The sequence below is a fragment of the Dromaius novaehollandiae genome, chromosome 3 (assembly GCF_036370855.1).
Source record: "Dromaius novaehollandiae isolate bDroNov1 chromosome 3, bDroNov1.hap1, whole genome shotgun sequence".
In the NCBI taxonomy this organism is placed as follows: domain Eukaryota; kingdom Metazoa; phylum Chordata; class Aves; order Casuariiformes; family Dromaiidae; genus Dromaius; species Dromaius novaehollandiae.
The window spans coordinates 107,642,518-107,714,606 of NC_088100.1; the positions used below are offsets into that span (position 1 = coordinate 107,642,518).

General features: G+C 39.2%; 1 protein-coding gene across 3 annotated transcripts; it reads left to right on the forward strand.

Annotated features, from left to right (window-relative positions):
* Positions 1–4,967: 4,967 nt before the first annotated feature.
* Positions 4,968–59,606, forward strand: EFEMP1 (EGF containing fibulin extracellular matrix protein 1). Of its 3 annotated transcripts, none has more exons than XM_064509731.1 (12): positions 4,969–5,193; positions 5,741–5,828; positions 5,949–6,036; positions 8,979–9,027; positions 9,204–9,464; positions 45,756–45,878; positions 49,501–49,620; positions 52,600–52,719; positions 54,163–54,282; positions 55,831–55,954; positions 56,082–56,277; positions 58,366–59,606. In XM_064509731.1, the coding sequence occupies exons 3-12, from the start codon at positions 5,953–5,955 to the stop codon at positions 58,522–58,524; spliced, it is 1,356 nt and encodes a 451-aa protein (XP_064365801.1). In that variant the 5' UTR covers positions 4,969–5,193; positions 5,741–5,828; positions 5,949–5,952; the 3' UTR covers positions 58,525–59,606. The 3 variants fall into 3 exon arrangements, with proteins under 3 accessions (XP_064365803.1, XP_064365801.1, XP_064365802.1); XM_064509732.1 differs by lacking the exon at positions 4,969–5,193 and adding an exon at positions 5,475–5,592; XM_064509733.1 differs by lacking the exon at positions 52,600–52,719 and having other exon boundaries at positions 4,968–5,193.
* The last annotated feature ends 12,483 nt before the right edge of the window (positions 59,607–72,089 follow it).

Sequence of the window (72,089 nt, forward strand, 5' to 3'; positions counted from 1 at the left end):
TCTCACATACACATTTTCCTTTGCTGTCAAAGGACTCTGGTGAGAGGACAATACCACATCCTCTGGGCATTCAAATTTCTGCTGCAGTTAACAAAAGCATACACAATATGTGATCTTATCTCTGCAAATTACAGAAGAAAAGCAAATTGCATGCTTCATCTTTAGCAAATATTAAAATTAAAAATGATAACAATATTGCATTTTAATATCCTCACAGCATTGCTAGACATTTAGAAATGAAATTACAAGTCAGTCTAGGTTATCCGAAGGCCTCAGCCACAACAAAACTCATGCAAGATCTCCTAGACAGTAGAAAATATTAGCAAAATAAAGGCTGAAATTCTAGGCCTATTACTTCAACTACTGATTGCTATCCCAGCTCTCACACTTTTTTCTTTTCCAAATTGCAAGAATTGTGAGGGAGGAACTTTCTCTGATTATGCATCTGTATCATGTCTCTCACCTACATACTCTAATGTAATAGAAATGAACAAACAAATAACACTAAAAATATGTTTAATTTTAATGAGAGGCCAAAGGAGGAGGAAAGAAAAGGTTCTCTGCCCTCTACTACTCTAATGTAATAGAAATGAACAAACAAATAACACTAAAAATATGTTTAATTTTAATGAGAGGCCAAAGGAGGAGGAAAGAAGAGGTTCTCTGCCCTCTGCTACTAACCTTTTGGTCCTTACTAACTTTTTGTAATTTTAGCATCTACTATCAGAAACTGTTACAACAAACTTTTACTTCTTACTATTACTTTCTATGAATATTGAGAGTGATTTCCTAATATAGTTCTTTCAGATTAAGTTTACAGCAAAGTAACACCTCATACTATGCAATCTGTTCACAATACCTCCCTTGAAGATAAATAAACTTGCAAAATCTTACCTCAACTGAAAGATCAACATTTCTCATATTTAATCAGCAATAAAGTCCGACATATAATTCTTCACAATTTATCCCTCACCAACACCATGTCATTTCCAAGCTGAAACGTGGAAAAAAACTTGACATTTGCAGGCAGTGTGGCAGAAAGGCAGCCTGCCATGTTATCAAAATAATTTATGTTCTAAAATTCCTGCGAGTCCGACATGAAAATAACATCTCCACCATTCCAGCTTAGTTTAGACAACTCCAGTGTTACTTGATACGACATGCTCAGGAAAAGAAATCATCTTAAATTGACACTGATAGTTCCCTGAGCTGACAAATACAAGTTGCTTAAATTCAGTGTGTTCCTGATTTTCTTTTCTAGTGAGCTATGCTTGAAACACGAAAAGGGGGTCAGATCAGAGAGTTGAAGAGATTAAACTGCAGTTTTGTTTTCCTTATTTTCAAGCTAGCCACTAGGATCAATCTCAGCCTGCTCTAAATTATGTCCAGCTGTCTTGCCCCTAGGGACAATTCTAACAGCCAGAATTAGCTGGAGTGCAGTGACATTTTGACCACACACAGTCTTCCTTCAGCCTACCTAACCTTGGGTTTTCGGGGACAATAAGGGCGGCAGCAGGTTCTGCCAGGAAGAAAAAAACGTGAGCATTTAAGTCACAAATACAAGCAAGTTGAAGAATGTATGAAAACTGTGTTTTTTACAAGAAGCAAAAACTGAGATGTAACAAAGGGGTTCACTAAGACTAGGAAATACAGTGCATCATTTTCTGAAGGAGCCAAAAGTAAGCAAGAGTAATTAGGAGCCAGTCTCCCAGGGCTGCTCCTGATAGGAAAAACGATATGAGCAACTGTTAGTAGGGGTTGGCTGCAGCTATGCAATACTGTATGGTCAGCAACAAAGAAGGGATGGCTTGACCAATTCTTACATGACATCTTCAGACATATTTTAAATATGTAAAATAAGTGAGATATCTCAAGTATTTCTCACCATTTCCCAGGGTCTAAATCCTCCTATTCCTACATCAGGCATATTTCCAATTGGTTCAGTAGGAAATATCTGAACTACAAAATTATAGACTGATTCCATTACTTCCATTTAAAGGATCAAGAATAATCCTTGGCAGAGTACAATATTTCAGTAAATGTATAAAAAAGGACTAAAGAACCATCTAAAGAACTAAAGAACCATCTAAAAAAGAACTCATGTTTTACGTACTTACTGGATTATATAGTTATTGTCTAGGCCAGCTGTGCCAGAGATCTGCAACTTAGTATGACAATTTTTCAGGATTTCTCAAAGAGATCAGCTTGTCTGGGAGGGAGAAAACAGTTCCAGGTCCTTCACAGGCAGTACTAAAAAGGTAAATGCTCTTAAAAAATTAAGGGCCTCATGGGTTCAACCAGGGTAGAAGAACAGGGGAGAGTGCACTACCACAGCACAGCACTTTGACCCAAGGAACAAAGTTGGACGCCTAAAAAACTATACAGATTATCTTTATGTAGAAAGAATTCTTGGCACAGTTACCTGCGCCTCACCCTAAGCCTTCCACCTACAAAAATTTCTAAATCTCCATAACACCTATTGATCCCTCCTTCGATCCATCAACTTTTCTAGTGGGTGGAGAAATAATGGCATATTATTATACACAGAAGAAGCTCTTAAAGTAATGATTACTGAACTTGCATGGAGAGTCTGAAGGAACATTTTAAATTCTCACCTAGTCTCCTTCTCGATACTGGAAGGAGGTATCTTCCCTAGCTTAACTACTGTAGCCTATTCTTTTCTCTGCTTGGCTCCCCAAGCCTTCCAGACTGTTTAAATAGCTGCTGCTAATGTCTCTCTCCCTTTGCCATCATTCTTGTTGTATCATTTCCACAGATTCTCCCTCAGTTCTTCACCAAACGCAAGTATCCTGAATAGGTTTTCAAATGACCAGAGCAAAGTAGAAGCAAAAATCCAAGTAACTTGAAAGTAGGCACTGTCAAATATCCCACCTCTTACTATCCTCTCAAGGCAATTGACAACTAAGGTCCATCTTATCCCACTGAACACTAAATATCTGAGAATTATTCATTTGTACAATGTGACTGTCCCATATATGTTATTCATTTGTCCCATGCGTGCCATCTCATCCTCTCCCTGGAGGAGAAGCAGGGTCACTAAATACTTTGTTCAGTGTTTTTATAATCTAGCTGTATTATATGCACACAAGTTATTATATATCTATCCTAAATAACAGAAGGACTAAAAGAAGCAGTGGGTATTTATAGCTGACGGCTCTGATAATCAAATGAATTCCTGTATTTTGCTCCTAGACTGATCTTCCCAGACTCTGACAGATTTTTTCATTTACCTTGTATTTGTCTCCTTTAGATTATGAACCCTCACTGTTCTTTAACCATTTCTTCTTTGTAAACTGCTTTCTACCATGGCATTCCCATCTTAATTAGAATCTTTAACTGCTTTCATACAGTTACTATCAATCACAGTAACCGCCATTGCAGCACGCATTCCAATATGAATTGGAACATGAAGGAATATGAAGGACACTTCCTATTTTATATTTACTGGATTTAGAATGGACAGAAAAGCACATTAGTTGTACTATTTTTAAATTCACATAGATTGCCCAGTCAGATAAATATTCATTACTATTGTTTGAAAAGTCATAGTTCAGCTTAAATTTAAAAAAATGTACATTTATACATGCTCTTGCAAAAGTTAATTCCAAGGAGTATGCACAATGCCCAATACAAAAAAGTTTATCAAAAACTCTAATAAGAAGACTGTAAGTGCATTTATCTTTTAAGTATTTATCTGGAAATTGAAAAAGTGACCACTGATGCCACCCCACCCACCTCGTGCTTAAATTTATGTATGTGTTTTCATTGCACAAAAGGACTTATACCACAACTATCCTGAAAGAATTACAGCAGTACAACTTCCTCACGCTGGTTACCATTAAACCAACCCAAAGGTGCTTCTTACTGCCGTTGCTATTCCTATATGGGTAGTGGACTCTACCATGCCAAGATATAATCCACTTATGCTAAGGGAGTTTATGAAAACTACCATTGTGATTTTTAAAAATCACCAAAGAAGACAACCATCAAACCTCAGTGCTTCTAGGATCATAGCCCTACTTTCAAAGCCATATAAGCTAAATCAGAAACGCCACCCCATTGCCAGAGTTAAAAGAAAAGAAAGAAAGCAACGAATAAAGCACATTTGTATCTTTTCCATTATGTGCTGAGGAAGAGCGAGGAGAAGATATCGACATCTTCACTTGCACCCCAGCTCTGCTCAGAGCAAGGCCCAGAGGGCGGCTGCCACCTGGGCAGGCTCCCCCAGAGATGGAAAGCAGAAACCCACCCACGCCGAGCACACGCAGGATCTGGCCAGCAAGGTTCACACACATTAGTCCTGCTGACTTCCAGTATTTCCACAGGAAACACCATGGAGGAGACTCCAACCGTCGACTTGGGCACGGGCCTCCCTCAGTGACCAGCACAGCGCCTCAGCCGCGGTGCGCCAGGCAGCGCACCGGCCTCCTTGCCGCCCGCAGGCTCCTCCGTCACCCCTCGCTTTCAAAGCCGGGGACGTGCAACTCGCCACCCTTCCCAACACCAGCACTGCTCCGGTCGCTCAGCACTCAGCGAGGCGCTACAGCGTGGGCTGCTCATGCAACGCACCTGGCCTCCGGCCACCGCCATGGCGGCGGTCACCCGCCGCCCCCGGACGCCCCTTCCTCCGCCAGCTCCCGGATGCCCCAGGCATGTGTTGCCCGCTCCCCCCTCTCGGGTGACCGCTGGGCGCCTCCTACTACCGGCCCGCCGCGACCACGGGGCATCCCAGGCTGCCCGGGCGGCGGCCGCCGGCCCGGCCCTCGCACGCCCGAGATGGCGGCGGGGCGCCCCGCACCTGCCCCGCTTGGGCCCCGCGCGGCGGCGGCGGGCAGCGCCGCTCGGGGGCCGCGACTGCCCGGGCCGGGAGCGGCGACGGCCGTGGCCGGGCGCCCCGCCCGCCGCGCGGAAGGGGCCAGGCGGCCGCGGGGCCGGTAGGGGGCGCCCGGGGCCCCGGCGGAGCCGGGACCGTTTCTATTGCGCCGCGGGCCCGCGGGGGGAGGCAGAGCGAGGCGGCGGCGGGCGGGCGGGCGCCGGCACCACAGCGTAGCCAGCGGGCGGGCGCAGGGACGGAGGGGGCCGAGCCGCCGCGGTGACCTGCCGCCGGAGCAGCCCCAGTCGGCGCTGCGCGGCGCGGCCCCGCCAGGAGAGCCCCGGGCGCCGCGGCCGCAGGTAGGAGCCGGCGGCGCGGGGAGGCTCGGCGCTGCGCCGCGGCCCGGCCGGCCCCGGCGGGGCGCCCCGCGGGCGCGGCCGGGCGGCGCGGGGCCGAGGGCAGCGCGCGCCGAGGGCGGCGCGGGCCGGGCCGGCGGCGCCCGGGGCCGGGCCGGCGGGGCGCGGCAGCCGCGGGCCGAGCAGGTGCCCGGCGGACGACGCGGCGGTTGCTGGGGGGCGAGGCGCGCCGCGCCGCGGGGCTCGGGGCGGGACGGCGGGCGGCGCGAGGGGCTGCGGGGGGCCGGGCCGCCGCCGCCGGGTGTCGCCTATGGCATCGCCGCGCCGAGGTGTCCCGGGCTGCGCCTCCGCCACGGCCGGGGAGCGGCGGCGCCGGCGGCGGCGCTGTCGGCGGCCGCCGAGGTGAGCGGCGCCGCCGAGCTGCCCCGTCGGTGCGGCCGGGCACTGCCCCGCCCGGTGGTGGCGGGGGCTGCGGCGCCTCGGGCTCGGTGCGCTGCTAACCGTTACCTCCTTCCAAAGCCTCTTTTTTTTTTTTCCTCTTCTCTTTCAGCTGAATAAAATACAACGGGGCGGAAACGCTGCCAAGCCTCAGCTGCTCCTTGGATTCAGAAGGGCTGAGTCCTGGCCTCCGCACGCAGGTAGGAGTTCAGCGGGCGCCAGCGACAGACGCGAGACCCGCTCCCAGACGTGGTGGCTGTGTTTTCTAGCAAAGAAGGGCTAAAAATATTTCTGGTTTATTTGTTTTTCTTTCTTTCAAGGTTCATGATGTTGACAACTATGTTCTTGGCTGCTTTCATTCTTATTACAGTACATTCACAGGAAACTGAGGAAACCATAACATACACGGTAAGGTTTAATAGAGTTTGAGGTAATTATTACTTAGCAGGGATTCTTTTCTAAATGACCCTTGAGAAAAAAACAATGTAGCATGCAATATCAAGTTCTTTGACTTTGAATGTTAACCAGAAAATAACCCGTTTCTTCACTGAAACCATATTTTAAAAGTTGAGGTTTACAGGGCTGAAGAAGACCTGCTCTAACTCCCTGTTCTGAAAAGCTTACCTATATGAGCTTGATGAACTGAACAAGATTGTGAAGTTAACTTTTTTCTTTTTTCTTTTAATAAAATCTTCCTAGAATCCTCCTTCTGAGTATATGAAACTTGACACATAATTAGGTCAAACATTCTTTTGTGTTTTCTTTTGGATATTTCAAGGTGTTTTTTAGCAAAATGTAAGTACTTCAAAACTTGGTATTCTTAATGAAGCAAGTAAGTCATGGGGTGATCGTATGAATGTCAGTGTCTGAGCTACTTTTGAGCAATTGTTCTGCATGGCTTGAAAAAATCAACTAGAATACTAGAAATAGATTCTGCTTATAACCAAGAGATGGGGTAAGAGATTTAGAAGGCCTTTTTGTAAGGCCTTTTTTTTTTCTCTCTCTCTTTTCCCCCTTTTCTCCCCCTCCCAGTGTTCACTCTTTGGCTTGTGTAATGAATGTCATAGAAGGAGTGGTGGAGTGGCAATTACATCGACTTGGGCTGGGGAAAAAAAAATGCGTTTTCACATCTGATTACAGTTGTAATCCCTGCAACTTGCTTCATGTGGGTGTACCCCTGAATATGCATACAGATGTATTCTGCTTGTGTGGCATTGCACTAATTCTGCACACATGCAAGAAGTTAGAGAACCACAGCCAAAGACTGATATTGTGTCTTATACAAGTAATCCCACTGAAGTCAGTGGGATGGCTCAGGCAAGTAAATATTGCAGAACTGGACCTTAGCATAGAAGGGACTCAAAGAAACTTCAATGAAGCATCAGGAAGTCGATTATAAAATATTTTAACATTGTGCTTTAGAAGCAGTGGACTTCTAAAGACTGGGTGTACTTATATTTACAGGCTGTGAGATTTAAATCTGTGTATATAAACACTGGGTACTGAAGAGCTAAATACTTCTTGACAATATAGATGAATATAGGGACCCTATCCTTTTCCACTTTTACTATATATTCTCTTTAAGTAGTATTTTTTTTCCTGATAAGCTTATTTAGTTTATACCAATGTTACATTTTTAACATGCCTGGGTGACTTGAGTTCCTATAGTCCCCTTTCAAATAGGTCTTAGCATTTAGACTCTTAAATGATCATTATACTTATAATCATGTGAAATTACTTTTAAACATAAAATTTAACTTCTGGAAACTTTACCATTAGAATACTACTGTTCCTCATATAGACATTGTGTTTGTTTAGGGCCAAATCCTTTTCTGTCATAAAACTCCTTTCAGCTTCAGTAAGAGTTGGACTTGGCTCTTTACTATTAAATAGATACAACTTCTGTTGTGCATTAACAGGAATTGGGTGATTCAATAAATGCATGAATTTGCTGTTTTCCTTTGGGTTTGCGTTTTCATAGCTACAGTAACTTTGTTGTCAACTCAGCATGTAGTCATTCCTTTAGAGACTGAGAATTACAATACAATTAGCTGTCTACTTACCCCTTCCTAACATTGGAGGCTTTCACTTCCAACTCACTGCTATATTTGGCAGATCACTGGTGTCACCTGCAAATGAAAAAATATTTTCTATTCTACTGCTGAGTCAGTGTCTGTTAGTAACAAATTTCTCAAAATAACTTGAGAATAGCGGAACATGGAACAAGTGGATTTCAGCATCAGAAGGGCAAATTTGTTGCTCGTATAATTCCTCTGAAGCAGAGGAGTTGCAAAACATTTAGTTTGCTTGACTGACTAATTAGGTTAGTTTAATTCATTTCTGTTTTTTTCCTGTAGGGCCATTAAAATAATATCCTAAACAGCATAGCATGCATATGCACCTACGTATTACAGCTCTGTCGGTTCATAGCTATTTTAAATGTCTACTGTATTTGGTAGCATTGTGACACTTAGGTCATCAGTTTCTGTAATTGTCACATGTGATGAAAATTACGATGTTCTAAATGTTTAATGCTTTTGGGCAGAAGCAATATGAAGATACCTATCTAAATTGCAAGGCAGAATACTTAAAATTCTTCTAAAGTTGCTAGTTTGCATTGATATGAATAGTTGCTGAGTAGAGTCTTGTTTGAATTTTGTGAAGTCTTATTTATATGAATAGTACTGCTGTTATAAACTTTAACAGTTTATTGTATGCCTCGCAATGTAAATTGTTCTTCCTAGACCGTAGTTCCTAGAGTCACGTGATTAAAAAGCATGTGAATGAATTTCCAGCAGTCACAGAATCTCTCCCCATTGCTGATCAGAGAGAGGAAGGTGTAGAGGGGGATAGACGCTCATTGGTCCCTCTGCCAAATCTGTTCCAAGAATGAAAGGTGTTTGCTTCTTGGATGGCTATGAACCAGATCAAAATTCACAAAAAATTACTTTTTTTTTTTCCTCATAAGGAGACTGATACCGGTCAGTTGGGTCAGTCCAAAAGTCCATTTATTCCAGTATATGGCAGATGCTTTAAAAAGATGTGTATAGGAACAAGGCAAGGAAAAAGTGATGCTTTTCTTGCCTTGTCCCCTACCCCCAGTAGAGCCTACCTACTTGCAACAACTGTAGCTTAGGAATTTCCTGAGATAGAGGTGTATACTCTCTTTATTCTTCCTGCACAACAGTGTTGCACCTGTAGTTTACCAAGATATAGAAACGTAGCATTTCCTCTAATGTCAAAGCTTGAGTTCATTGAAACATCCTTTATTTTTCTCTCCAAAATAAAATCCTGATTAAAATAACATTAAGTAGTCATTTATTGTTTTTCTCTGTATCTCTTCTGTATAGCAATGCACAGATGGCTATGAATGGGATCCTATTAGGCAACGCTGCAAAGGTATAGTAAATCATTTTCAAAAAAAGACTTATCATTGGAATTCTTCTAATATTACCATTACACATGCCTGTTTTGGACAAAAAGGTGTGTTTGCATGTCACTGTATTATTTGTATTAATGGCTGTTGCAGAAGGTTCTACTGTTAAAAGCATGATTTGTGTTGTTGCTAATCACAGATATTGATGAATGTGAAATAGTCCCAGATGCATGTAAAGGTGGGATGAAATGTGTTAACCACTATGGAGGATACCTCTGTCTACCTAGAACAGCCCAAATTATTGTAAATGAACGAGAAGAAGCAGCAGCTGAATCCACTAGTGGTCGAAATAATGTCATTCGACGGACTCCTGCCGATCCTCACCGTGCCCCTCCAAACCCAACTCATCAAATACAGTGTGCAGCTGGTTATGAACAAAGTGATCACAATGTGTGCCAAGGTAAGCAAGCTGCTGTATGTTTTACTTTAGTATAAGTGGAGAGTATGTGATAACAAATCTATACCTGGAAAATGACAATGTGTAACTTCTGCATTTATTAGAAATGTATTTTTGCACTATTATATTGGACACATACGCACTTCCCTAAGATGTATAAAATACATGCATGCTGTTGTTGTTCAGGGTAACAGAATTTGCAGTTTCTTGTACCTTACTGCCTGTTCCTTCTATTTCAGATTAACAAGTAGAATTAATTGAGTTGTCTGTAGATCTTCAAAAAAAATTAATACAAATAGTCCTACACAGGCCCTGTCAGCTTGCTTCCAGTCTTAGTTTAGCCAGTCTTTGAAACTATGGCAATGAAGAGCTTTCATTTGAGCATACAATCACCACACAGTGCCAAAATTCTCAGGGTATTAGCAGTGTTAATTGTATGCATTCAGGAAGCAGATTTGCAAGCACTGCTGTAAACTAAGACTGTTTCATTTATTATATTATATAAATAGTTTACTCTTGTACACACTGAAGTAACAAATGTTTTGTCTGCTGTATTTCTCTTTCATAAAAATATATTCTACTCCTTGTTCATGAACTTGGCTTTCAAGCAAGTTAGTAGGATACCCGCGCAAACATCAGAGGGCAAAATTTTACCCCATTGTTCATCTTTTCCATTTTGTGGCCCTTAACAGTATAATCATATAAAATAGTACTCGAGTGGCTCTAATCAGGACAAGCTGTATTACACAGTGGTAGTTCCATTCTCCCTGGTATTCATACATACAGAACATTATTTATCACTAATAAGTAAATTCCCTGTCATTCTGAAGCATAGTAATTATCATGGAGGCTGGATAAGTTATTTTTGTAAGCCAGAAATGCAACTCTGAGACTTTGCCTATCTAATAATGTTCAGCATTTCTGTCACTCATTCAAGAATGTCAAGTAATGAGTCACCAAAAGAGGTCAGTACCCTGATCCCCTTAACCTCAAGCTTTCACCTGAGAAAATCAATGCAGAGTGAGGCAAATTATTTTCCCCAACTTTAACTTTGCAAACTAGTGGCTGAAACGGGGACAGAATACCAGATTCCTGGGTTCAGTCTAGCATTCCACCCACTACATCATATTGCGTTACTGTGACACTCATCTTTACTGGTGAATTGTGATTAAACTGCTTCAACTTTAGCATGTAACAATAGTTTCATTTTATAATATTTGGAAGTAATGCTAGAAGATTTCCAAAAATGGAACATCTCTTGTTTTCATATGTACAAATAAATGAAAGCATAGGAAAACTTAACAGTTTGTAGTGCTAATGCCTTACTATATTCTGAATAATGGTTGTGAGTTTGGGTTAACTCTTTAAGACTGATTACTGGTTAAGACTGATTACTGGTTGGGGGATTTCAGTTTTCTTGAGGAGAAGACTGGTGGCAATACTTCCTTATCCCCTTCTCCCCCAGCTTCCTAAAACTTGCAGCTAAGTATTTGTATACAATTTACAAATCTTTGGTTAATGACAACAACAACCAACTGTTGTTATAGCACCAGAATTTCAATTAGGAGACACACAAACTATGGCGAAATCTTGGGCTTTACTGAGTCAATCAGAGTTTTGCTACTAATTTCCTTGTGCCAAAATTTCATTCTAAATGCAGAAAGTATGGAAATATTAGTGTTTAAAAGCTGAAATGTATTGCACTGAATCAATTCCAGCTGGAAAAAGGGTAGCGGACAGTGTGATTGAAAGAAGGGATAAAAGACTTCTGGAGCACTTAAAGTACGCGTTCAACTTCATGATCTTCATGCATTTCACTGCCGAAAATATCTTATAAAAGATAATCTTGATCAGCAATGGTCCCACTGTGGTTTTATTTAATTATGGTTAAAAGACTTTGCTATGATAACTGCTTGAGGCTCCTAGGGAGTTTAACTTACACATATAGTCACACTTAAGCTTGTTTTATTGTTTAGTAAATCAAATATGAAGTCCAGCTCCTTCTAATTGTTTGCAGATGTATGACATTTTCCTTCCAGTCCAGAAGCACTAAGTATTTTATAACCAATGTGAAAGTGTGGAGACCTCTGTTTAAAACAATAAGATGCTCTGAGGAACTATATTACTGACATCATACTGGAGTATGAGGGGCCTTATGTTTTAATACAAATGTCTGCTCCCTTCTTAAACATTGAATAATGAGGATATGATAAGGCAAAAACACTCATGTTGGTTTCTGCGCGTGGCATAAATGGGCACAAATGACACTAGTCATGTTTGGCTCTAAGTGGCTTCACTGTTCTGCTGAGCTTAATCTTTGGGTAAGATGATAGTGTGTCCAGATCCTATTTTTACTGATGTGAATGAGAAACATGCAAGGAGGTGTGTGATTCTCTGCACTTGGTAAGCTACCAAAGGATTGCTATATGCCTTACTTCAGACATATCTAACACCTTTTTAACATCTGACCTGAAGAAAATAAGTGAAAATTAAGATATTTATAGAGCTTTGTCTGCAATGCGTGGTGTTATTTTAACGGAGACCATGTAACACATTAATAACACAGACAGCAGGGTTGATAGCTAAGCCCACTGTCTTGCAGAAGGCAGCTCTAGCAAAATGATTGTGGTTTCCTATCATATATGTAAAAGTCATTTTTATAACTACCATCAATCAGAAACATGTTCTTGTGTAACTGTGTTTGTCAGAAGCTTGTGGGAAGCAAAAACTTTCTGGGAAATTCTTAAGGTATTATATCTGAATGGTAGGTGCTAGGAACCCCGACGACAAGATGGAGGGGGAGTGTGCTGGACAAAGATCTCTTATGTAGAAAACGCACAAAGTAAAATTCACTGCTTTGATTTATAACACTTAAACTCAGAACTGAAGATAAATTAAGATTGTGACTATCATTTTCCTTTTTTTTTTTCTCATTTTGAATAGTTGGTTCTTGCTTCAGTTACTTTTACATTTGCCTTTAACAGAAAGTGCTGCTGAATTGGTGACCAAGTAGATTCCTGTGCGTAGCACCTGCCAGCCTTTTCAGGAAGCCACTCAGATGTTCTCACCTGTTGATGTGAGAGTATCCCTCAAATTGGGAAAAGCTAAAAATAGTGTAAGAAATATTTTTAAATAAGTTGAGTTAGCTAATTTTGATGGACACTTTTTTGCCTCACAGTAAAATGAATGCCTGCACTCCATTGCGTGCATACAAGAAGACTGAATTGTATTAATACCATGTAGTTCAGGCACTCTGTGACTTGCAATTGCTCCTACCAAAGTCAAAGGAAAACTGCCCAATTATTTCAATTTTGTCAGCTCTAGTCTGTAAGCAACTACTAGCATTTCCCAGAAGGTCATGACATTTAAACAAATTAAAAAAAGACCAGGCAAAGGCACCAAATAACCTGTAACCTTGCGAAGGGGAAGAACTGTTTTGCCTTCCTATCATGCTGGTTGTACAAGCAATAAAATAAATAAACCAAGCAAACTTTTTTGCTGTTCAGCTAAACCCCTAATTTAGCTTCCTATATTTCTCCAGTCCTGTACACTGTCTCCTTGTAATCCTTTGTACCACTGTAACTGTAGAAGACATGGAAGAGGGGTTGTAATAGAGATAATCCTTTCTTGTATGATGAAAGAATGACATACATGTCCCACACAGTTCTGCATAGCATTGGTGGATGGTTGTTGTTTGTTTGTCTCTCTCTTTTTCTTCCCTTTTGTGGGGAGAGGAAGGGGGAACAGCTGATTTTTGGTGCTTTGGATATTTTTCCCTGCAAAATCTCTTTAGGCATCTCTTACTTGTTAGAGGTTTCTCTTGGTTTAATTATCTGGTACTGTTCAAAGTAACTTACCACACTCAGTCTAGGCTTTTACCTCAAAAAGTTAAATAAGTTAATTACTCTTGCATATTTAGACTCCGTGTTTTGGGGGGCAGAGGGGTAAGGGGGAGCAGTTGGTGATGTTTTGTTTTCCACCCAGAAATCGCTTTGTATAATATACATCATGCATATGCAACTAGCATACAGACGTAGCAAAAATCATATAAACGCAGGTGCACTCCGTCTGCTCTTTGCAGAACCAGTTCAGGTTTAAGGGTCTGGGTGTGTCTGCAGCAGGGTGCTCTGCTTTGACATTTCCGCTTGGATGCGGAGTGCACTTCTGAAATGCATCTCCTAATGAGCTCTGCTTACTGTGCTTAGATTCACGTCACACATGAAACAGATTCTATTCAGATGAAACTAAACCTGAAATGCGCTGCAGGAGTGCCACTAATATGCTGCAACCACTAATGAGCATTCAGGCTTCAGGAGCAGACTAGAGAGTACAAAGACACCCAAATGCAGAAACTGGGACAGTGGAGCTTCTGCATCAACTAATCTGCTCATGTTGGTCCACACTATTTGGTGATACAGACAGCTTGTGTTTAATACATCACCTGAACAGCACAACATGAACACAGCTATATAAGAGCTTCTTAGGCTAGCCCCAGAACCACTTTGTGGAGCCTTTTTTAAAATTATGCCTGTAATTAGAAGAGTGCAGCATCTCACATTTTCTCACTCCTTGTACTTTTATGAGTACTTTTAGGAGTACATTAAAAAGAGTCTGAGTTGACAAGTTTAATTTCAGAGGCATTAATCAAAGCAAGACTTTTCAGTTGGTGGTGGGGTTGGGGGAGAGACTCTGGAAGTAAAAGTAAGGTCTAATTATCTGTTTTGGGAAGACAACCCAAAGTAAATTACTCTTTTAATTGCCATTAGTTCATCAAATAGCTTATTGAGGCATAGTTCATATATACGTTTGCTACAGTACTTCGGCAAGTGGAAAATACTTTTTTTTTTTTAACCTACAGTAGCCTTCTGGAGACTGACCTTGTTACACGTGCTGTTTGAATACTAATTACTTGGAAAACCCATAGAATTTTGCAGATCTAAGGGAACCCACAAAAGGATACAAGCTGACACTTCTGCAGCTGTTTGTACCAAGTGTTCATAGAAGCCAATTAATTTGTGTACATGTGGGTACATCATGCAGAGATCATCTTTCATCAACCCATCCTGAACCAATTGTTCAGGCTGTTAATCTGTGTAGTTGCTGCATTTGTACTGCAAAGAGTCCTTGCTGGAGCATCTCTTTAATTTGTCTTGGGGAACTGGGGGGCGGGGGGAGGGAGGTCACCAGAAAACATCTTGTTTTGAGGGCCTGTTTTTGGGCATTTTCAAAATTTGGCCCCTCCAAATTATCTTCCCATCTGTGCTATTTGCACAGCTGTGACTGTCATGTCAAGACCTTGGATAGATATTCTCTGTTCTGTCTGACCATTTTACTGTGAACATCCATCACAAGCATAAATACTAGCAGCTGCTTAACTTCCTTTAGTTACTTACCGCTTTTCCATGATTCTGACTCCTGCAGAAATATGCTCAGGACATTGCCACTAAGGATTCATAGCATATGCTACTCATGCTAAACATGGTAGATTCGAGCAGGCTGCAGAAAGTCGTATTACCTTAGCTGCTTGGATTGTGATTATGCAGGCAATCATTAGACTTAAAGTTTACCTTAACAAAATAAACTTGTTTGTTAGCAGTCCTCATGGCTTCTTATTAGAGAAAAATGGGATCCTACAGGGGTCATGCTGACTGTTATACCTTCGGATTTTATTTGTTGATTGTAGAGCCTGTTTGGTTAGTAGCTCTGATTAGGCTAATGTTTTAGCAGACAAAGTATAGCAAATGTAGTCAGAAGGCATGTGGCATCAAATCCAGGCATCCATCCTCCTTCAGAATTTCAGTTTCTGAGCTGGAGGTCTTTTTCATAATGCAACCAGGAATAACACCAGATAGCAAAAAGGGAGGAACATGGTTATGTCTATTCCTGATTGGGTATCACAGTATATTTGGCACTCTGTTAAAATGCGTGGAGTATTTGTACACATCTACAAGGAATTCCCTGTGCTTGTCACAGACACTCAGTCAAAAGTTTCCTAAAAGTCAATAAAACTTGCAAGTAACACTAGCTGCCATCTGCTGCATTCAACAATGTTGGGTAGCATAAAACATGATCAGTAAGAGAAGGGGCTGGCTTTTGTTCCATCATTTAAAACTCTGCTGTTAGTGAATTGTCATCTATAAAGTTACAGTGGTACAGTTTCCCTAGCAGCGTGAGGGCCTTCCGGCAGCTGCTCGTCAGCTTTCTTGGATAATTTTATAGTAATACCATTGCCACTTTGAGGTAGACTCTCCTATTCTTCCATGAAGTATAGTGATTTTCTTAATTTCTGTTTGCTTTAAGCAGATCTGCAGTTATTTCATCCTGGACTACTGCACTGTAGTTCTTTAGCCTGCTGAGAAGGGCTTTGTGGTCGTCCTTTCCCCAATTGTTTGCTCAAGGTAATTTTCTCTCAACTAACGCCTTTTTTCCTCTACATTTTCAAACCTGAGACTTGTTTCAGATTACATAATACATAATGAAAATGCTGTTATCTGTGCTTTATTTTCATCTTTTTCAGCATCAATGAGAATGCTTTCATATTGCATTCTTGCAGAGCCATTACAGTTGCAACCAGTTACTGAAAAACCTTCCAATGGCTTGATGGGTCTCTTATTCTGCTTTTTGGCTACCATCTCCCCTTGACCAAGTTGTCTATCAGCTATACATCTTTTCTTCTTGAGCATTTTGTCAGTGAGCGATTTCCCTACATCTTGTTGCCAGCATGTTAATTTTCTGTTTACCACTGGCACTGAAGATGATTGCCAGCTTTTCAAGCTTTAATATTAGTACCCCAAATAGTTTTGATTACTCAGTCACCTTTTCTCACCATAAAAGATCTCTACATGTTCTCAGCATTTCTAATAATGCATTCCCAAAGTCTAAGAAGCTTCTTACAGATCTCCAATATTGGAATGCTAATGTAGCAAGCTGGGTAAGTAGTTCAAGAGCTGCAGTTCAAAACCTGTTATTTATTTTCCTTATGTTATTCTTTTTCCAAGTGATTTTCTTCATCTCTTTTTCATGCTGGCATAGCAAGATGATACTACAGTTTGTATTTGCCTTTCTGCTTGTGCCAAAATATCCTTAAAGGAAGAACAAATCTTCTGACAAATAAGGAAGTGAGCTGTTTGATTCTTCACTGTGCCATCTAAAGAGGCATATGCTCCTTTGCACCGGCTTTTCTATGGAAAAATATCCCCTGCGCTACAGCCAAGTGAACCAGTCTCTGTTATTATTTGAACTAATTCAGTATGTTGTTATCATGCTGTTTTGCTACCGTCCAGGACAATGAGAATGTGGTATTGTAGGACTATACTAGCAAGATCTTTTTGGTGGTGTTGTGACTGTGATGAAACAGTTATTTCTGAGTTTACCTTACTACATGGCATCTTAAACGTTCTATATATCAAGCATTGTATAGTTGGCTGTTCTTGTATGGCACTTTACACAGTGCCTGTCATGGCGTGGCAACACCTTTGTCCTGTGCATATTACTGAGTAGGAATGTTCACTTTCATACAAGTTGAACCATTTCATACAAGCTCAGCTTGGCCATCTCCTTTCATTATGATCCAGGAATATTTATCCTCATTTTCCCTCTGTGAGGTTGTTTGAGATTTTTTTTTCTGGACTGTTATCATTTATGTTTCTTCTAGAATCCTACGTAGAAACTAAACATCCTTTCAGCTAGAAAGTTTTTATCAAAGGAAAGTTTGCCAAGTGCCTTTTGTACCATTCAGTTGCTTCTAAGCACAAGTTCCAAAGATCTGAATTTCTCTACTAAGATCTCTTTTCTTGGTATGTGACGAGAATACACGGAACAGGTAGTCAGCCATGTGAGGTTCATGGATAAAAGCATGAAAGTTCACAAAGATTACATCTGTTTTCATCTGTAACTTGCTAAGTTTCATTTCCATAGTACCCAGAAAGCAATTATTTTGGAGAGAAAGCTATTTGCCATAATTCAACACTACAGCAAAATTTAACTTGAAAAAACATGTTGAATGCTTAAGAATCCTGTTTATACCTTCTTTCATTTACATTTTAACTTTACTAAAATACAGGAGGGATTTGCAAATTACAGAGCTATGAAATGGTTTAGTACACATATAGTTATTATAAAATACCTTTTATGCTCATTCACATTTCTGTGTTTTATTTGTTGATCTAAAGTCATGTTAAAAGTTGGTTCTGTTGCAAGTATAGTGGAGAAATGTCTAATTTTTGTTATGTATAATTATATGGTAAAACCTGTAGCTTTGAAGCTGAAAAAAGATGCTAAGAAAACAGCATGTGTTACGCACACTTTTGTAAATTACAGTGCTTGGAAAACGTTCTTGAGGCATAGAAATTAATTAACCTTTTCTGGCATCATGTATCCCAATCTTGTAATTAAGCATTTTTACAACTAGATACTCGGTAGACTCTTATCTGTCAGTATTACTGAATATCTCAGTAAGTAACTTCACCTAATTGAAAAATGCCAACTAACTCTTCTGACTAATAATTCATTCTGCAGTTAAAAGGGTTTTTCCTACACAGCTTTCCTGTTTTCATTGTTCATTTTATTTCCTATTTTCATTTCACTTCATTATCAAAACAGTGTATTTCTGGAGGGGAAAGTATGATACTGGTTTGGTTAAGTGGTGGTGACCATAGATGGCTACCCATAGAAATAATTAAAATTCTAAAATAGGATGATACAGGATGTGGTATATAAAGGTTTATCTCCTGGGAACACCTGTTTACTTTGTGAAGCTCTGAATCGCTGTTACCTACTGATTAAAAAATTCAGCCCTGTAAGTGAACATACATAGGCTTTTTGCATCTTAAATAAGCCTACCTAACACCATTCAGAAATGGAGAAGACATGGCTGGGCCTTCTTTTGTAAGCTGAATTTAATCTGGAGTAAATATCTACTCTAATGCATGACCTGGTATGATGTGATATAAGCAAATCTGACATTGCACTTGAGGGTGTTTAGTCCGTGTCTGAACAGATGCTCTATGTAGTTTTCTGAGTACAAACAGAACTTGTTCAAGGATTTTTATATTCATATGCATGCATGCATGGGATTTCTGTTAACAGGCAACTGGTCATAATGTGGGCAGTCAAGTCCCAGTAGATAGTGAAAGCAGTGGAGGGTACAGTGATTTCAAAGTTACAAGCCTGGATGACTTCAGGAATGTGTGTTGTCCATCACTAAAATCTTCAACCTGACTTTTCAGAGTAGTTGGTGACTGTTCACCCATGAATCTTTTATTTCAAAAAGACCGTCTTTGAAAAGGACTACTGGCCTTTTCCGGTTGTGTAAATTATAAACTCATCTACCTTGATACTATTGATACATAAAGTTCACTGCCAGCTGTAACTTGCACTAATAGGAAGAAAAAGCTTTGATAAGTCAGATAGCAATATGGCTATATAAAACTGGTGATTATGTAGAGAAGATTTAGAAGTTCTCATTAGTTAAAATTCACAAGAATTGAAGTCTGTCAAAAATAGAAGAAATCTTATGGGAAGAAAAAAATAACAGGATACCAGAAGGACAGTGAGTAGTATGGACAATCAATTACCGCAGATTTCTTAGCGTTAATGATATAAAAAGCAGTCCTTTCAAATACTGTAGCAGTTGCCTGTTCAGACAGAAATTTAATGTTAGAATTAGAAAATGGGTTGGACTTTTAATAGATAATAATTTTCTATGTGGTTTTAAAGAGGTTGCCAATAAACTAACATCTAATCACTGACTTGTGTAGAGGAAAAGGAATAAAACATGGCAAAATGAGTAGATCCGTAAGTGAGTATTTAGCTCATATGACTTAGCTCATAAAACTATCTTGATCAGAAAGATGGAGAAAGCACTTTTTCCTCTTGTCTAGGCAGTCAATGGAGAAGTTAGTATGGCTGAGATGCATTAGAAAAGAGCTGGAATTAAACACATATTTAGAAGCAATAAGTACATTTTGGTAATTTGAGAACAGTTCGTCTAAGTCAAAAAAGACAGCACCATTTTAAGAAACAAGATATCTTTGTCAAGTGTCTTAATGAAATAGTTACACATCACAATTTTGAAACCATTTTGTTAGCCAGTACCTGCATTACCAGATCTTATTTGTACTTTTATATCTTGTTTACTCAAAACTCTTTCCCAATAGATGAATTTGGTCTAAATAGACTTTCTGACAAAGAACAAGTTCTCAATATAGTTTTTATATGATATAGATGATATGAAAGAGTGTATTGGCTGTCACACTTGGAACTAGTTATAAACAGTGGTATTTCAATAGTCACCATTGCAGTTAGTGTATAGACACATCAGAAACTGGCAATACTTTGGAGTACCCACTGATCTGCTCCCACAGGCTGTGGAAGTTCTTACTTATTCCTTCCAGAAGCTGTTGGAAAGTAAATGAGTAAAGTGTGGAGAATCCAAAACAGTCATTCCCAGTTCCCGTTGGTAAAGAAAAAAAGCATTCTTATCTAAAGTCATCCCGTTTGCATTTACTTTGCGTCCTGATTTTCCTCAATTGTCTGTGGCTTAATTTGGATGACTGGGACAGATTTTCTTTCCAGCTCACTCCCTGTACGTTCCTTGAGTAGACAAAAAGTTAAGGATGATCGCAAAACCCTAACTAAAGAGACTGCGAGTGCTTGTAGGCCCAGTATCTCTTTCTCTATTATCTGGTGCAGAGAACCTTGTACAAGCAGATAGAGATGACAGGCCCGAGTCAGCAATATTGTACTGGGTGAGTACCTCTTGGACTGCTGGTGTATGTAGAAGCAGCAGTGTTACAGCCCAAATGAGCCTCGGTTGGAACAGAGTTACAACCGTCTTCCTGATATGGTTTGTATACTGTAAAAGTTGGATACAGGAAAAAAAAACACCTGTTTTTCCATCTTGAACACTGCTGACTTTCATTTTTCAACAATCCAGAAACTCTGTTCCTAAATTTCAGTCTGTTATTCAGCATGTGCAAATGGTCATGGGGGGACTGGAAATTTTATTTTGTTTTAATTCCAAGCTATTCCTCTATCAGAAACTGTGGTTCTCCACTCCTATAGAAAGCAGGAAAAAAAAAACACATTTCTAGAAGATAGCTACATGAAAAGGTTGCTTCATTATGTGTTTAAATCAAAATGTACTCTCAATAATTATTAGACTCAAATTTCAGTATGCACCGTTAAGAGATTCTCCTCCTTACTATGTATGCAGATTTATAAGGCTCCAGGCACCTTTGAAATAAATTGAAAGCACAGCCATGTAATAAAGCCAAAACCAGATACTAGCCAAGGAGATCCACCCAGCAACACCCTCGAACACGCTCAGCCTCTTCCCCTAAGCACAGCTTTAGAGCACTTGTCTTGGTCTTGTCTCTGCTTTCTCCACCCCATGAAAGCTTCCTGGGGGATTCCCCAGCCAACAGAGAAGCCTAAGCTATACTAGTGGCTGTTCATGATGAAGAAACAGTTCACTTGCTTGCTTTTCCTACCTATCAAACTGCTCACAGTGTGCAATACTGCTCAGCCCATTTCAAGGAGAATATTGCAAAACAGGAGTAGTTAACAGCAGAAGAAAGCAACAGTTAGGGGATGAGGAGAGATTTTAAAGGCTGAGAAAAGAGATAAGGAAAGTGACAAAACCGTTGCATTCCCCACTTTACAGCACAAGAATTCAAAATGCCATTTGTGAAGCTACAAGGTGGTTTGGTAGGAAGACCCCAAAAAAGTAAAAGCTTCCTGAACTCACTGCTATAGGATATGAGTGAGGCCAAGAGCTTACAAAGTTACTTAAACAAAGGACTGAGAATCTAACAGATGTATACATGTTTAAAGCAATCTTTAATAATTAACAAATACCAGGATGAAGTTAGTTAATTGTTGGGAGGTAGATAAATTTGCATCTAACTGGCAATGTTCTTACCCTTCTCTGAGGTTTCTAGTGCTGCCCAATTTAGGGAAAGCACAGTGGGTTAGAAGAACTGCAAATACATTCCACTGTTAAATTTCCCATCTTTCTGCATTTGGTGACTCCTACCTGTGGATTGGGCATAAAGCCTGTTTCCCCAAGTTTTGCTCAATCCATGTGGTGGACATCTGATCTTCAGTATGGTAATGGAACCATTTCCTGCCATATCAGCTGCAGAAGATTGGGGGGGGGGGTTGTTTTTTTTAAACAGGGAGCAAACCAGTATGATTTTGTTGAATATTTGAAAACATTAGGAAATTCAGACAAATGTATCTGTAATTCTGATAAATTTATGCACTAATAGTCTGATCTAAATGAGTATTAACTATCAAATACAATTTAAAATAAACAGTGTCAGGTGTTGATATCAGAATGTTTTCATCATAGAAATCACAGTTTGTTATTGTGAGGAAAAGCATGCAATACTGAAGTTCAGTGACATCATTTTGTACTGCAGTAGCTTTCAGGGACCTTACTCAGGCTCCATTTTTCTGGACAACATATCTGTCCTGCTTCACAAGAAAAGACCCTGATGGTGCATGCACTTGCATACCTTAACAGGCACATACTCTACACAAAGTTATTGCCATGCTTAGTGTTATATTTAGGACTAAAGTAACTGTTTCTTATATTGTTCTTTGTATTTGATTCTTTGTTCTAATATCTGTCCTGTCCACCACAGCCAAAAAGGGCCTCAGCAACCTCTGGCTCACAGATGCTGTGTGAGCCTCCTGTGCTCCAGACACATGCCTCATCTGTGACCAAACAGGGCCAAACAAGCCATTTCACAGTGCCTTGTCTTCAGGGTGTAGTCACACTCCTATGACAGTTATGATCAATAGGCTGAAAGCAAAATATTAAAGAGACCAACGGGGCCGTTTGGGATTTTCACAGACTGAATGGCCGTTCTGAGGGTTCGGCCAGAAAGAACGACCCTCAGTGTCTAAAAATATGAAAATTGGCAAAAATATGACACACAAATATGGAATTTGGCCATATCGTTCCAAGCAGGACAGCCGTGGGTTCTGCGTGGATCAGCTAGAGGCTGTCTGCAGAATGCCACAGAAGCTCACGCAACAAACCAACTAAAATGCACTCCAGCTTTATGGCACAAAGTTATGGAACTGTTTTTTGTCACACAAATTCAGCTTCAAGACAGAATTACTGTCCCATTGGGATGCAAATGGGACGGGTTACATAGACAACAGCCCTTTAAAACTGGGATGATAATGTGCAGGTTTTTCCATGCCTATCATTTGTCCTTAATTTGAAAAATTAAATGCTTATGTTCCATTGTTAACTATTCTTAGCACTAATTTCACAGTTTAGCCCAGTGATGACCAAATGGCTTCCTTACAAACTTTTGCTCTCAGTCCACAGCTGTCCTGAGTTTATTTAGTTTGGTCCTTATCTTGCATTAAAACGATTTTTTTGACTCAGCCTTCCTAAATGTTTTAATCAAAAACCTCACTAGACTTAAGTACTGCTTAAACAGCATTCTATATCTGTAAGAGAGCTGCTGCTTAAATTCAGTCAGGGAAAAAAAAGGTAATACAGTTTTCCATTATGGGTAATAGCTTAGAGTATATTACAGAATCACAGAAAAATTCAGGTGGGAAGGGACCTCAGGAAGTCTCTAGTCCAACCTTCTGAAAGCAGGGTCAACTCTGAGATCAGACCCTCAGACCAGGGCTTTATCCAGTCAGGTCTTGAAAACTTCTATGGATGGAGACTGCACAACCTTTATGAGCAACCTGTTCCACTTCTTGACTGCCCTTATGGTGAAAAAGGTTTTCCTTATATTGAGTTGGAACCTATTTTGTTTCAGTTCACCATAGATTACTGATGGAGATAGACAAAAGAAAATTTCACACCGATGCAGTGACAAACTCATCTGAGAAACCCTTATTCTGTGTACTTTTAAATGTTTGGCTTGCATTCCTTCTTTACTCTGTATTTTCTTCAGTAAAATTGAAAAAAATACACTTTCTTGGGTTTTACCTACCACTAAGACTAACTATTTCTTACTCTAATTTTCAAACTGAATTTTTTATAAAACTGTGCTCTATTTATGGGAAAGACTGTGGTTTTTTTCTTGCAAAGGATGAAGATGAGCAAATGCTTTCCACAAGGCAAAGTAACACAGTTGTGGGGCAGCCTGGAGTAACACAAACATATTTTCAGTAGAAAGCAGCTTAGCTTAGTGAGAAGCTGAATGTCATTCCCAGCCACCCATGGCCCAGCTCTTACTACAAGTGAATCTCTGCAGCTTTTTCAGTTTTAATCTGTAAAAATTGGAATATTAATGTTTACTCACAAACCACGAAAAAAAATTATGAAGTTTCACTGATTGGTGTCTGTACTGAATGTGCTACTCTGAATGTGCAAAGCTCTGAATGAATGCAAAGATTTATTGATAATTATTGCACAACAAACTTTATAAGCTTTAGTAAGCATAATGGCTGCTTATACTTTGAGGCATCCTATCCTACACATTTAATTGTATTCCAGAATTTAAAGCACATGCTTGGGTCTCAATAATTTCACTGATACTTCCTCTAATCCTTAAATTTAAACAATCACTTAATGCTATCCTGAATAGGAATGCTTTTCTGAATTAGTCCTTCGCCATGTTGCTAGGAACTTTTATTTGAAAAATCCTCGCTAAAAAACTTGACAAAGCAATTTGCAATACCAAGTGCAGACCAATCCTACTTACAGGTGGGTAGGAAATGCTTGAAAGTATAGGAAGAAGAGGAGCCTTGATCTGAGGGAATGCGTCTGTTTACTCAGCTTGCAATTCGATTTTTGGGACATAATTTTGGGATGAAGAATTTTGCCGAACATCCCAGTTTGTTTCACAGCTAACATTGCCCTCCCTTTTAAATATTTTTCATGTCTTTTTTTTCATTTCCTCTGAATTCTTTATTCTCTCTTCCCCCTTTTTTTTTTTTAACTTAAACTGGCAACAAGTGCCAAAAATTAGCTAAAAACATCAATTCACACTGTGATCCTGGATAAATTACTATACAATTAGCAATAACATGGCATAAGTTTCAAAATGTTAATGAAATAAAGCTGCTTCTGTAGGAAACTACATGCTTTATGGTATATGATTTATGGTGACTCTGAATAGCGTCATGAACATAGTTTACAGTGCCAGAAGAAAAAGTACTGTCAGTTTTGCTAACTAGATGATACTGCATGCCACATCTCTAGGAAGTATGACACTTGGCTTGACTAAAATAGTCATCTCCTCAGTATCATCTCTGTAAAATCTTATCTGTTCTAGAATTTGAATTTCAAAATTGTTATGATCTGAAAATCAGATACATTTTCTTCATTATGAGAAGCAGAAATGAAGAATGATACTATAGACATTGTCCCTGAATCACTAACGTTTTTTTTGGCAGAAGTGTTCATGTGGAGCAACTGTTCTATGTGTTCAGAGGGTTCTTTTCTTGAAAATCTCCAATTCATTTTTTGGCTCAGGAGGATTTACTCTTAACTACTGGACCCCTTGGGCAAGTATAATAGGTACGCAGTCTTGTGAGATAAATAACAACAATAAATTATTGAACAAAGATTTAAAAATAAAGAGTAATTCAAGCCCAAGAGGTTTACATAAATACCCAGACTTAACATATACACTGAACATTTTGTAGTTAACAGATTGTTGTTGTTTTCTTTGAAAAGATTTTTGTTCTTATTACTTATTCAGCCATTACTTATCTGTTATGCTTTGCTTCCTTTTTATTTTCCTTTCGTTGAAAATGAGACCTAACTCCTTAAAAATCATTTGGACTTGATCCTAAAGTATGTTGAACAGTTTCCAGTGCCTTTGAAAACACTGGAATACAAGAGCTTTCATGATTTAGTTTTCATTTCTCCGAGGTGTTTTTGAAACTTTGAAATAATTTCAGAAGATCCTATCTTGCTATTATCTGAGACAGTGTATGTCTTTTTTATCAACCTTTTTGCCTGTCCATGAAATCTTCAAAACACAACAATAGTATGTTATGTCCTAAATAAGTTTCGATACAGATCTAGCTACCAAGGATGTTCAATGAAGTGCTAGAAACTAAACTTGTCATCATTTTTCCCACCAGTGTTTTGCATATTTACTGATACAGTAGTATCTGATTAATTAAAACCAGCCCCTAAATCAATATTCAGGTTTCTTATAGCTGTGGAAACAATTCTTGAGCCACTGTCTTTAATCTCTATCAGTGCCTTCTGTTAAGAAAGAAACAATCTTCACAAAAGCAATTTATTGTCCATATCCAGATGTTTTCTGCTACCTGCTCAGCTCAATCTCTTTATCCCCTTATATCACCTTTGCTTATTCTTATCACTTGCTTATCCTCACTCAGGGAAGTCGCTTGCCACAGAGAAGCTGGCAGAGTGGCATTCTCTCCACTGGCAGAGTCAGCCCACCAGCCCCGAGCACAAAGGGGAGCAGCAATGACCACCGCCCTTATGGTTTCTCCTCTAGCAGCCTAGAACCAATCCGGGGAGCCAAAAAAGTAACTGTGAACACCCAGAAGAGTGGCATGGTACTAGTGTTCAGCATCTCTAAGAAATCAGGCCTCTTTAATTAGATAGGAGTCCAGACTGAAGGGCGTAACGTGAAGCCCTCAAATCTGGATGTTGTGATTTACCTGACTTGCCAGCAGCTCTATTTTCATATTTATCAATACAAGCTACTGATGTGTCTGTTCCTCAGAAACAGTTTCACCCTGAGTGTGACACAGGTCTCTGAACACATGTGCTCAAGGCCTGTTTATTCAAAGATGATGAACACAAACTCCTTAGAAGGCAGGCAGAGTTGCAGGAGTTGTTCAGTACTGTAAGCCTCTTGTGTCTTCTCTGGGACACGAAATGATTTACTGAAGTAAAGAGATCGAGTTTGGCCAAGATTCAGGTTTCCTCAAAATAAGCCTTTGCAGGACCAGAGGCTTTTTTTTTTTCCCTCTCCTTTCCTTTCTAACCCTCCACACCTTCCAGTGTCCGAAGATTGAAAACTTCAATATTTGGCACAAACTTTCAAATTTGAAAGTGGAAATTAAGTAGAGTTCATGTGCTTCATAGCCTTTCCACCCAGAGAATATTATCTCTGCCACTCACCCTTCCACCCAAAGGCCCTGTACATCTTGCTGTCCATCTCTCTCCCAGGGAATTCCTGCAGGGCTCTATCTGCTACCCCCAACACGTGTCAGTGACATTCTGTACCCCTCCAAATCCTGTTCACTCCATTGCACAGTTTTAGGTACCATGCAGCCCTCTTTTTATTTTTGCCAGCAAGATAAGTAATTCAGGGGAGACACATTAAAAGTCTCTGCAGGATGAGAACAGGGAGACACACAGTTCCTATCATCATATAGCTGTTAGTAGTGTCTTCAGTCGAATTTTTTAGTATTTCACCATTGCAGCTGTGACTATGCCATGGGTCCAATATATTTACTTTTCCTTTCTGATTATCCTTTTCTTCTAAATCAACATGGGGCACTTAGAACATTCCCTGAAGTACTGGAATTGGTTGGATGCTATATTCAGAAGTTTTCAAACAGGACTCAAGCCTACATTATTTACGGTCTGTAAAGAACCATCCCCTCCTCTTGCTTCAGTAGTCAATCTCTGGAAAGCTCGTCTTTTCCAAAAGCTTTTAAAAAACAGGCTGCAAAGATCGTTACCTACCTGGCTGCTTCTTGCTGTCCTTTGTAATCTTCCACTTTATCCTCTCCTAAATTGTAAATCATTTGAAGGCAGTACTGTTTTTTGGTTCATATTTTGCGTATCAGCAGTATGGTGGAATTGTTACTCATGACCAGGGCTTCTAGATGCTAACAACATAGAGAAATACAAGTACAATGTTAGACCTCTTAAGTTTAGACAATAAATTTGAAGTTGGTTAGGCTGGAATAAGGGACCTAATGTTGTGACTAGTAGTTTGGGTTTTCAAATTAAGAAAAATCATAGTACTATGCATAACAGTAGGATTAGTGAAAACACTAAAAATTAGTTGTTTTAAATGCTTTAGCTTCAGAATTGTAAGTAATTCTCCCCATTTTCCTGTTTTTGAGAAACTAACATGTTTGTAGATGTTTGCTTCTCTTTTTCTCCACTATACATTGACTGTAACACTAATACATAGGTACATATCTCCTTACTTTATGTTTTAATTCTGTTCTTGGCTCTTGGCATGAATTTCTTCAATATAGACAGTCTCCTTTAGATTAATCTTCTGTCAGCTCATGTCTTGCCTCATCAGTTATTGGAAAATATCACTTTCACAAAGAAAGAGCCACTAGTCATTTTTTGCCATCCAGCATGTGAATGAGCATGATGTGGACTTTTCCCCTGAAGTGCACAGCTGCAAAGCTGAGTGGACAATCAATCACACTGGAATTAAATCCATCTGGAAGGCATTTGAAGCAGCAAAACCTCTATGAAAAACTTGAAAGTGATTGACAGCTTTTTCCAATAGCTTTGATGGAAGTTTAAATTGAGAAATCTCTTCTCCCATCCTGCAAGAAATTATAAGGAAAATGTGTTTTGACCAACCAATATCAGCCTGCATTCAACAGCATATGAGGCCCTCACGTTCCCCTGTGGGCTTGTGCTCATTAGTTAACTTCTGCAATGGTCATGGAAAGGCTAGATTAGATCTGTCTCAGACAGGTTATATACGTCCTTGGCAGTTAGCTCACACACTTAATTTGCAAGAAAACAAAAAATGCATGTGGTCCTCAATTATGAAAGAGTGACTAAAAAGCCAAATACCTTTAAAAAATAGGTGAAGCAAAGAAAGGGCCTCACTGATAACTTTTCAGAAAGAATGGCTAAAGTTTCCCACTCATCTTTCTCCCTGGAGCCAGGAGTGAGAGAAACATCTCTTGCCACAGAGTATTAAAAAGCTTGCCCAGGGGATTGGCCTGGGTCCATTTCCTCCCTTCCCCTCCCCATGTTTGCTGTAAAGAACGCTTCTAGTTACTCCTGCAGGTCTCTGAAAGCAAAGAATCTGGTTCAGATGGGCATCTCTACTCACAATTGTCCCACAGTAGATCTCCTCGTGCATGCATCTAGGCCCTTATGCAGCTGGCCCTCCTAAGTGCCAGAGGGTGGCCTAGAGCCAGAAGGACTTGCCCGTTGTTGAGGAATTGCTAATACTAATGTACCACTTTAGGACTTACATGGTTAATTCCTAGCTATCGCCAGCTATGCTGCCTATTTAATGTCAACATGTTCTGGGGAGTGCCTACTACACTTTGTCACAACCACAAATAGTTTCAAAACCAGCAATTTTCTTTAATTCAGTTGTAGATTACTCTTCATGGAATTTCATTATTTTGCACAGAGCAGAATGGATTGTCAAAGGAGCTTCCTGTCCTTTCATGACCATCTTGCAAAAGCTGATTTTCTCACAGAACTGTATTTTGACAACATGTGTTTCTCAGTGCTCACTTACCTGAGTTCTGTACATTTTAAGATCGTCTTGAGACTTGCACAGTGCTATATCTATTTTAGATTGTTTTTATTGGCAACTAATGTATACTACCATGCACCCACGTGAACAAAATTACAGAGCCCAGACAACTTTTGTACAGAGTTCCTTTGGCCACAGCTTCTCTGTGGGTTTCATTTGGCAGAAGTGATATCAAGCAGAAGTCTTTCCCTCAGCTTCTGATGTAAATTGAAATACACCTTATAAATAGAAAATACAGGCACTGAGAGCAATGCCTTTGGGCAAACAGCCACCTTTGGGCTATGGGAAAAATTCAGTTAGATGTGATTCATAAATATAATGAATAGGGTGCCATAAACTTGCTTTGCTCTTCACAAAGACGCATTCTCTGCCTTGAAGAATTAGAAGGGTAGAACCCAAAGAAATACAGAAAGAAAAACACGACGAAAGTAGGAGATTTAAGGGGGAGAAAGAAAACGTGGGACTTGAGTTGTCAGAGTGGAAAGTGTAATTTTGAAGAGCTTCAAACAATGTGTGGAATAAAACAACTAACTTTGTGTTATGCACTGAATCTCTGTGTATCTCACTAACTTCTGAGGAACTCCAGTTTAATTTTGCAAAATTCAAAGTGTATTATATTTTGAAAAGAAGTTAGTTTGTTCTTTAAGCTCTAGTCTAGTTGAAGGCTCCTATTGATTACATTTGGAACTGGATCAAGCTTGTACTGACTGTTCTCCTGGCAGACTCTCATTTGTAAATACCTTTCATCTCATCCAGCAGTGATAATGAGGTGCTTAGATGATGTGGCGGCAATTATTTAGCTGCTGTGTTGGGTTTTCTACTTCACATTAGCCAAGTACCCTAAAATCAGACCATACAAAGGAGTATTTGCATTTTCATTATATCTTATGATTTCATTGGAAGAAATTATTACAGCTGTACTGTAGTTTAAGTAATTCTTTCTTTCTTCATTCAGGCTGACAAATTTAGAAGCAAAGGGCCCTATTCCACCTTATTTAGCAAGTTTAAACGTATTGCAAATAACTCTGTTATCTGATAGCGCACCCCCCAAAGGAAAATCCCTTGAAAATTCCATTTTCCTGAGCATGCTGCCTACTAACCAAAGACAAAGCAGAAAAAAAAGGGGCTGCATAGGCCCTGGTTGCTCTCTGAGTGGATTTTCACACTTTCTTAATACCATGTAAATACTGGAAAATAAAGTATGGATCTTGTCAAGATCAAGAACTTAGCATATATGGAACATTAGAAACAGCATTAATAGCAAATAGAGCTGAAGTATCTACTGCCAAGTCAGTGAGAGATCCCACGTCCTGCCTGGCAATCAGTCTAAATACATCTTTTTCTCCCACTTCATCTGACCTTTTCAGGCCAGCAATGCTGTGTGTTAGCTTAATATTTAAAAACTGGAACTTTACTGGTATTTGGCCTACTTTTTTCTATTTATTTTCTAAACAAACGATAGCTGCTCCCTTTCCAAACTAACCTTTTAAGCTTCGCCAGAAGTCTGTGAAGATCACAAGGTATATAAAATCACATGCTCAGGCAAACAAGAGCAGGTTGCTGCATTCCACCCTCCTGACAGCCCTGCAAGTAGACTTAAGGAGTATTCTACTAGGACACACTGCAGAAATCTCATCTTTCAGTGAAAAATGCCAGGATCATGGTAGTGTAGTCTATATGCAAAGCAAACCCGTGTAATTTCTCAGCCAAAGATCGGGGAGGGGAGAAGCCTTCCACCCTTCCTGATTGCTACTTCTATTTGATTGTCTAAAGGCAGCTAGGAAGTCAGATCCTTAGCCTGAGCACAGAGTTGATGCAAAGTAATTTTAGAAGAAAAAAATAGCGCTGTGTTTAAAAAACAGAAGTTTCCTTGGGAAATGTTAGTTTTTATTTATTATTTGTTCATTGAAAGAACGAAGTATTTTTTCAGTGTCTCTTTTTGTTCCCAAACGTGGAAAAAATGTGGCTAAACCCAAGAAAATCTTAGTTTGGGGCCAAAAATAATTTTCAGTTTTAAGATTTTTTTATCAGTTTTCTGAAAAAAACAATACTTCTCAAGGACCACTCCAACTTACAATCTGCAGTAGACTGCACATCCTCAACTATCATTTGGTTAACTTTATTATTTTCTCTTCCTTTTCCCCACAGCCCACCATATAGTCTCGTTTGAGCTCATGCCTCTTGCTCTCACTGTGTCCCAGTTACATACAAACACAGCAAGACACGTCCTCCTGCACTACACAGGATGCATTGTACCACTTCAGCACTTACCATTTAGTCATTCTTCTGACAACTCATATATACTTTGAATCAGAGAAATGGCAGTAATACACTCTAACAACTACTTAGCAGCTTTTCAGGCAAAAGGTAAGCATCCAGAACACCGTGGTGACCAGACCAGATCACACTGCTAGTCTTAAATTCTAGTAAAGTGTTTAATAAACAGTATTTCTGTAACTGAAAAGCAGTTACATTAGTAAGGCTCTTATTTATGTGCCTTTCTCTCTTCCCCTTTCATTTCTTTAGCCTCCAGTTAGTCACCTATATCATGATCTGTCTTTGTAATTCTGATGTTCATTTTTCTTCCTTCAAAAATATATATATTTTTTAACCCTTCAAAGAACAGATTTCTCTTTCCCTGGTGCCTATGCCTCTCCTTATAATCTTTTGATCCTGCCTGGCTTTGTCTCTCACACCTCTTCTCTCTCACACCAAACATTTTGAAACTTCATTTTAAGCCTTATTCTTGTTAAAAATTACTTGGAAAATTGGATTTTCCACTTAAATTTAAACTGAGAGCCAGCTAATGTGAATGTGAGATTCTTAAGGCAAGACAGGCAGACAAATTAAATACCATTCCTGATGGTTTTGTTAGATATGTACCATGTAATGTTGCCTGTTTTTAGCATAGTCAAATTAATATTGTTACAGGAATCTTCTGCACATCCATTTCACTTGTTTTGAACTGTGCAACCTGAACATTATGTTTTTCTATCCCAGCTCTTCCAATCCCCTCCCATCCCTAGAGAATATTTTGGATCAAATCAGGTGATAATATGTCTTTTTTAAGTACTACTTCCACAGTTTGATTTTATTACTTTATCACTCATAGGTTGTAGAAAGCACGAAAGTGATTTTTTTTTATTTCCATTTTGATTCCATGAGAAGGTAAAATACAGGCCAGTGCCCCCCAGTTATACTTTAGAAGTAAGTATGTTTTGGATACATTTCTTCAAAGTATCTGTGAGTACATACAGAAACATGCTAAAAGTATCGCATAACCATGGAGGAAAAATTCATAACTAAATAATGCTTTCAAAGGCATTTTTGAAGTTGGAACGGCATCAGGAATCTGCTTATTTACGTAGGGAGTTGTGGAGATTGCAGAATGTTGGTACTGCCAACAGATAGGATGATTAGTGCTAAAAACAATATCATCATTTAGATAAGCCTTCTCCTTCTGATAGTTGCTCTTGAACTCAACTTGAACTTAAATGTTCTCAGCCTGGGAACTATAGTTATAATTCCTAAAACAGCCCATTCACCCAAGGAAGCTAATATCAAAAGAAAAAGGGAAGAAACATTCAGATGTTCTGACCTGAGCTTCTTAATTAAATTGCTTCTGGCCACACTGTCTTTTAACAAATATTACTAAGTGTATGTACCTGTTTGGTTCAGCCTGCACAGGTGTAAGGAGAATAATACTTTACTCGTAAAACTGGTTCCTTATATCTAGTATTTTAAGTCCCTCATCTTTTATCTTAAGTCCCTTATATCTTCAGGTCCTTTGTTTCTTAAGTTAGTAAAGGAGCAGATATGCACTGACAAGCTGTGCTTCACTACTAGAAAAATCAGGCTATTGTATTTCAGACTAGGGTCAGAGATTACAAAATTTGTGCTCAGTGCATCTGTTTGCTGGCTGTGTCAGTGAAATTTTGTTCAGTGTATAACTAACTGCCTTTACTAATTCTCAGAGCTACCATGATAGTGCCACACAGGCAGATTAGATTCGCACCAGACTACATGTCCCAGTGTGGTACCTTTGCCAACAACTCCCGCATGGAAGTGCCTCCCTCACCATAAGGAGACACTGCGGTTCCTCACAAGGGAAATGATCCAAGGAGGACGCCCACCCCTTCAGGGAGATGGACGCATCAGTGATTGAATTAATGCTACTTAGAGGCACCGCAACAGCAATTCCGAAATAAGTGCTTTCAGAAAACTTCTACAGAAAAAGATCCCAATTTTGAGCAGGTCTGCTGGATATACACCTACTGAGTAATTAACATACATGTTTAGAAATGGCTTGATAGCTTATATATGACTTCAGGGCTCCTATGAAGATTTTACTACAAAAGGTGCATTAACTAATAAAACAATGAGTGTGTGGGAGTAATGCCAACTACATTTTAAACATGTTTGCTTTGTAGCAGTACTTGATTTTGGTACATATGCTGTCCGTTGTCTATACAGTTACCCAAGAGAGAATGACTTTACAGAAGGCACTGTGGGCTTGTAATTAGAAATAGAGCCACTGAGATTTTTCCCAGCAAAACAGCTTTTCACCACAGACAGCTTCTCAGGTTGGGGAAGGCATTTCTCAGTAAAGTTATGGGAAAAAAATAAAAGCCATACACCCAAATGGCTAAGAGCCAGTAAGAGTACTCACTTCAGAGGCAGAATATGAAGTTTGGAGTTCTTTGTCTGAAACAAGATGCATAAAGATTTGAACTGACCATACCTGAACGGAATATATTAACTACATACAGCATTTTATACTAGATTCACAAGCATGTTGACTTTGGGGTGATTGGCTAGTTGGAGGTCTGCCTTTCTAGTTTTTAGTGAACACCTTTGAGATTGGTGGTGTCCCAGTGCAGCACAGGAACAGATCATTTTATTTTGCTTCTTATCCATATCAGAAAATGTCTTCAAATAGAGAACAGCTTCTTGCCAAACACTACCTAGGAAACATGGAGTTTGTTCCTTGCTTTGCCACATACTTGATCGGTGTCCCTACAGCAAATCAGCTCGCTCAGCAAGTTATCAGGTCTTTGCTGCTTTGTTTGCTAACTGCAGTATGAGATCAGAAAGAGCCCTAGTTTCTGCGGTCTGTTTCTATTGCAAGTTGTTGGAGACAAACCATTTCTCCCTGTGCTTGAATATATGATAACATAAGTCAGAGAGGATTTGCAGCAGTTTCAAATACACAATATTTGAAATGCTGTCTTTTCTTTATAGATTAAAATTCCTCTTCATTTGGCTGCCTCTAGGTGCTTCTCATACTCAATCCCCAATCAAACTTGGTTTTGCAGTATTCTTAAATTCTGCCCCTTCTGTCTCTGTTACCTTCAAATTCTCCTTTCTGTATATGTTACAACCCAGTGCCAGCAAAACCCTTTTACACCCTGATACAATAATAGATACTGTATCTATTGTACACATGTAATAGAAAAAATAATGTCTCAAATCGGAAACTTCAAAAAGAATTGTAAAAATTACTGTAATCTAGGAAACTAGTTAAATATTTCCTGTCAGCTACTAATAATTTTTGTAATGATTCATTTCTCCCCATAAAATTAAAAATATATTTTCAGACTTTAAAATGGGCAATTACAGAAGATACAGGATCCATCTTTCTAACATAGTTTTCAGCTATTTCACTCTAGGTACCTGCAGTATGCCTGGTGGATACAAGAAGGAGACACTGGTTAACACAAAAACATATAAAAAGCCCTGAAATACCTACTACTGCTTCTTGACTAAAGTAGACACTGAATTTTATTTTAGATCTTAGAAGTAGGGCTCTAGTTCCCACAGAAGCTTGATATAGTTTTGCAGGTAAAATACTGGAGTTGTTTTTCACTAACTTTGGTGACAGCTACCTCCTGCCTGACAGGGGGTGATTCCATGGTCCGTTTAAGAATCACTCCCTTACACCTTCCACCAGTTAACAAAGAGCTATCCAGCCATCCATACCAACCTCCCTCCCGTAGCACCGGACCCAGTGCCCGGCTCCCGTATCACCCCACAGCCCCTCTCCTGCCACGCTCCCCCCTTCTCTGCAGCCTTCCAGAGCTCCCCTGCCCGCAGCGCTGCCCCCCAAAACCTCCTGCCTGCAGAGGCGCTCCCCTCCCAGCGCTGCTACGCGTCACCACCAAACAGCCCTCCGGCTGCAAAACCCTGCTGAGAAAGATATTTCATACCTGCTGTTCTCTCTCTCCTTGAGAAACTGGTATGCAGCTATCTAAGGCAGGTTTATTACCGGGGGCTCACAGTAGCGTTAGCTTCCTTTTTCAGGGGCATAAGCTACCCAGTAGCAAGCAGGACAGTCTCAGCGCTCTCTGAGCCATGTGCCCCACACTGTTCCTTATGCTGAAAAAATCATGGTTGGTTTCTCTGCAAAACAGTATTTCAAGAAATGCCAACATACAGAAAAGGCAAGATTTTTTAGGAACTTTTTTCTCTATGTTCTTCTCTCAGAATAAAAAAATGATTTTTTTTGCTTTAAAGTGTGCTCAGAAGCACACTTTTTGTGTAGACTTCCATTTGTGTTTTCTTTTGCATGGACACAGCAACTGCCAGTATAAGTGCTGTCAAAAGGTTCGCAAAGATTTAATGAGTGATTCTTCAACTTCCTAATTAAAAACCACAGTAAGCTTTCAGGCCTGTATCTCCCTAATATTACAGGTTGTAACAGTAATATTTTGTTCAGTCAAGCCTAGCTAAAGGAAAATGCTTATGAGGTTTCCAAGGAGAGAAATAAACAAAATGGAAATGAATAGGGAACTTGGAACTTTCAAGTGTATGTAATTAAGAAAAAAAAAAAATACATCCTTCAGATAATTCTGGAAACTATTAGGAGATATTCATAATTCATAACCAGTTGTTTGGTTTTCTTTCAAGCAAGGGGGCAGCTTTACATCAAACACTGACTAGCTTTTCCATTAACTTAAATAAACAAAACAGTATGCTTCAAGTTAAGAGAACATCTTTTTAATTTTTTTTTTTAATACTGGGTGAATTAGAGAATAAGAACAAGACATTTACTTTTCAAATAGGAAATCAGTTTGCATGCTATTTCTTCATGTTAAAAATACTTTGGAACACTCACAAAAACAATGTTAAGCTGAATTTATGGAAATGTTCCATATCAGTTTTGAAGATGATATGCCAGATGTCGGGGAGAACTCTTTCATCTGCAATAATGGAATAGTTTAATCCACCCTTGTTGTTTTTGAGTATAGTCCAAGTGTATTGGTCATCATGGGTGGGTGATCCTCGCTTGTGCTTTTTAGTTCATGCCTGCCTAAGTTGTTAGACCTCTAGCACAAAATCACAAGAAAGCAACAGCAGGAAATACTCAACTGAAAGTAAAAATAAGCTATTACAATGTAAATCAGAAAGTTTCGCATTATGACAACTCACATTCAGAAGCACTCTGAGACTGGCTGATACATTGCACCAAATTATTAGATTGTAACTTGAAGGTAAATATGGCCCAGTTTATGAGCCCATTAGAAATAAAAAAGCCAAAAATACAAGCTTTAAATGAATATAGGGATTAATCAAAAACATGGAATATTTGTCTTTTTGATAAGCAGGAAGGCTAATCATTAATATTTTGTTCTTTATTGGGAAAAACAGTATTCTTCCCTTTGAGAGGTTTTAAACACATAAACACATGGACATTACACCTGTGTTCTTATTTTAAGAACATGTATCTTGAAGTAGCATCAGATAGAAAATACTGTTAAATGTCTTTAGGAGATAGTTTTATGGCCTTGTATTGGACTAATGTTGTTGTATTAGCCATATTACTTTTAATTGTAACAGTAATTTTAATTACTGTGTTACTTGAACACTTTTTCATGAAGAGTTCATGTAATTCACCCTGGTTGTGAATCAGTGATCAAGTATATCTTCTTATCAGACACATTCTTACCTGCTTTGTTGAACCATGGCTTGTATTCATAGAAGACTGGAGAAGTGTAGACCACAATGTAGAAAAAGTAAGTTATTATTATGTAGCATTATGCTTTTTAACAACTTCTCTTAGCATTTCTAGCATGGACAGCTACTGTGCAGAAGGCATAGGAGCAGAACATATGTTTGGGCACTGATTCAGGTTAAGCATCCTTCTCTTGTCACCCTGAAGTGCTGTCCTGAACTTTAAAAGTATAAATATTGTCTTATGTTAGGAAACAGGATAGAAAAAAAGCATGTTCAGTTGGAGATGGCATATCTTAGTCTTGTTCTAAGTCAAATAAAAATAATATCAAAAGCACTTTACCTTTTCCGGTGTAATATACAAAGTGTATGGCATACTCTTTAAAGAAGGAAACTAGCATCACAGATGGAGGCAAAGTAGAGGAGAAAGGAAGTAATGCATCAGTTCAAAGCTTCATTCATTTTTTTCCCTTCAGCTGCCTGCCACTCCCAAACAAACATGTGGGAGATGTTCTACTGCTGAAAGCTATGGCTCACTCCTTTATTTAGCTATTCTATGTGATAAGTCAATTCAGTTTGGACATACCAAAGACAATACATAATTGTGACAAAGTACTGCAGTCCTGACTTGATTATTTCAGCTTGAATCTTTGTTAACTCTGTTGAGTAAATAAATAGAGGAAGGATACTTATCCTATACCTTCATGTTCATGAAGTCGTCGTAGTTGGGTAACTTTCCCAGATTCATGGTAGTTGCTAACACTTTCAGGCCACATACAGAACCCAAGAAGCTATGAAGTTGCACTACATTATTTAGCTTGCTTATACCTTTTCTACATTAATATTTTGCATTACTTCTGTTCCATTATGCGATCATATCCAGGAGTACTAAAAGACAAATCTACAAGGAGCTTGTTTTGCTGTGCTCACAAATTTGAGAGAGGAAATGTTTGGGCACACCAAAAAGAAACTTGCCATTTTTCCTTTAAATCATATTAATTTAAACATTCTACCTCACCTGTTTACTTAAATGTAGGTCTTGGCTCTTACATATGTTTTTCCTGTGCAAACAAGCATTTGTGCAGGTTATCCTCCCTTAACTGTGAAAACTTGTTACTAGGGCATTCAGTCCAATATACTTAACATGAAAGGCCCAAAGGAAAATTTAAAAAGGAAAGAGAAAAAACAGCAATAAAGGGAGTTCACTGGCTGTTACAGTGTTATACCATATTATGGACCCTACCTCATGACACTATCAGATAGTGACTGCAGTGTTACAGTGCAGGTCTGTAGTATTAACAGGTTCTGTCGCTGCAAAAAGCGAGAAACAACTCCAAGTACCAGTCATTTGGTACCTGCTGAGCTGATGTTATGTAACAGTTTTTCTGCTGGTATTTACCAGTGCAAAATTCAGGCTCCCAACACCAATGAGTTAAAAATTGTCTGGGCATCCAGCCCAGATGAATAACATCGCAAATGTTGAAGGAAGTAGCAAGGGAAATAGAAAAGCCTTTGACAGAAATTGTTGATAGCTTGCTAAGGCTGGGGAGGGAACCAGGGAATTTGGAAGGTTTCTAATGTTGTTCCTATGTGTAAGAAAGGATCAGGGAGGATCCAGGAAACGACATAGCAGTGAGATTGGCTTCAGTTGCAAGAACAATATAAGAAACATAAATAAGGGACAGAATATTTAATTTGGTGAAATAAAGTAAGGGCATGCTAAAGGAAGAACTGTAATTGTCTAATTTCTTTCTTCAGATATTTTTACTCTGAATTGGTCATTTCTGAGAAATACTAATACAAAATCTTATCTTGTAAATGGACAGAGGAGAGTTAATGAACAGTTATGGACAGAAAGTGGAAGGTATTACAGAATCGTGAAGTTAAGTAAATTGTGCATGATACCTGCAATACTCTCCGCATCATTGTATGTCAAATATCCATCTCGCATGGTGCTGCTGCTTTCATGGGAGGCACTGTTTTCAGTTCAGATGCGTCTATTAGAAAAATAGGCTGGGTCAAATTATGGTCTCACTTACACTGAGGTAAGTCCAGAAAAATTTAAACCAATTAACTGAAACATTTATCATTTATATTTAATACAATTCCAGAATGGCTTCACTGGAGTCAATGACAAGTGCAACACTGGTGTTAGTGGAATTTTTCTGGATTTATATTTGTATAAACCATTCAGAACCTGGTCTGTTGTCACTGTGCAGCAGTGGCAGAAGAAAGAATTTGAATCCCGTCAAGTCATTTTGAGAACTCCCTTTTTGATCTGGTGGAATGTTCTGTTTATGGGGTTGCTACACAGGCCAGAATATGGAAAAAGACCCACACACATATTTCCTGATAGGTTTGAATAGATGAATGTGTATACAAACAGAGCATAAAGATGGTGTAGTAAATTGCAATATGTTGAGAGACAGTGAGCGACAAGAAGCCTAGCACGTCAGTCCCAAGAGTAAGATATACTTGAATTAGTTAAGAATACAGTTCTCTAGCTCTGAGCTCAATATACAGGTATAAGCTAGAAGAGAGAAGATTTTCAAGTGGCTTAAAGAACATGGAGGATAGATGTGGATTGAAACTCTCTACAAAAGTTTGAAGCACTGGTGAAATGCATCTTGTGAATTTATGAGTACTTCTTATAATGATATGAAGAAAATTACAGCGATTAAACTGTTGCGTAAGTGAGCAAGCAGCATGAGTCAGGGGGTTTGGGAAAAATGAGTCACAGTATGAAGGGAACAGAGCCAGGTTTGTAGCTCAGAAAGAGAGAGACTAGGAAAGAATTTTGTGGATGTAGATAAGAGCCTGACAGAATGGATTGCAGTAGAGAACTAGAAAAACTAACCAGCTCTAAAACAAGGAACCAGACACTAGATTTAGAGAAAGCTATTGCTAAAAGCAGGTCAAGCAAAATTTTTGTACACAACTAGTGGTTGAAATACAGAGAAGGCTGCCAAAGTCAGCAATGGAAGGACATAATTGTGCAAATCACTTCAAGAGGGAGTGTGGGTACATTTTTGGAAAATGAGGGAATCACTGGGTATAGCTATTAGTGAGGCTTGTGGAATTAAAACTATGAAATGTAAGTTGATTTATATTTTGAAGGAATGCAAGGCAAGCTCTGCCACCCTCAATGGTTCTCACATTATTTCTGTAGCACCCTGCAAACTTCAAATGGTAGCCTATGCAAATCAGAACATTTTCTTAACCTACAGATAGTAATCAATAAGAAAACCTTCTAAAGGGAATGTTTTAAAAGAACCCAGGAGATTATTGCAAAATGCAGTATTTATATTAGGATGAGTCATTGGGGTCTGATGGCCATACTTATGTAGCACAGTTGAAGACTTCCATAAACACTTCTGAAAGAGCAGCGTGGCTTACATGTAATTTAATTGAGACACCAGTGTCCTTAATTGTAATGTTTCTCCCCCCATTCTCTATTGACATCAATCAAAGGATTTTATATAGCACTAATAATTGTAAATTCTGGGTTCAATAGGATTCTACAGAGATAGAGAACAATACTACCCAACCCATTCTGGGAATGGTAAGGTTTGAGCACAAGCCTGTGGGAAAAACAGAATATGAAATTCATATAATTAAAGACTGTGTCATAATGCTTGTGTTTAATGGGTCTAAATTAAGACTGTTCAGAGAAACTGAGTTCTGCAGTTTCCAGTCCTCTGAGTACTTGACTTTGCAACTGTAACCTTCTTTAAAGGTAGTTTTTTGGATATAATACCTATAAACAGCATCTAAAGTACTCAATCTCAATACAAATGTTAAAAAAAATTGTTAAATATTTATAACTACAAATAAATCCCATAATAACAGTTTGCTCTCAAGCAGCCTATTAAAAAACTACATAATTATCTGAGTTTAATTATTACAGAGATCAAGACACTGAAGATAACCCAGCTCAGTTTTCAAATAAGATCTGCAAAAGGATTGTTAGAGAGACCCAAGTCATTTCAAAGGCAGTCCAAGAGTGTCTGGGAATAAAATGGCTCCAGCCACAATTGAAAGTGTATTGACTCCACTGGGATCAGGCTAGGTAGCCTGGCTTAATGGAGATATGAAGAGATGTTTTCGAACTTGAATTAACACACAAGAGAATTAATTAAAACACTATCACAAAACAGACATTTACACAGAAACACGTATTAGAACCCAGAGGCACATAACACCATCTCTGTTTCTTGTGATGGCTTCCAGAAAAGACCCATAGATTTTTATACTTGAAGACCAACAACCAGCAAACTCAGGTGGAGAGGCCCTGTTGTGGGCTTGCTCTGGGACTGTTTGTCAGGGAGCAATGGAGGGCTCAGCTTTTCAGCCTTGCCCTTTGCTGCTGTGGGCTCAGCTATTGATCAGCCTTTTACATCTGTAATTTTTCATTATTCTGTAAGCAAATGATAGGATGTCGGGGTAATTCTTATCTATTATTTGTTTATCTGAGCAATATCTTAGATTAGACTCAAAGAGATGCAGTGAGTTTAAGAATTAATAAATGCTTTGTAGGCTGCACGTATCTATCACAAACACCATACCATTTGTTTAACAATTTAATACAAATCTACAGCTCTTGTTTATCTGCAGTGAACAGCATGACCTTTTAAAAAGTTAACTGAGATTAGAAAATACAAAGATATAAAGAAAGGGTAATGTTAAAAGTGGAGATAATGTTATTTATGGGTTACCAGTATGATTTGAAATAGCCTACCTGGGTGAGCAAACGTGTGTATAAAACGTGTAGAAAATAAACTTAAACAATGAAGTTACTAAGGAATGAGTTGAGGGTATTTTCAGGTACAGCTTGCATGACATTTGTTTGAGATAGAAGCTTCAGCTATGGCATCAACTGCTGAAACATGGAAACAAACTCTATCATGATGACACTAAATTTGGAAAAGAGGATACAGAGGGAAGAGAGATGCTCAAGAATGAGCTTGTAAAAGCTAATTATTTTCTTTCTAGATCTGTTTCTTATACTGCACTCATCACTGTGGTATCTTGAGTGCTTTCCAGTAGTGCACTAAGCAACATGACAAACATCTGTCACGTGTTTGTTCTCTCACCCTCTCCCCAGAGAGACAAGTGTGTACAGTGGAGTGTCTTGTTTTAATTTCTTTAATTGTTATAAATACACACGCACGTACACACATTATTAAGCATTCATGCTAGAGAGGAAAGGTTAAATATATCTATCTTGCTCTTAGAATTAAAGTTGGTGAGCTCTGTGATGTTCCTGTAGGAGTTTCTACCACAGCCTTGCCCCAGCTTGCGAAGTCTTTGCAGATGCCAGATCAATTGATCATGGGTGTCTGCATTAGGTAGAAACCAAAAGTATGGATTCCCAATACCCTCATTACTGTTCACATTTAATTCCAGGGTTTTTGTTGAGAAAGATCAAATTGAATTAGGTGGTAGGATTTAAGAAAAAGTATGTTTTACACACACACTTCGTGTAACTGCTGTCTCATCCCAGTATTTTTTGCTTTTGACAAAGTAAAATCAGGAGTGGATATAGCTTGCAGATCAGTCACAAAATCAGAGGGCAATGTGCAAGTCATGATCCACAAACTAGGAATCCAATATATTGAAAAAGCCTGATTTAAACTGGAAAAAACAAGTTCTTAGAATAATGGAATGAAGACCTCAGAAGTGCTGATTTTTTATACAGTGGGGACATAACTGAAAAAAACAATCTGAAAGCTTCAGACTAATCACAGTTCAGACAGACTCTAAACAACCAAAGTTAGTCGGTCTGTTGATCCAAGATCCATGAGCAAACACGTAAGTGGGAGTTCCAGATCAGTATTGGCAATGCCAGTTTAATGTTATGCTATTTCGTATGGGGAAGAAAGCCCATGTGTGTAAAAGTCCACATAACATTTCCTTTGCTACACCAGAGAAAAACAGAGTAGATGTGCCTCATCCCAAGTCAGACCTCAAGCATCCCTGTTGCTTCTTTCCTACAAATTCCGTTCCTCTGTTGCCTCAATAACTTTCAGGACAATTAGAAAAAGGAATATTGCCCTAATGGAAGACGATTCAGGTCACATTTGTCAGTACCAAAAAGCTTAATACTTCTTTTTGGGCCTCAGTCACTGAGAGCAGAGTTCCGTGCAGCAAGATCACATTGCAAAATCTGCCAGTGCTTCCTTCCTTACTTCACAAGGGCTGGGCTGCTGCTGGTATCACACCAATAGAATTCACATTTGGCACTGCTTTCAGCGCTGAAATCTTCCACTCACTTCCTCACCCTTATATCAGTCACAACAGCAGACAGATCTATAATTATTGCAATACTAGAGATCTCAGAACTGAATGTTCCAGCACAGAAACCTTTCTAGCATAGCTGCCTGTTGTCCTCCTCCCACAGTATTTTCCTTGAAGCATTGAAGAAACATGGCCTTCAGACCATTGGCCTTCCTCTAACGTTACTGATTTCTGTGCACAGATGTGAGCAGAAGTGCTCCAAGTAGGGCAGCTACTCCTCGTTCCCGGTCAACATTAGAGGCTCCTCTGCTAATCACCTTCACTTTCCACCTTGGGCACTACATCATCTTTCATCGAAGATATAGTAAAGCCACAAAAAAAGAGCTGGGGTTCTCAAAGGACTCCCATCAATACTTCTTTTCTTGTATATTTTTCCCTAGCTTGCCTAGGGACTCTATTTCAACCAAAGCCATCCAGGAAAAACAGCCAAAATAGCAAAAGGTTCCGTGACACTGCAGAATAGCAACACTAATGGAGAAAGATCTCAGATCCACAGAGAATATGCCACATGCTGATATGTATTCTTATGACATCTGAAGGACACATAGGACATACACAGTCACAGCTAAGAACCAACCGAATTCAGGATACTAAAACTGAGTAAGAAGCTTAGCTTTAGAAGAGCTCTAAATGATTCCTTGAAACAAGCCTCAAAAGATTTTATGAACATGGGTCTTTGGGGTCATTATGTCAAATCCTGCAAGAGTTTCCAAGTGAAAAGGAGGCTAGCAATCAAACAGTACTTTGGAATATTTTTTTTTTTTCTTTCAAACTTACCATCAGGAAAATAAAAGACCCTGAGTTCATAAGCCGCTCTAGTTTACTTGATTTTAGCTCAAGTAGCTTATTATTCCATAGAGAAACAAGCTAAATGAAATTCAAGTTATGGATGCAAGTGACTACGTAAGGCTTTAATACTGTTTGATTAATCTGCCTTAAAAGCTAACTCATGTTAAGTTTCCTCAAATCTGAAGTTCCTGTAGACCAAATATGCTTTCTTTGTTGCAGTTCACTGCAACAATATGTATACTTTAAAAGGATTTATAACTGTATGAATATTATGGCAATTTCATCTACAACTTTTGTAGGGACTGGAAATACATGCAAAGCCCAGGGAAGTCCCTGCAAAGACTTGCATTGAATCCACAGTGCTTTAGCTGTAGCATTTAACGATGTGTCTGGTTGGAGTGAGGCAGCCAGATCTAGTCCCTGAAAATCTTTACACCTGAGAATGTGCTTTTCAGCTGTCAGTATAGAATAATGCAGTCAGCAAGTTCTGCATCAACACAGCAGCTTTAGGACTGATACTATGCAGAAATGCAAAGAGAAGGTTAACATAAAAGGACTTTATTTTTCCTGTCAGATAAAGAGGAAATATATGTAAAATATTTGGACATTTGGGGAAAGAGTAAACACTGAGAATTAATTCAAACTGTTGATGGTTTATTTTTTATTGAATCTTGTGGTCAAAATTGTTTTCATTCGCTATGTGAAAGAATCCATCATTTTTTCCAAAGCACCACCCAGAATCTGCCACTGGTGATGTTCTAACGTCCCAAGTGCCTATACAAATAGAGAGGTCAGCTGAGATTTGTAAGCTGGAGATCATAAGTTTTAAGGAATTTGTTTATTCAGCCTAGAGTCTCCGAATTGTGTAGAACGCCAAAATTACAAAGTCCTTTCACTGTACTGTGTCATGTTACAATAAAAAGCTCTCTAACATTTTGGATGTTCAGATGAAAAAGAGAATTGTAATTCCATTGTAAGCAACCTATTTGTCAGCACATACAGTTTAATTATAATTAAGTACCTCCAGGAGTTACAAGGAATAGGCAAAATCAAAATGTCATTTTTATACTTGTATAAACCTGCATTTAGTATGAATGAAAAGCTGCCTGAATTGCACAGAGAAGTGTGGATCTAGTCTTTGCATTTTTAACTATACCACTGAAATACAAACATATGTAAACTGTTTCCAAAGGCTTTAACGGATTCACTCAATCAAGGAAATTTTCATGGGAATGACCAGAGACAGATATATCTCTGACAAAAAGGCCACCACATACTATGTTTAAGGTCCCTGCCCAAAGTATGGGGCATGGGAACCTTGCAAAGAAGATCACCAGAATCATTTTAACATGAGTAAAAGAACATATTTCTAACTTGTCTCATTCTTGGAAAAGGTTGAACTGCTTTTGTTGAAATTTTCCAGAATAATTCAGCATGCAACAACCAACCAGCATGGAAAAAAAAATCAAATGATTAAAATGTGATAAAGTTGCAAGAAGTTTTTAAAAAGTTTCATAGAGAGAAGTACAACAGAATTATGATCTCTAACGAATATTTGTATCTGCTTGTTTAAAATATCTGAAAATATTTTCAGATGCCACACATCAGAATTAAAAGCCATTAGAAATGTGACAACCTTGCATGTCCTGTAAATGGAATAAACATTGTAATTACATCTTTGGAGTACATTTGAACTTTGCTGCTTCATTTATACGTAGCCTGAAGATGGGTAAAACATATTGCAACAGTTTAAGTATTTTAACTAAACTTCATGACTAATGTTGCGTTTGCTGTTTTTACAAAGATATAGATGAATGTGCAACAGGAACCCATAATTGTAGAGCTGACCAAGTATGTGTCAATTTAAGAGGGTCCTTCAGCTGCCAGTGTCCTCCAGGTTATCAGAAGCGAGGGGACCAATGTGTGGGTAAGTCTTGCTCTAGCCTAAATCATTTTCTTTATCTAAATTTTATACCAACTGTAAAGTGCTTATGTATTATGCTGTAATATATTATAGTATAAATCACTATATAATTTTGAAAGGCAATGGAGTAATCACTTTATCACAATAATTAATCACTAAAACATGGAACTAGAAACCATTTTTAGTCAACACTTGGAGTTAAGCTTCGCAAGATTAATTTTCTTAATAGCTAGCGTTGTATTATTTGTATTGGGGTATTGCCTAATGTTCCAGATATAATCATGAGTTTAAATATAGGTGCAAACTAAAGCATGTCTTTCCACTGACCTCAGTGAGACTTGAATCCAGATCTGCTGGACAAAGCAGTACCTACACACAGACCTAATCACTGCTCTGCAGAGCCCCCTTGCACAGTCTGTTTCAGTACCCAGTTTATGAACAAAAATGAAAGAAATGGCAACTCTGAGTGTAGGTGTAAGATGTTCATGAATTATAAACAACTGTGCTTAATTCTTTACACCAACATAAACTATCAGCACCCTTACGACCTATACAAGCATGGCATTAAATTAGATCCATGAGAATCTTTGCTATTCCACCCTCATTTGGGTGTTACACAAAAGTGCCATTATTCTGTTCATTCAGTCCTCCTTTAGCTTTTATTTAACAACTCTTTAATCATCATTTCAATGGATGAGTTGCTTTTATAGGCACTCCAGCCTTGAGCCTTACATTTGGCAGAGATAATGAAAACAACTATGAAGTAGTAGAATCAAATGTATACATCGTGAGGTGACATTCAAGTGTGCCTCTCTCTGTAAGGCACAGGACTGGTTTTATGTGGTCTAAGAGAAAAGCATTTTTTTTGCCCTCAGCAGAACAGGAACAACAGAACTTCAAGGTTTTCCTCTTTTGCTTCAAGTTAGGGATCCTGCATTTGAAGGCCTTAGAAGATGTTTTTTTTTTGTCTCTTCATAAAGCCTTGCCAAGGCTACAGGTAGTCACTGCCTAACAAGAGGAAGGAAACTGGGGCAATTTCAATACATATTTAGAATAACATAAATTTCTGGGCATGTCTGAACCTCTTCTTTAGGGTTTTGAGCTAAGAGCTATAGAAATCAACAGAAGAATTCTTATCTCTTTCCCGAGAGCTGTGGATCAGGCCATGAACTGACAAATGGGTGTAAACACGGATGTCTCTGATATTTCTCAGTACTCTGTGCAGGAGTAGGATGAGTAGTTTGGAATGTAGGTATAGGAATAGCTTTGACAGGTTGTTGATATTAAAAAAAAAAACTGAATTTTGTGTATTACTGCTGTGCAGTAACACTTTTAAGGTCAAGACTCATGGTACTACCTGAAAGTCTTGTAGGACATACGTTACTGCACTGAAAATAAAAGCGGCAGTAGAATACACCCTGATATCTACATGTGATTGTCCTTGTGCATCTAAATCTATACATGAAGGTGTCTGGGAAGGGATTTTTCCCTTCTCCTATTTAGGTCAAAAACAAGAATAACACCTGTGTTACATATTACACACTGACCTAAACAGTAAATGTATCACTACACTTAGTACTGTCGGCATTTCAGAATAAAGGCTGTCTTTGGGGATTTTATAACAACTTAGCCAGAAAATGTTCTTGGGGCCAGATCTTGATAGAGGTTCTTCATATGGGAGGAAGTGTTTCTCTCAAATTTGAACAAAATTTTTCCAGACTTTCTTGGCTTGAAGACAGGGAGAAAAGGACTTATTTCTAACCATTGATTGATATTTATCTAAAAAATTCACTAATTTTTCATTTTTTGAGATTTTGTAAAAATTTGCATGTTTGCATATCACAAAATTACTCTTTTCTGAAAAATGGGACTGCAAATAAAAGGAATCGTTTTCCAACATTACTTCCAACAGAAGATTTGGCTGTATTGATTTGATTGTGCTTAGCCCTTACATCTGCATGGAATCGTATGCACAAAAGTTTTAGGCTAATCCCTCAGGGAACGCTCCCATTCAATTAGAGTCTGATCTTGGAAGCACTTATGTGCATAAATGTAGTTCCTGAAAATCAAAGCATTGCTCATATGCCTGTATTGTATAATCAGATCTTTAAACAGCAGTTTGTAAGAATTTGGTCCTGTAAAAATCAAGGATGGAAAAGATCTGCCTGGCCTCCTAATTTATTCCATTTCTAGTTCAGAATTTCTCTCTGCAGCAAGAGTTAGTGACAACAATTGCTACTGTCAGATAGCCGGGAATTTTCCAGTCTAACCTTTTCATTCAGAACCATCCAAAACACACCCTTTTTAAGCTTAGTCTCGAACAGTGCCTGCAACATTGACAAAGAAAGGGTTAACCTCTAAAGATTATTTTTTCACTTGATATTAAAACAAACACTTTCCTCATTATAAAAAAATAAAAAATCTTGGCCTCTTTTTAAACACATCTATGGTGGAAACAGCTGGAGGTAGGAAACTCAAGATCTGGCATGAATATGGGAAGTGCCTTTCTTTGTTCCAGTGAAAACTGGTCTTATTTGTCTGAGTGTTGAGCCTTTGAAATATCACATTGTGTACATGTACAGAACATGGCATGGATTTCTTTACCGAGCTCATGCAGGCCACAACTAACAACGTCTGCTGCGTATGCATGCACGATCAACATTGTGACATAGTAAAAAGAGTTTTCCAGGTACATAAAAACACAGACAGTATCTTCTGCAGAATGCAAGGAAAACTTCTGAAATGAAAAGAGGTAAAGAATGGGCTGTTGCACATTTGTATGGTTTGCAGGTGAAAACCCTGCTCCAGTGCACTTTAGGAATGCTGAAAATTGGAAAGGCAGCCTGCTCCGCCTCAAAACAGGCTAATCTGCAGGGAGAGTCTGTGGAAAGTTAGTACTGCTTGAGATAGCACCAACTTCCAGCTGGTCTGACTGCTGTCCTCAGAACCAGAGAGCACAGCCAGAAGGTGCTGGGACTGTTGTGCTGCTCTGTCTAGGAAGGTAAGTCAGAGGAAAGAGCAGTGAAGGTGTGAGGGCAGTCTTCTGGGGTAGGCAGCCAGTTTCTGTAGGATCACCATGGGACCAGAGCTGCCCATTTCCTTTTCAGACCTGCTTATTACATATCCTTGCTGTTCCCCTGCACTCACAACAGAGAAAATTCAGACTCTATTTCTAACTGAGCTCAAAACATTTAGCATATGCTAAATGCACTGTGTGTGCACTTTTGGAAAAAGGAAGAACTATGAGCTACATTCACTGTGTTGGTCTGCATTATGTCTGACCATGAAGACTCTTGCTTGAAAAACAGAATGAGGCATTCTGGGTTTTGCTTACACAGAATATACAAACGTAAGCAGTACTGTGGAACTAAATAAAAAATAAGGTTGGAATGTGTATTGAACTCAGAGGCTAGAAGACAATCAGCATAAAACCAACTTTAACAAAAATTACTTAAAGAAAAGAAAGGCTACAACAGTGTTCCCATTAGCAGAATTTATCTCACATAAGCTGCTTTTTCCCCATTTAATCAATCTTAATTAACTTTACAGTTTCTTTAGATGCCAGACAGCAGCAATGAACTTCCATGATTCCATTTGAACTAATTTTTCCTTTTTAATAACTCAGACATAGATGAATGCACCCTGCCTCCGTATTGCCACCATCGATGCGTGAACACTCCCGGTTCCTATTATTGCCAATGCAATGCCGGTTTCCAGTTAGCATCCAACAACCACACCTGTGTAGGTAAGAACTTCTCTGCATGCACTTACACATCAGCTCACTTGGCATAGAGACAGATACTGACACATGACTAGATTGCCATCGTTCTAAATTAAGTGCCTTCATCCCAAATTACTACAGCAAATAAATACCAGCAAGTAAAGCTCACCAGCTGCTGTATTTTGAGGCTCCACTAGAAGTGATCTGAGAAATGCAAGAGGATTAGATCTAAGACTGGAGACTCGTATTGAAAACCTGTTCTCAGTTGGCATAGCAGGTTTCTGAGAAACATTTAGTTTGGTAACTGGAATACTGGAGGTTTATGTTCATCATTTAATCTTGGACTTGATTTTTCTTTCAGTTATGGTGGATTGCTTTCAAGTCACATTGGCTTTCGTGATATTATTCCCAGTTCATACAAAATAAAGGCCTTAGAAGTAGAAACTAGGGGAAGCCAATGCCATTCCTCTACAGTTAAGGGCAATTATTGTTAGCACATGATAAATGTAGTGATGAAAGAAAACATCTATGCATTCCAGTGTGAATCACTGGGAAATAATGTTAAAAATGAAAATGAGGGTCACTATGGAAGACTCAAATTCATGCCTTTAAAAGTAAACCACTGACAGAAGCGTGGTAAAGCTATAAGACTGCTGCTAAGTTTGAGAACATAAGATCTGTACTAGAAGGATTAGAGCTAGAAAAATAATAAAAAGGAGACTATGTCTGCTGAAGTTCAAGGTACTGAAAAAAATCATATTAAATATAGATATTTGGTAGAAAGATGCTATTTCTTAAGCAAAGTTGCTAAGATAATTTTCCAGGATTCAAAAGGGCATTTATTTTAACATATTGCAGAAAATTCTCAGTAGTACTACTGAGTAGTAAGTAGTGCTTACTCAGTACTTTAACAATGGTTAAAACATTCATAAAGAACGGAACGTGCATTTCCATTTCATGTCCTACTCTTTTTGGAATAAAACTAAGTAGGAAGTCAGGAAATCAATTTTCTCTGACTATGGCAAGCAAGACACAAGAATAGCCATATTGAGTCTGAACAAAGTTTTACTTAGCCCAGTATCCTTTTTCCAAAATTCCTAGTAGAAGGCATTCGGGAAGAGTGTAAGAAACAAGATAAGTAGCCTAATGGTTAACCCATTAGGGTAGGCCAAATCCTCCTCTATTCTGAGTACTGAATAATTAAGGGGAAGGCAGGTTTTCATTTCCTGAGAAACTTTCATTCTCATGCAACATGCTCTCTTGGAGCTGAAATTCCAGCTGCTTGGAAGCCAACAGAAGTTTGACCTGTTGAATTTAACAGAACTGGGATCTCATCTAGGAATAGGAGAAGGGGAATGGCCATGAAAATCAAGAGATTTGTGATGGAGATGGCCAAGAGTCACTGAGCTTCTGTATGACTATAATCACTATTATATACCACCATTACTTCCAAGCACTGCCACATCTTGTCAAGGATACTGGTACACTGCATGGTTCTGAAGTGACACCAAGGACCATTTATTGCTGGTCATCAAATGATATGATTAAAAATTGCACATAGACTCAACATGCATATGTGACATGCAGCTGTTATTCACTTGACCCTTTCTATAGGTAAAGTACAGGGTGTATTCTTTCAGTTACAGTTACAAATCCACATGACAGCTCAAAGTTTGCTAGGTGCTTTACCAAAAAATCCCTTCTCTGACACTTGCTGGCCTCCCACTATAACAAAACACACTTTCAGGAGGAGAGGTAAAATACATCTCAACAAGAAAATTTGCAGATGAATGGTTGCCACTTCAAGGCACTTCCACATTTGCATCAGTCACCTGCCAGAAGTGATACTCTACAGCTGTACAGATTACATTTGTATTACAACTTTTGCGTATATTGAAAGTGGGTTGGTATTTTTTGAAAGGAAAATAAACAGAATTGTGGCTTTGGCTGGCTTATTTTCTTCCTTCTGGTAGCTTTGTCATGATGTCTTTACACTTTTGCCAGAAATTAACTAAAGCTTGGGGTGGGGGGGATTCATAATCAATTCTCCCATGTTACCTCCTGTTCAGAACTGAAGGTTCGCTGTATAGAGAACTAACATCCCCCTCATTGCTTTACTGTTTGTGAACGGCTGATGTTAGTAGATGTTGTCAGTTTAGTTAGTTGTATCTGTAGATGACTGAGTGTTGCTGATGTTATTTATAAGCATTTGCAATAGCCATGAATTCAAAAATTATTTAAAATGCAGCTGTCTACTATTGGTTATATTTGATAGACATGTAAAAATATGGATAGAAAATATGCAAGGAAGGAATTCAAGGGAAAATACACTAAAATCTACAAAGTAAATGACAGAGGAACAACAGTTAGTCAACAGCATATGAAAAATAAGCATTATAGATTCCAGAGGTAGTTACACTTATATAAACTTTCCATTAAAATTGCTTCTCTTCTCAGATTGCTAGGTCCTCACATATGTTCTTAAGATGGGCACATCACGGAAAAAATCTAGCATAGAAAAAGACTTCCCCAGAATGGTTTAGGCCTTAGAGCATTGCAGAATTCTCCACTGGTCTCAAAGGTTCATGTTATAATTGTAATGGAATTTAAAAGAACAGATTCTAGGAGTAATAAATAGTTCAGATAAATCTTAACCACTGCATGCTGAGAGGTCTTATCAGTTTGTGTTCCTTATATCAATTATTTATAGACTTGGCATTTCATACCTGAAAAAAAAGATACTGGAATGTGGAGTTTAATAGCAGCACTAAACATTTTTGGAAGAACTCATTACATATTAGAATAACTCTCATTCCTGGAAAAATATTCTTTTTCTACATGGAATGAAAAGCATAGATCTGTCACTGTTCCAGTGACTGCAGATCTGTATTGATATAGTCAACTGACCTGCTGCTAAACAATGGACCCAGGTTAAGAACTAAGACACTTAATCAGCCTAATTACCAGCTACAAAAGATAAATATCCCTAATTTTTCCTTTCAGACATAAATGAATGTGATGCCAATAATCCATGTGCACAACAATGTTACAATATACTTGGTTCTTTCATCTGTCAGTGTAATCCAGGATTTGAATTAAGCAGTGACAGAATCAACTGTGAAGGTAAACAGTTTTTTGTTCATGGAACCATGATCATTTCTGATTTATTTTCCCAAAAGTCTCTCTATGAATCAAAGGGTACAATTCAGGTGGAGCCACAGTGTTTGTGGGTGCAATTTCCAAGCACAAACCTTAAAACACTTATTTCTTATGCTGCAAATGTAGTTGCTGACAGACATACACACCTTAGTAGTTGCAGCTGCCTTCAGGTATGTGTAGATGTGGGTATCCTCACTTTAATGGTAAGTGCAAAACAGTACAGACATTATTGTTCAGATCGCAGCTGAGGAGAGCAGGCTTCTGAATGCTTGCTTCACAGACTCGCTTGAATTGTGTGTGGTCTAATTTTGATGACCATGAAAAGAATTGGAAAGGAATGCAAACCAAAAACAAGTGCAATTCTCTGTGTTGCTAGATTCCTCTGAAAATAATACCTTAAATTTGTGATTGTAAGGAAATGGCAGTTGTGCTTCTGAGGTGCTTTCAAGCCTGTGTATACAAACAGCATGTCTCCTGATGATTATACAATCAACACTTTATTTCCTCTGCCAGAGTCTCTACAGGGGTCCTCTAATCTCCTTTTGGACACATGATGACCTCACCCTTAAAGCCCATATCCTTTCTCCTGGACTTTGAGCCAAAGAGGTCTTTTTGGTTTACCACTGCACTCCTAAACAAGCCAGCAGAGCTATTACAGATGCTCCCTCTCCGAGGTTCTTAAGCTAATCCTCCTTGCAAGTGAAAAGAATGGGGAGCAGAAGTACGCAGCCTCCAAGGAAATTCTTGCCGTAAAATCAGGAACTGGGCTCAAGCCTCAGAGTAGGAGCATGTTACACTGTTTTTCGAGTCACTGCTTAGTTTTTCGTTCATTTAATTTAGTTTTGGGGATAATGACATACATTGTTAAATTCAGTTTCATGCTACGCTTCTCTGGCAAAGGACTGATGGTTACACAAAGATACAAAAAGCAAAAGAGAATGACATGGATCATTATTATCTGAAGACAAAAGAGAGGTCTTATCCTCTTTCCCAAAGAGCTACTCCATTGGGCTAGCACACAAATATAAAGACAATATTTTGGCTTGCTAGTTAATCTCAGATCTGTGGTTTTTTGGAGAGAATCACATTTTGGAATACTAAAAATGTAGATTCTATCTGCAGTTATTTTATCAAACCTGTTCTGAAGTCTTATGAATTTAACTTCTGCTTCCTCAAAATAAATGCAGTTCTCACTTTTGAAGATTATTGATAAAACATGAGTAGAACTAGCCTTTTTATTTAAAACTTTGAGATGTTAATCTGTACATTTCAGATTTTGGAGAAGGTGTTCCTTTCAGACTGGAATCATTTTTCTTCTGTTAAAACTAGCATTTAGTCATTATATTTCATTCTGCAACAAGTTAAATGCTAAAAACAATAACTTTAAGCCATTTTGATGCTCTGCAGATACTGATGAATGCAGAACTTCAAGTTACATATGTCAATATCAATGTGTCAATGAACCCGGAAAGTTCTCATGTGTCTGCCCTGAAGGATACCAGGTAGTAGGAGGCAGAACATGTCAAGGTAAGTGCCCTCATCTTAACAGTTTAAATATTGCAGCATTAATAACATTTTAAGCAAGACTAAGAATGCTTGCCATCTACGTGTTTATATTTCATGACAGCATTGTCATCATGCTACAGAAAGACATGTTGATAATGTGTTTGATGATTGATTGCATACTTTATATTAATTCCTTTTTTATTTGGATCCTTTACCTCAAACTCTAAATCCTTCAGATTCTGAGGACAAAGTATTCAATCTTTGGAACTGTAAAGTTAAACTTGTCTTGGATGCCTAGGTAGGGAGTCTAAGTTTCAGAGATAAATATCTCTGAAAAAAGTCAGGCCATTTGTTATAGATGCTAAACATGGCTTTATATCATCTGTTTCATTTTACAGAGTTTCCTAAATCCTGCCACACCAGAAATGAAAGACATATGTTCTCTCTGATAACAGGAAAAAAAAGTGTGAGAATGTTGAACAGCATATTGAATTTGTACTGTGTTTAGAAAATAAGTGTTCAGATCAGTTGTTCAGTTCTGGTTAGGTGCCAGAGAATGCCAGTATCATAATTTTAAAATCTATGCGCTTTTTCTCACTGAGGCTAGATGTCTCTCTGCATCCGATTATGAAACACCATAGGACAATGTATTAAGTACAAGGACCGTTATTTATGTAATACAGAACCTGATTTAACAATGCATTTTTAGAAATAAATAGATGCGCTAATTATTATCAGGAAGGGATGAGGAAATAACTCAAACGGTTTATGAAAATGGTTTTGTCTAGAAAATTCAAATTATTTTCATTCAGTTCTTAAGAATAATAGCTGATACTGAATGTTTGTGGTGGTTAGCCTGACATTCTGAAATCTATGTTTGTGCCTTCCCAGAGATTACAATTGAATAAACCCTTTCTGTGGCTGGGTTAGTTTCAGGACAGTATGTGGGTAGATAATAGTTGCGTTCTAGCACTGAAGGGATAACAGAGCATTAACAGAACACAAATGTGACGGTCCCTATCTCTGTTCAAGGTTATTTCCCAGGCAAAAAAAGGAAGACTCCGTAACCATTAATTAAACATTTTAGCTGGACCTTGCAACCCAGGCAATTAAAAATGAGATCCTGCAAAAGACATAAATTGCCTTTCTTTCTTTCTTTCTCAAGGCATCTTTCCTCTGTCTACCTTCTGCTACAAAGTGATTCGGCAATGCATCTCTTAGATTAGATTAGCTGATTAGAAACTTTACAGTATTCCTACAGTTGCATTATATCTAGCATCATTAATGTGTTTCTTTAGTCAACTAAGTATCTTCAGCAGACTTAATTAACACTCAAAAAGCAGGAGTGTTCATTTTCTGCATAGAGGGAACCCTTTATAGCCAGGCCCCAGAAATGCAGGCAAAGAAGACGGAAACGTGTTCAGTTTCAACAGATAAGCAGGTGGCTCCTTGTTTGTTCTGTTTGTTTTAGTTAAGACATTCATTGCGCCTCTTTCTTTGTAGCAAACTTTCATTTCATCTGCTTTCCTTGGGTTGGGAATTGACACAGTCCCTTTCTCTTCCTCTTAGATATAAATGAATGCGAGACTACTAATGAATGCAGAGAGGATGAAATTTGCTGGAATTATCATGGAGGCTTTCGTTGTTACCCAAGAAATCCCTGTCAAGAACCCTATGTCCTTACATCTGAGAAGTAAGAGAAACCACTTACTTTTTTAGGATTATCCTCAAAAGGCAACATGATCAAATACAACAGAATGCAAGTATCATTTGTTTGCAAGTATCATCAAAGGTTTCATCTATTTTTGTTTGTTTTTCAGCCGCTGTGTCTGCCCAGTCTCAAATGCCATTTGCCGAGAGCTGCCTTACTCTGTTGTATACAAATACATGAGCATCCGTTCAGACAGAACAGTGCCCTCCGATATCTTCCAGATTCAGGCAACCACTATTTATCCTAATACTATTAACACATTCCGGATCAAGTCTGGAAATGAAAATGGAGAATTTTATCTGAGAGTGAGTATTGGTGGGAGACAGATCCTGAGCAGGGCTTAAGAACCACTGGTACTACAAAGGCATTACAGTGCCTAGCCATTTTTGACAAAGCAATCGTGTTCCAATAAGAGTGATATCCTAACATCCAAAGTTTATCAGTTTTTTAATATTTCCTTACTAAATGCACTTGGTTTACCAATTTTAAAAAGTTTTTTCTCTTCTACATGACAACTCTATAAACAGAGAATCAAACTGTTTCTTTCAACTGAATACAACACCATCACAACAGTTTAGCAAGTCTATGCCACCCATGTCAGAGGTTCAAATTACATGCCTGTATGCTCTGCACTCTCAGTACCAACACCCCTTATATATTTTGCAAGAGGATTATAGAAAGATTCCTTGTGCTCTTTACTTATTTCTGCAAAAGGTCTCTTTTTTGTGAGACAATAAAAAAGCCAAAGAAGTCAAGAGTTTGGGATGGGGCACTGATTTCTGGAGTGCTAAGTTCAGGCCAGCTTGCAACAAATGTTTTGTGTTGAGGGATATTTAAACTTCTGCTTTTCACACAGTGCTGCAACTATTTCAGAAAAACATACAAGATTAAATGACTTATGACAGCGATATTTCCTGTTGGTATAAGGCAGTTTAAGTTGATACACTTTCATTCACATGTGTATCATCTGCTTAGGATTTTTTGAAAGAGATATCTGATTTTTTTGTAATGTTTACAAGTTCTTGGAAAATCCTTTTTGCTTCATCTATCGTTTTACACACAATAAAAGAGAATCAGCACAACACCTTCAGTCAGAAAGATTATATTAATTGGTAGGTTTTCATCTTTGTTTTTTCCTTCAAAGCTGAAGGCTGGGCAGTTTTGATAGTGCATCACAAAAACAAGCATATTGATACATGGTGTTTCCTCCTTATGCTGAGTTTTCTAAGATGGGAACAAGGAACTGCTCGTTTGAGTCTGTGACTTATAATACAACGCTCTAGATTATGAAATGCACATGAAAAACATAATGCACATTATGCGCATGAAAAAATCCATAACTACTCCCTCATTATGGACAGCTGTCAAAAGACCAACTGTTATTTGTTTAAAAAAAAATAACAAGTCAGCCACTATTAAAAACAAGATCACTCCAACTCTAGTTAGGATTAGACTCCAATGTAGTCTTCAACCTGACTTTCTTACATATTGTAATTAGATTTACTGTTTCAATCTTCTGTTGCCACCCAACAAGAAATCATGGGCCTTAAAATAGGGAAGCTTGTGTTTATTCCTGCCAAAGGACCACAGTAAACAAAGGCTCACTTAGTAATTATTCCTATTGTTTTCATAAAAGTCTGAACTAGGTATGTGTAGGGCTCAGATACAGCAGATAGCTTAGATTCATATGTATAGCCTATTCATTTCACATAATGAAAAAATATTTTAAATAGGTGAAGAGAGAGATAGAGATTATCCTTTTCGTATCACCTGTAAATTACAAAGCAGTTTAGCAAGCTGGTAGCATGCCAAGCCATTTTTCACAGGCAGGACCTGTAGATGTCCCCCAGCCACGTAACCCAAGCCTGGGAAAGGTGCTTCACAGTGGTGCGAGAAGGGGTTGCAATTCACACACGAGTTGCAAAAGTCCCAATGTTTACAAGGGGGACCGTAAGCTCCTAGAGCCACGACACAGACAAAGTTTCCCTCTGCTGAACACACTGCGTCACCACTTCTAAATACATTAGATTTCCCTTGGTTTACTTACTCCGCATATATTTTAAAAGCTGATAGATGGGAATAAAAACAAACACCATCCTGGATATATTAGCACTTTTCACATCCTTTAGGAGAGTCAGCATAACCAGAAACAGATTTTGCAGTGCAGTTTATTCCTCTGAGCCCTAGTCAGGTAAAGCTTTCCCTCCAGCAAAGCCAGGTGTGAGATTAGTCATGGTCATTTTAAAATGCTAAAATAATACTTGCACTGTGTATCTCTCAGTGCTGGAGACAGAGCATTTTTACAGTGTAGTAACACACAAGCAGTCTCTTGAAGCAACTAGGGAATCATTTTAGATTTAACTGAATTAAACTTTTTCTTCTTCTTCTTTCAGCAAACAAGTGCAGTAAGTGCAATGCTTGTACTGGTGAAATCACTATCAGGACCAAGAGAACACATTGTGGATCTGGAGATGCTAACAGTCAACAGTTTGAATTATCGTACAAGCTCAGTGTTAAGATTAACAATAATAGTGGGACCTTACGCATTTTAATGGTTTTCAATAACCCTTCACTGGCACTTAAAGCAGCCAAAGAATATTATCTTAAAGAAAGCACTTGCTATTTTATTTATAGATTTTGCTCTTTTTTTTTTTTTTTTTAAGATTTGTTTAGTAAGTTGATATTTGTAATCCACACATTACACCTGAAATTCAAAATTAGTAGGTGTGTTCCATATTATAATGTGGGCATTGTCACTTTCTGTATAAAGATTTAAATCTTTTTTATTACCTTACTTGGACTAGATACATACTATACTTTTGTATGAGAACTGTATGTTCATACTATCCTGTAAAGCTTCACATGCTTCTCCTAGCCAAGTAGGTCATGCAATTAAAAGGTGATCTTCTGTGTTGTTTCTATTTTAAATTCTAATGCAGCTACACTGACAATCTCAAAAGAAAAAAAAAACACAGTATCAAATGATATACAAAGTAATAGTTAGCTGATAAGCTAAAGTATATTTGTTCTTTTTAACTACTTTGTAACAAAAGTTAACAGTGAATAAAGACCTATTTCTTTAGACATTTATGTGCTATCAGTTGTTTTTTCTAATCCAGGTTGGGGGTAGATTTACATTGTAAGAAATATGTCACATTGGGTTTTTATATGCAGATTATGTTAAGCATACCATGGAATAACATTCCGTTTTCTCCAAGAAAAATAGACCATAGGAAGAAAATTTCTCTCAACGATGAAAGAAACTCCAAATGAAAAATCATCGTGCTGCGCACATGAATATCAGTGCTTTCTTCTGAGAACATTGTTTGTACTTATTGGTCAGAGGGGTACAGTATTTTCAAACAGAAATAACATGCTATTTTTCCAGAAATATTATGTTGCATACTAGGAATTGAGTGTATTTGCTTATTAAGTTATATCATATATTTTCAGGCACACAGTCCTGTTTCTGTTCTTATAACTCAGATGTGTCATGTACAGTGTTCATAAAATTTATACTAATTCAAGAACTAATAGCATCTTTTGTAATATGTAAAATCTTTTATTTCTTGTTTAAAATGTAACAGTTAATCCTTTGATGTACAAAATTTTTAATAAAGAAAGATATCTCTTATCACAGTGTATTTAGGCTTTTTTTTTTTTTTTGAGGTAATTTATTATTAGCAGTATTACAAGGCTGAGTCCTCAACTACCATAGAAGTCAAAGCTCCAGTGAATTCTGTAGTATCAGACTGATCCAGAATATCTCAATCCATACTGTATATTACTTCAGATAACTAAAAATGTTATTCTTTAAAAGGACAAACATGCTCTCTAGTGAGTTGTATTGACAAAGATTAAAAAAAAAAATACATATACCAACACACACGTTGCTAGTTAGTTGCTTAGTTTAAAGGAAAGAGCCTCGTTCTAACATTCACTTTCCATTTAAAATAATTGTGAATAGTATATACATTATACACAAAAAAACTCCTGTGGTGCAGACCCACAGATTCAGATTTATTGAGTAGGTTAATCATGCTCAGTGATTGCTTTCAAAAGATGTGCCCAAAGAGCAGCAATGAGTGTGGCTAGAGTACTTGGCGTCCAGAGGTCGACATGATGCAAAACAACAAAACTCAACCCAGAATATAACTTTGAATAGGCCACAATTGCTTTGGTTTAGGGTGACACATCCCCCACGCTCAGACAAATTGCAGATCAGGACCCCATTATCCAATGATCGTTCTTTCAGGGACTCATTTGTGGCTTTAAGCAAATACTTCATCTGCCAAAATGGTCAGAGCACATGTTTGTGGCGTAGGCCAAAAAATAAATAGTTCTGGCACAGTGTGGAGGCACTGAACAGCCTGTATCGCATTTTGTCTGTTCAGGGCCCTGGAGCCTTGGGGTGAAACCCCAGCTAATCCTTGTCCTTCTCTGGAGAGAGGAGTTCAGCAACACAAACCCAGCAACTTTCTACAGAGGAACTTATTAGCATTTTCCATGGTGATTACAAGCTCCCTTTGACTTCTCATACTCATTGATTGAGCAAATGTGGGTGTCTCAATCATTAACCCGTAGGTTGCTGGGAATAGCTTTCACCTTCCATGACCTGACCCAACTCCTCTCAAACCGTGTGCTGAAACACTCCCAAGTCCTCCTCACTCGCTGAGCCCTGTGATTTACAGGGTTTGGTGTACCAAGGGTCCTTGGTGTCCTTGGGTACGGCTGGTAGGAAGCCTCCTTCCTCTTGCCAGGAGGATTCCTCCCCATTCATCACCATCACTATGAATCCACTTGGTCCTCATCCCACCAGTCTGCAAGGTAACTTGCTACGGCACATGAGTGCCAAGCTGGTCACCTTGGTCCTCCCCTCTCCCCCTGCCGCCCTCCCCGTTCTTGCCGCCAGTGGCGCACATTCTCCCTCCCGCTTCGATCGGCAGCTAACATCATCTCTCTCCATAGTCCGTCATCAAGAAATGAACTGTGCTGGCCCCTAAATATTCCCCCTACCCACAGTGTCATCATTATTTGCTTACACTGACTTAACTTCCTAAACTGCATAATTTGGCATAGTCCAGTCCAAGAAACCATTGATTTACCATCGATTTTTTTGTTGTTCTTCCCAAGGTTAAAATGGGCAGTTTTCCTCACATTCTGACAGGAGACAACAGATGGCCAAAATGGCTTTGCCCTCCTTCAGTCATGGCACTTACAGAACAGCAGTATGGTTCCCATTGGGAAATAAGTGGCCGCAGATCAACTCCAGCATACACCAAGCTGCCAGCCTCTGCCTCAGTCATTGATTTTTACCTGCCACAGTCTCAAAATACAAATAGGTTCCTTATTTACACCAGTTTTATCATCAGCACGCTACTCTCTCAAGCATTAGAAAAGTAGAGGACTATTTGTGGCAACCCTGCAACTAACTAGTTTTACAGCAGCGAGTACCTTTTGGGCAGAGTAACACATGAACTTTTTAGGTAAGAGCGCAACCAAAGGTAAGGTTTGTGCTAGCCAGAAGGACTGAGACTACAACATCCAGTTTGAGTTTATAACTTCACAAAAGAGCAGCAAACATGGTCTTTTCATTTACCTGTGTATCCATAATACCTTTTGAATATCATCAGTACACTGCATGTTTGAGTTTTGAATATTCCATCTAAATCTCTGCTTATCTGACAGTGATACAAAATTGCTTTATGTTAGCTGGATCCCCAAAGATCCCAAAATCCAAAGTTAGGGTGTGCTGCAATAACCATATGAACTATACACACTTAGATTCATTTTGCATATATCAAATGGCATAAACAGCACAGGCAGCTATAGCTCTTACGTTTGCCCTAACTATATCCAGTTTGCTAGTTCCTTCACGTCTCACCGTGCTTATACACTTGGCTTAACACATTATTTTTGCACAAGTTGTACTGCCAACCACCCCCTAACCCCCATCTGTTTGCAGTATTCAGGTATATATAAGACCACTCCTTAATGCCAAAACTAGCTAAGTCACAGAGGTTATCATACAGCTCACAAGTGCAGATTAGGCCACTTGCCACTATATTGTTACAGGTTGGTGGAAATCTAATGCAATTGCTGGGTGTGGGCACCGCTCTGCACCCAAGACATTAATCACAGCCTTCTTTTATGGAGGCAGGGAACTGAAAGAATAGCAGCCCCTCCAAAACAAAACACAGGCAGGCTAGCAGACCAAAATAAAGACAAATATAAGGCCATTCAGGAATTTGAGTGGGGGAAGCGGGGGCTGGTTGGTATTGTTTTGGATAGGGGTGTGGTAGGTGATTGAGTGTGTGCACGTCTGAAAGAAGTCCATAATCAAAACGAGAAAATAGCTCCAGTACAAGCCAGAGCGTGAGCAAGGAGAGCTTTTGTATGCATTCCCATGCCAAAAAACCTGTGCTCTGTTAGGAAGGAAACTCTCAGGTTCATCTGATTCTTCCCGGTTTCAGGAAAACAGAACTTCATACATTCCTTGCAAGGTAAATGGAGCCGTACCAAAAACATTAGAAGACTCTGAATAAGCTCCTTGGGTTAAAAGGGGTGCTAATATCCAAAGAAGTGAGATGAAAGCAAGGCATTCTCTCAGCCCTCACTGTGTCTTACCGATATAAATGTTATCAACAATACACATTTTAGGAGAGATTCTGATACAAATCTCTGTTGTGACTTTTGGAGAAGAAATCAAATTGGGATCACATGCAAAGTTTAATATCTTCTCAGAAATAGAAAAAAAAGGCAGAAAAAAAGGGAAAAAAAGAACTTAAACAGAACTTAAGGAAACAGAAAACTAAGTTCATTCACTTCTCCTAGACCACCTGAACATAGTGCAGTGGGATTATTTTGTTTGGAACACTCACAAATACAAGTTTATTGTTGAATCTTGTTTCCATGACTGCAAAGAGTTGCTTATGTTTTGAATGATCATACATGTTTCTAACTTTATAACTCTCCTATTAAAATATAGAACAGCTGCTGCCCTAGTCAGACACTAGGCATATGGAGCCCACCAGGGACAAAGCCCACTGTTAACACGTAGAATTATTTTTAACGCCCTCACATTTCTAAACCTAACCATCATCTCAGCAAAATGGCAAGTTTCCATACTTCCCAGCTGGGGGAACACCTGCGTAATACAAAACTAAACTGTGCTGCATCTGGTATAAAAACTAATTTTATTTCATCTGGCCAGCAGAAAAAGTTATCAGCACTGGTGAACAGAAACAGGGCAAAAAGTTAACTGCATTTTATATTTAGGCAAAGGCAGATGTCTGGTTAAGTTGTTTATACTGCAAACATTTCTGTATATATTAGGAGGAAAGAGAGCTGTTTAATAAAATGGAGTTGGATTATAGCTGCAGAAAAAAATTTGAAGGACAGAATGCAACAGTTCAGTCCTTTTCATTTCTGCATGGGTAAGAAAAATAAGTTCTACTTCATATTGATACATTCTTGGACTACACACACAAAACAAGTACATTTTTTGAAGGAAATGAACGAGCTCAGGGTTAATTCTCTTTCTAAAGGTTCCCATTAATTGAATTTGCTCGCTACAAAGAGCTGTGAATATCACAGCAAGTGTTGTATCACACCAACACGACAAAAAAGAGTATTAAAAGCCTCCCCTGATTTACTCTCTGGTATCTCAGAGAACAGCTAGATACCAAGATCGGAGGCTCACTGTCTGCTTCTGCAGACCAAAATACTGGATGCAGATGAGCTTCTGGTTTTGTTTGTGGATGCAGTCATGTTGTGTCAGTCTCTCGCTGTTCACATTCTCATTTAAGCCGGAAGTAATCTAATGTCCTGGTCCTGAATCCCAGCAGTCCAGAAAGGGAAGTCGGTGCTCTGCATCTCAGCTCATTCCCGGGATCGCGTCCTCTGATCATACAATATTTTTGTAACTTCTATATCACCATTCAAAACACCATTAATGCCCACATCCTTCAGATCAGATCTTTAGAAGTTAAGGGCGCAGTTTTCAGCGCACAGCACAGCCTAATGCTGTTCTCCCAGAAGCCTATTGACCAGCTAGCTTCGACAGTACAGCAGCAGCAGGCCAACTCTCAGTACTTTAAAAATTCCTACCTTTCAAAGGCATGCTCTGTTTCATTTTATTACATAGCTTTAATGAACCATTCATTTTTTATCCCCAACGATACCCCTTAAAGCCTCCGCACTTCTGATCTAGAAAACCTCACTCCACACTAAGGCATGCACCATCCCCGCGCACCTGAACAAGCACACAAAAAGGCCTTTGAACTTCACAGGCTGCAAGCCGAGTTGATAGAAGTAATGTTTTGCACTTTAAACTCTCTGAAGTCTCAATAATAAAAGTTGTGCAGGTAACCAGAGGGCTAAATTCTTCTAACATTACTCTAGAATGAAATGTCTGAACCTATAATTGCCTAATCTTGAGAGGGTCACATTTTCTTCGTGTGTTTTGAATGTTTCTAGAGTATCCATGTGCAATATATAGCAATGTTTTCTGTACAGAAATATATATAGCAAACACCCAAGTGGGAAGTCAAAAGAGTGAAATTCTTGCAAGCAGCATGGAAACTATGAAAACAAACATATTTTAGACGCTCAGAGTAAGAGCTGCAGAAAGACCAAAAGGAAGCCAGCATAACTAAACAGCAGGGTAAAAGACATTATTAAAACCAATAAGTCATCCTCCAAGAAACTAAAGTTCTATACAGATGAAGAAGATAGAAGTGATCACAAAGCCTGGAAGGCTACATGTAAAAGCAAAAAAGGCAGGCCAAAGGAGCGACTCGCAAAAGACTGGACTAAGAATCAAACCTATTTCAAATGCTTCAGAAATAGGAAGCCTCCTAGAGTGCCAATGGGGCCAAAAAAAGGACCAGCATATTATAGAAGAATGATCAAGAAAGATAACACCATAGCAGAAAATTTAAATGAAACTTTATCACGTTCACAAAGAAGGAATTTGGCAAGGCAAAGATGCCAGAACTTTTTTTTTCCCCACTCCCAGGCAATGTATCGAAGGATCTGCCTCAAATCAAAGAGTAGATGGAAGAGATTGTAGCACAAATAAATGAAATGACTGGTTGGAAACTGCCACAACCCGATCTCATGGACCTCCTCACGGACCTCAACAGCAAGAGCCCCAAACCTCTGCTGCGTATTGCAGCCTCTCGCCCATCCTGCAAAGCCAGCGCCCACCTGGCTCTTGGTGGGCACCAGCAGCAGCCAGGAGGCATGGACAGGCGAGCCCAGCACCTGCAGCAGGAGGACATTTAACAAGGAAAGCCACCAGCAGCAACACAGATGGACACAGCACACAGAGGAAGAGGCAGCAGGGCACTTGCACAGGAGGTCAGGCTCTGCAGATCTTTGAAGACATTAACAGGCAGGTCGTGGACAAGGTGGATCCAACTGATGTCATCTACTCAAGTTTTCAGAAGGCCGCCAGCAAGGTCCCTCACCCTCACCTTTCATTTCCATGAAAGGAGGCTGTGTTGGGATAAAAGGAAAGTCCTCACCTACTTAGGCCTGTTAAAAAGTAGGAAAGCAAAAGGTAGATAAACATAGTGTTTTCACAGCAAGGGAGTTCACTGGCGGAGCCCTGCTGAGGGCCATCCAAGGCCCTTCGCTGTTGAGCACGTGCGTAGACAATCCAGAAAGGGGGTGAATAACTGTGGATAAATGTAAAGTGAAGCACATGACGAAAAAAATGTCCCAACTTTACTTAAACAATGAAGGGCCCTGAACTTGCTGCAACCTCTTGGAAGCATGGTGTCAAGGTTGTAAGGAGCAGTTTGATGGAAATGACAGCTCCAGAAAGCAAAATCTGGCATCAGAACCTATTGAGGACAGAGCTGGGAACAAAGCCAAACATTATTATGCCATTGCATAAATCCACTATGTCTTGAATACAGCATGCAGTTTGGGTCCCATCCCTCCCACCCCTTTGTACAGCGGGATATTATAAACATTAAAATTTCACATCAGTCTGGAAAAATAACTGGACAAATTCACAGTAGTAGTTCACTGAAAACCACTAAATGCAGCGATCTTGTCTCTCATGCAGGAAGTCCCTGACACCTAAATTGCCAGACATCAGGAGTGTATTTTGGGGGTGATGGGGACTATCACTAACATGCTTACATTGGTCTTGAATTCTTCCCTGGATAACTGCTTTCAGCCGCTGCCTGGAAAGGGGCACAAGGGACAAGCCCTTGGTCTGTCCTCATATGGTCCTTGCTAGACTCTTAACACCTCCTCATATCACACGTACCAAGAGAAGAGAAATGGTCAGTGCTCAGAATCATTATGGTAATAAGTATTTTTGTATAATTTAATCTCAGGGCTCCAAAGAGAGGAGTATTATATTCTTCCTAGGAGACCATCATTAACACCTACTAAGCTATTTAAACACTTGCTAGCAGTTTTACTGTTAGCAAAATCAGTTATGATGCCACTAAGGCCTAAATAAAAAAAATAAAAAGAAAAAAAGAAAAAATCACACGAACAAGAAGAGAACATGAGAGGTAGCGTGTTTTGCTACTTTGCCCATCATTTGCATGTGTGTTTTCTATAGACAATCAACGGTGAACCAAGGGTAGTGGATGCAGTAGCCAACAGTTATGCCTCACAGACCCTAGCTCAGCAGCAGCATGGAAAAACACAAAGCAGACAAAGATTGCATTTTGCTGTCTCATTTTCCTTTTTATCTAACTCTGCTTCCAACTCAGTACAGCAGAAGACACCAGCCAGCCTGGCAGGTAAAAAAAAGCCAGGAGCCTACTCCCAACCCCAGGCTGGGCACTGTGGGAGATGCGGTGGCCAAAGCAGGACCAGGGCAAGTCTCTTGGGGCACCGGGGACCGAGTCTACGGGGTTACGGCACCAAGCATGTGAATGGCGCATGCAAGAAGACGACGTTCCCTGCTAATGTTTCAAATCACACATATGGACACACCACCAGAGACTCCTGCATCATATGCATCAAAACTGACCCCCATTAAGGCTTTTTCAGTCCTTGTATTCCTTGTCTGCCCACATTCATCCAACAGGGATGCATTTTGGTGGTGAATAAATTACTATAAGAGATAACAAAGAGAGACGGATGACAAATGACATAATGCACAGCCATTTAACCATGCCACTAGGGCAAACAAATCCCATGAATACAAAATGAATGATTCAAGGACTGTTCTTGTTATCTTTCTACGATGACAGAATATTCTGCTTTTGAAGCTTTATGGTTCAGAAACCATCTGCTTAATTACTGTTGTAAGGCTTTTGGGTCATTGTTAAACTACGTTACAGAAGTTCAGAGTTAATGCTTTTAGCTGTATCATTATCATTCAGAGTTTACAGGTTCATTTTAAAGAAACAGCTATCTTTATGCAACTATTACATATGACAGACACGCAGTTATTAATTCCACTGATCAAAAAGCATGGGACCATAACATTGCTTGGGCCTCTCTCCATTTCCCTGCATCTTCTCACAGATGCCAGTCATCCTTAGTGGCAAAGGGAGCATCTTCAGCAGACATCAAGCACTTCTGTGCTTGATTAGTTACAAAACAGTCTTAGTAAGGGAGTAATTCTAACCTGCGATATGCAGGCATATGTTGCCAGCATCAAGTTTTCAGGCATATTCTTATGTGGGCTCACCCACAGCTGAACACTCCATACCCAGAAATTACACCAAATTAATACAGCTGGGATCTACTGCAGCCAGTGTCATGAAAATTAGCTAGCAAAGAGAGTGGAGTACAAGTTCCTCTCCACCAGGCACAAAAAACCACTGATACTTCCATCAGAAGCCTTTCTCTAGGATTCACGCAATGCGGCATACGTTGCCACAGAAGACACTGAAAATACAGAGTACATGGATTTTGATTCAACTCAATTGAATGTAAAGCCAGTACTTAAAGAAAAATGCCAGAGGTCAAGCCTGATATTTCACAGCAGTCAGATCTACTGCAGGTTATTCCTGGTGGAGGCTGGTTCAGCAGAGGAAAGTGCCCAGAGGTGGCTGCTCACAGCCACCCTGCAGTTCTATGCAGCGTGATCCCCTGGAGGACACGCGCGCCCCTGCCCTGGTAAAATATTTGTCTTTCAAGAGAAAAGCAATTGTTTTCCCCTCAGAAAATTAGCGCTCCAGAAAAGGTGTTACTCATTCCCAACTGAAAGACAACGTGTTTCTATAAAGAATATACTTCCCAGTACTTTGGAGCTGCCCTTTCTTTTTTGCTCTCTCCTCCCTTGCCTCCTTTTTTTTCCTTCTTCGTAGAATCATAAAACAATTTAGGTTGGAAGGGACTTCTTGAGGTCATCTTAGTCCCAGCTCCCTGTCTGAAGGAGGGCAAACATCAGAAGTGGTATTAGGTTGCCCAGGGCCTTGTCCAGTCACATTCCCATTTTCTTCCACAAGGCTGGGAGCAAAAGACAGTCCTGCACCTTCTGTGCTGCCGCACTTCACCTCTCCCAGGCAAGAGCCATCGTGCGTTGCAGGAGTCTGAGGCTAATCATTCAGCATGTAACCAGAGAGGAGGCTAAAATAAAAATCTAGCTTTGAATTGCGCTGTCTTTTATAGGGGATATGAATATGTACCAGTATGTCCATAAAAGAAATTGCACAGCTGCACTCTTTTCTGCAGAGAATAAAATTAAAGGCATCAGATTCAAATGCTCCTCCCAGACTGTTGAACATTCAAAATCTGTGTTTTGCAACCCACGGCCATCTTTACCCCAAATATTTAGTGAGGCTATTTTGTTTCATGAGAGCTTTAAAAGCTGGCAAAGGTAGATAGTTAGTGGAAAACATGAAGCAACATGCTGAGCACTCACTGTGAGGCAGGCTATTTTATACTTAAAACCAAGTCATGAGGATCAAAATAGTAACATGAAACTTTAATGGGGTAGGAAGAATTCTGTCTTTGCTCTGGTATGCTAAAGAGGAAAGACTTAAATTACACAGTGAACATCTTCAATAAAGCACTAAAATTTCATGGAACACAATATCAAGTAGTAGCTGTTTGTTCTGATACATTACACAAAGGCCGCACAATTTCTTCTCTTCTGTTTTCTGCAAATATATAGCTGATCTCAAACTGACATGCTTATGTCTTATTGCAGACCAGGCTCATGTATCACTTCCCCCACTCGTGCTAGTAAATGTCATCAGACTGAAACCACAGTGAAACCTTTACAAGAGCATAACATTTTATGAGACAGCCCACTTTATCTTTAAATGCACTGGCTACAGTTCTGCTTCCCACTTTTATTAGGAAGCTGCCTTCTCAAACAACTGATTTTTGTCAGCCCCTTGTAGCTATAGAGACATTTCTGTATTATAGTTTACAACATACCATGTTGAAATCTGCCCTTGATTCTATCACAAATAAACATATTTTCCGTGACTACCTTTTCTTGTTCAGTTTAGAACTTTTTTCCATTTCGGGAGTTGGCAGAAATTAAAATGAGGTCGCAGTGAAGTTATTGTGAAACTGTAATACACAGCATCCATCTGCATTTTGTACAAAGGCTATTTGCATACAAAGGTAAATAAAAGTTAGGAAAGAGGTACCATATTTTCATGCTAGGAGTCAAAGACAGTGGAGAGTAAAAAGCTTGGATGCATTTGCCATTTATTAGAGTCAATGCAAACAACGAGCGCCCAAACAGCACGAGGAATAGTAACAACACTAAGATCCAGATTTATTCTGGAAGTTGCTTTCTTGCAAAGACACTTCTACAGTCACCTGAGCTGGGCCCTCTTAGAGGATTACCAGGGCCCATTGAGCAGTCCCGTCCGCAAGCTTCCCCAACGCGCAGAAAGGCCTGCCTGCCACGGGGCAAAATACTGCTCATCCGATTCTGCAGTAAAACCAGGAGAAAAGTCTGGGAGAAAAGTGTTTAAAAGTGTGTGTCAAGTGGAAGCAAGACAAGAAATCTGGTGCTTTTATAAAATCCACTTTTGTTCTTGAACAATAAAGTTCCCCGAAATACTATAAACACACACACACATTACAGAAGCATGATACATACATACAGTGCTGATAAGCAAAGACATGAAGGCTCAACTGTAACAGCTGGTGCTAACATCTCAAATACATTCACCTGCAAGGTACCATGATAATTAAAACACATTTCAAAGCTGGCAGTTTGTTGGCATGGCCTTCTCCTATCATAAAATTAGCAGTTAAGTAAATATTCATCTTGTAATAATTTGATGCCTGTACCCAGGCCAAACTCCCTAGAACAGGGTATTTGAAAATGTAAATCTAGTAACTTTATGTGTCTTCCTTTTCCTGTGCTACTTGCTGTGTGAGATGGCAGAAGCTCTAGCCAGCTTTGAAAAAGCATTATTTGTAAAATTTCCAGATAGTGGCTTTAACTGTCATCTTTTAATCTAGCATGCAATTCCCCATAATAACCACAGCATTCATTATTAATGTAGTGTGTAGCACAGTCACCACAGTTGGGGCTGCAGCTTGCAAGGGGTTTGGGAATTCTTTTTCCAAATGCAATGCTGTAGAGCGTATGTACATGCAAAATATTATCTTTCAGTGAAGTGATGTTTTAAAAACCCAAATCTAATTATGGCTGTGACTGTGACCCCAATCCAACAAAGTACTTAAAATACATGAGTAAATGCTGCCACAGGATTACCCAAGTGCTTAAAAGTTACGCACAAGCTTAAGTGTTCTGCTGGATTCGAGCCTGCGCGAGCATTTTTGGAGCGTAAGCATAAAGCTTAGCCACACACAGAGGCTGCCTTTGGAAGCCTCCCAGAAGTTAAGGACAAGACCACTTCCACAGCTGCTGCTAACGGGGCAAGTGACTCAGTCTCAGGAAGCTCCCATCGTCTGCAAGAACATGTGTCACATGCGGCACAGAGCTCAAAATGAGCACTGTGATTTATTTGTATTTCAAATAATGTTTTGAAATTACTCACTAATTATAATGAACTTGTCAAAATCCACCCAGTTATGATGCAGAGCACATTGGAAACTCCATTACTGAATTTCCAAGATATTCAGTCATGAGCACTAAGCTGCTCTGAGGCACATTTCAGAGAATGATAAAGTACCCCCCACCCAGTGTTACAATATCTCTAACTTTCCTCTTTCTGACGGGCTTCAGGTGGTATCCTAACATGGTATTCCCTGCAGGCTTTTCTTACTTTGAGTTCAGTCCTTCCACTATGACAGCACTGCTGCACGGAGAGTTTCCATCACAGGATTGCAGAGAGATTTCTAGGGAGCAGAATATTTCTTTGCCTTCAGAGTTACCCAGATTTGCACAAGCTTGGTCAGTCAGGATCAAGAGTTTTGCTCAGATTTTGCTCTTGACCACCATCACCCAAGCTGAAAACAACACTGAGCTTAGACAACATGTATACAAAATACATATATTTTTTCCCTCTCTAGGTGCTTAGAAAATCAGCCTAGCTCTGAAAAGGTGTGCTTTCAGGCAACAGAAGACATTTCATAGCAGAGGGGTGCTTTCTCACGCTGTGGGCCCAAAAATCACCTTGAATCCACCACGCAGCCTGGGGTATTTCCACAGCCTTCCTAGGCAAGCACTTCCTGAGGCTGTCTAGAATCCCAAAAAGGATGTAAAATATTTGTAGTAATTCCCTGAACAAACCCAAGAGGCTTCCTTGAAGCAGAGTCCTCAGCTCTGTTGACTTGCGTTTTTAAAAGGTAATATAAATTCCACTTACACTGGTTTGTTTTGATGTTGAAAATTGGTCTCCATAGACATGGCTGAAATCATGCCCTAAAGCGCTGAAACTGGAGCCAACAACCACATAGTCCTTAGTCAGTGCAAAGCTCAGAAGGTTTTAAAGGTGTAAATGCCATCCTATCTGCCTCAGCAGAGCCACGGCAGGAATGGGGAACTGCAGGGGAGATGGAAAGCGATAAGCGGTCGGGGGCGTCTCACTGCAGGCAAAATGCAGCAGCTGAGCACGTCCGCAGGCTGGGGAGGGACACACCGCGGCAGCCCCGCTGGCAGCTCGGGAGCTCCCAAGGGCCCTTTCGTTACGCACCAGGCTCCGAACTGGGAACTGATCCTGGCTCATTGAAGGTTTCCATCACTGTAAATTGA

What these genes read in the sequence shown, in the direction of transcription:
- EFEMP1 (XM_064509731.1), top strand. Translation starts at nt 5,953, where the DNA reads ATGATGTTGACAACTATGTTCTTGGCTGCTTTCATTCTTATTACAGTA. An exon ending in TATTAGGCAACGCTGCAAAG is followed by an intron (nt 9,028 to 9,203) that starts GTATAGTAAATC and finishes TGCTAATCACAG; the next exon opens with ATATTGATGAATGTGAAATA. An exon ending in AGGAGGCAGAACATGTCAAG is followed by an intron (nt 54,283 to 55,830) that starts GTAAGTGCCCTC and finishes TCTTCCTCTTAG; the next exon opens with ATATAAATGAATGCGAGACT.